This window comes from Pleurodeles waltl, chromosome 6 (genome assembly GCF_031143425.1).
Source record: "Pleurodeles waltl isolate 20211129_DDA chromosome 6, aPleWal1.hap1.20221129, whole genome shotgun sequence".
Classification (NCBI taxonomy): Eukaryota; Metazoa; Chordata; class Amphibia; order Caudata; family Salamandridae; genus Pleurodeles; species Pleurodeles waltl.
This window is the reverse complement of record NC_090445.1, coordinates 823,738,324-823,810,412: the sequence shown is the minus strand read 5'-3', so window position 1 is coordinate 823,810,412 and position 72,089 is coordinate 823,738,324. Positions and strand designations below refer to the sequence as shown.

Sequence of the window (72,089 nt, the reverse complement as noted above, 5' to 3'; positions counted from 1 at the left end):
GGTTGTGCAGTGGCTACCATTAAGGGTTATTTGTCGGCCTTGTCAGCCTTCATATGTCTTCCAGACCAACCATCGTTATTTAAATCCCCTATTGTTATCAGATTCTTGAAAGGTCTTTTAAATAAATATCCTCCAAAGCCATTCGTTATGCCGCAATGGGATTTGTCCTTGGTCCTGACTTTCCTTATGGGGTCCCCTTTTGAACCTATGCATTCTTGCCCCTTAAGGTATTTGGTTTTAAAAACAGTCTTCCTGATAGCTATAACATCAGCAAGGAGAGTGAGTGAGTTGCAGGCCTTATCGGTAAAGCCCCCTTATACAACTTTTTATGGGGATAAGGTGGTGTTGAGGACCAAGGCTGCTTTCCTCCCGAAGGTTGTTTCACCCTTCCATTTGGCTCAGGCAATTACTTTGTCCACGTTCTATCCTCCGCCTCATCCTTCCAAAGAGGAAGAAAGACTGCACCGTCTGGACCCAAAGAGAGCGTTGAGCTTCTTTATTGATAGAACAAAGGACTTCAGGCTGGAGGATCAGCTGTTTATTGGATACGTGGGCAAGAGGAGAGGAAAGGCAGTCCACAAGAGAACACTATCCAGGTGGGTTGTTCTTTGCATTAAAATCTGTTACTCTTTGGCAAAGAAGGATCCTCCTGAGGGCATTAGAGCTCATTCCACCAGAGCTAAGTCGGCCACTTCGGCCTTGGCCAGAGGTGTTCCTGTGGTCGACATCTGCAAGGCCGCAACTTGGTCGTCCCTTCACACTTTTGCAAAACATTACTGTTTGGATTCTGAGGTTAGAAGGGACGGCCATTTTGCACGGTCAGTGCTGCAGGATTTCTTGGTTTGACCATTTAGGCACCCACCGCCGGGCCTGGTACTGCTTTGGGACTCTATTCATTAGGTGAGGAATCCACAGGTAGTTGTATCCATCAGAAGAACGAGTTACTTACCTTCGGTAACGACTTTTCTGGTGGATACATTAGCTACCTGTGGATTCCTCACGGTCCCACCCGCCTCCCCGTTGCCTTTCTGCTCTTACCAAGTAATCCTTGACTACGCTCCTCTTGGTCTTTGAGGGTGCAATAGATGTTGTATATATATTATATTTATATATATGTATATATGTATATATCGTCGTGTATATACTTGATGTGTATATATATTTTGAAAAGAGAGAGTTATATATATATATATAAAAGATTTACAGTTATTCATGCAATGTTGTGTATTTTTACAATGTAATGGGATGTTGCCTTGCTCTTTCATTGCATTGCCTGGTTGTTCTCATGCACGTAAAAAATGATTGGTACTGACGTCCGCACGTCGTCGAGGACCTCTTATTGCCTGTATGACGTCAGACGGCGTCGCGTGGGCTAGAGTGACGTCCTCGTCGACGTGCAGAGACTAGTAAGAAGATTTCCGTCGAATGCTGGCGCCATGGGAGTATTCATTAGGTGAGGAATCCACAGGTAGCTAATGTATCCACCAGAAAAGTCGTTACCGAAGGTAAGTAACTCGTTCGTTTGGACATTAGGGTTCTTTTATCAGCGCTTTTCCGATTTGGCAGTGCATCCAGTAATATGTTGCTTCTCATTTAGGCTAATATTATAAATGGAATGAAACTTATCTTCCCTACACGAAAAAATTGGATTAATGGAGAGGTGAGCGAGCTTAATAAAATAACGTTATGTGTATTACTTTACAGAGAGGGCCTATTCTACAATAGTTATACCTTGTAATTCCATATTATATTGATTGGTTTGGTTTAGGTGTAGCTGGAAGCCATTACAACCTCAATAAGAGTTTTTCACGAACCACACACAATACTATAAAGCAACACAAGATACAGATCAGAAGACTAACCAATATTTGAGTGAAATAGTGGAGAGGTAATTATAGAATACACTAATGAATTAGAAGTGTGCACTGCACGGATTCTGCATGTAAATATACACACTATATGCACATTTATTTGGGGAAAGATGACACTGAGGTGACTTAACTTAATTCAATCGGATTTAATGAATGCATGAAATCTTAAAATAATTGAGTTTGTTTAACTAGTATAAACTAGTTTGTGTATTATTTTAAAAACTTATGTAAATAACTGTCACCACCAACTGTAATATCACCAGATATACAGCACTTTATTGCATGTTAGATATGACTAGCAATATTCTGAAATTTCAAACTTATTATTTGATGAAAGGAATTTTGCCTTAATGGGCATTAAATACAAACAATCATTTGTTATATGTTGTTTACAGCCTGTAAAAGCCCTGAGGAAGTCGTGGGGCAACATATCCCAGATGAAACACATGTTGGCTTTGGATAAAGAGATGCTCATAAAAATGGAATAAAGGAGATTATTTGAGTTATTTATTGGGACTTGATTTTTTTTAAAGTAATCTGGATTTACCAGAGTATGTGTGCATATCTGTTTTTATATATATTGTCACAATCTTATGATTGCTTCTCTAAGGTATAGTAGGGAGGGTACCTTTTATATGCACTGTCTGTTGATATAAGGATTTAAAAATTGTTGTGTTAACCTAATATTCCCAGTAGGAGAGCGCCATATCTCCTTTTTTCCCCCCCTTGGTTATTTTATGCCGCAACAATGCAACCTTGAGGCACAAGCACTGTGCCCTTGAGTGAATAAGAGGCTACCTACAATCCCTTCCCTGCAGTGGGCCAGAGACTGAGCCAAGAGTGTCCTCGCCCTCGCAAGCTGCCACCACCGCGCAAAAGAAGACTTGTGGCCAGATGCCACACCACAGCAAACAAGATGTGAGCATGGCACAATGCCATGTTACAAAGAAGGAAGGAAAGGGAGAAGAGAGAAGATCATGTGACAGACCTGTCAAACTGAAAGACCTTGCAACCACAGATGCGCAAGAGCCAAAGATCCCAGAGTGAAAAGATGGAGGACTCGTGCCACTACAGGAGAGTACACCTACAGACAAGCCAGTTACCGGGGTGCAGCAACGTCACTGGAGACAGCTTAGCTGGAGTACCAAATGTAAGCCGCCAGCATGCGCGAACCACGTACTTGCCCCACGATTTACATTGCGACCATCCAGCCACCTGTCACCGGCTGCTTGAAGCAGATGGCATCACTGCTAGCGCCCACACATGCCTAAGAAGAAAGACTGCACTAACTGTGTGATGAGTCACATGGCTGCAAAGTCCCCCCAATCACCCTCACTCCAGCAACCTCAACACCTGTCGTGCAGATCACCTAATGGCAAATACCATCATTGTCATGTGCGTCACCTGTTTCAACAAAGGAGTATCTCAACACCAAAGTGGAATTGTACCCCCACAAAACATCAATATACTGATAAGACACTCCTGGCAACGTGAGAGACCAATTGCCCCCAGACTATGTGAGAGCCCATCAGCACCTTGTTTCTGTTGGCAAGCGCACTGACCAGTTATCATCCACCTTTGCGGCTGCATGGATGGCTTGGCCGTGGCTCACTTCGGTGAGCCTGCAGCGGCTCGGGGATGCCCACATGCAGCAAAGCACAGTTCACATGGTCCCTTGGTAACCCAATGAAAGGGCCTCAAGGAAATTCCTGAGTCTGGAATCTGTAAATGAGAGGTGGTCTGGAAGCTGCTCAATCGACAAGGTAGCAGGACATGCCAGGGCATCAGAGAAGGGTGTCATTTCACCGCAAATATCTTCACAGTCTATGCGGGATTGGCCTGCATGAGGTCAGGATGTCTCATGAAGTATCTCTGCAACGGAATCCACCAATGCTCCTAATGCACTAAGTTTGAACTGTTTACACCAACAGCATCACCATGAGAGAACACAGGACTGACCAACAAAACGTGAGTGGACACTGAACCAACCAACCTGTTGTCACCTAATCCAGACTCCATCCACACAGTGTTCATGCCCAGCAATAGCTGGTTAAATCAGATGTGTGAGGAGATGCCCAGGTGCTCCCAGCTGCACCTGTCGACTGCCATTCTGCAGACTTCCTCTCAAGGCTGAGAGACTTAGTTGGTGTTTTAAGTGTTTTTTTATTTTGTTCTAACGGGTTGGACTTGTTCTATTCTCAGTAAAGTTTGGGAGGAATGTATTGTCCAGTAAGACACACATGCACTTGTGCACGTAGTATTTTGCCAGCGACTCCCCAAGGGTTGGACTTTACACCCACAGCACACAGGCATCACAGGTCATGTGACTGCCAAAAAAATGGGCCTGAATGCACGTGCTCAAGGTCAGTTCAGTAACAAGACATACTGGTGTCAGTGCCATAATTCTTAGTAGCATGTGTGCCTAGGGCCCAGAACACTACAGACATGTCTTGTGATTTGCGAGCATTTCATTCAAGCAGCTTTTTCCTCAGTATAAGAGACTGGTTTAGGTGTAGCACACTCGGCAGATGCACCCAGAGGGGGCCACCAGTGAAAATAACTTTGTAAGGAGGTAAGTGTGTATAGATTGTACATTTTGATATAACGGAAAACGTGAAGGTTGTAACCAAACATAGGGCCTCATTTACTAGAAACTGGTGCATCAACATTGATGAGCCATTTTTCTAACGCCAGCCTCAGACCCCTTAACAACACCATGGTAGCACTGTATTTATGATACAGCTCTCCATGGCGTAAGATTCCTTAGATGCGTCAGAAATTCTGGCGCATTTTTGGTGCAAAAGTGGTGCAGTGCTGGAGTAGCTTCAGTAAGCTGATGCTGCTCCAGCAATGTGAGGAGGGTCCAGTGTTAAAAAGCCCAGCATCCCTTTAATGCCTGCTCCGAGCAGGTGTTAAAAAAGTGACGCTGTGAAGGCGCAGAATGGTGCATTGAACTGTAGACCAAGAAATTATAATGTTTGTAATCGGGAAGTTGGATGAAGTGTTGATTAAAGAGACAATAGGTTTTTCAAAGATTATGTGTAATTAATATTTGGATACATTTTTATGAATGTATGATTTTGTTTATAGATATGATTAACATAGATATAGAACAGTGGAGCTAGTACAAAAACATGTAATGGCTTGTACACAATACATGAAGAGATTTTTAAAATACAAAAGTTGAGAGTTAGAGGTTTTCATTTATATGTGGCTTTTCATATGGCTATATAGTGTGTGAACTAATAGTGTGGTGCATTTCCCTTTTTCTTAACGGGTTAACTGTGCCCCATTGTAGACAGGTGCACAAAAAGGAATTCGTTTTGGTTTGTTTATATGTTTACCCCCTCCCTTTTAGTAGTGGAGGGTGCATTTTCGTGTTTGTGGGGTAAACTTCACTGCGCTAGTTCTGCATGGCTTTTAACGTGCCCTGCATACATTATACCAGGCGCAGATATAATCTGGCGCAGGGCTTTACAAAGTGGCACATTTGTCCTGTTGCACCAGTTTGTAAATGTGACACAGGGTAGGAGACTGCTTGCACCACCGCAGCTTTACAGAGAAGTGACGGCGGCGCAAGGGGCTTGTAAATAAGCCCCATAATATTTTTGTACGATGTATGCATGGTTAAATATACTGTTAACAAATAAATACACGTAGTACTAGCATGGCTTTCCTCGCCCCCAAACGTGCATCCCCTCTGTCTCCTGTGCTCTGAAAGCTGTGACCTCATAGCAGGTCATTGCGCCATAGTTTTTGCTAGAGAAGGGGTACACTGGGAGACATATGGTCCAGCGTTCGGCAGTACCCCGCGTCTCATTTCACACCATCTGTATTAAAAGGATCACTTGGCAGAACCGATGCTAAACCATTTACATTCTGCGACGTCCCTGCCCTCAGAGGCCATAGCCAAGATTTTTGTCGGCGCTGGGCTTCTCCTCGGAGGATAGGGTTACCCAACAGCTGCCCGCGAGCCATGCAGCTTCCGCACACGCGACCGCTCGCTTGACCTCAAAGGAGTCTGCGCACCCCAGAAGCGGTGGCTTTATGCACGAGCCCGGGCGGTGTCACATTTATGGTCCTGACTGCTTATTTTTGAATGTTATATTTATTTATGTACGAATCCCGGACTGCAGGGCAGAAACAAAAAGCACTTTTGTTGTACAAGAAAGAATCGGTAGGACCAGGCTCTTTTCCTTTTCTTATTGTGGAGTTTCTAACAGCTACTCCATTGCCTAAGCCCTCGGGGGTCTTGTAGAGCGCAGTACCCTAAGTCTGCGCTTTCTTTGGCACTACCCACACTTGGGGTCTTCAGCGCACTGCCACTTTCAACCAACCAGAGAGGCTACAGCATAGTTAACTATAACCAACTTCTTCACTTTCTCACGTTTCTTCCGCTTGAACACTTCTTCGCCTCCCCAACAACCACACGCCCTCAAATTTCACATTAGGGGCCAGATGTATGAAAGCATTTTGCATTCGCAAACGGTGCGAATGCCCGTTTGCGAATGCAAAATGCCAGTTCAGAATGTATGAAATACATTCTGAACGCAATTTTAAGGAATCGCTAAAATAGCGATTCCTTAAAATTGCGACCCTGTTTAGAGATAAGGATTCCTTATTTGCGATTTCTAAAGCACATGTAGGAAGCAATTCCTTAATGCAAATTGGGCATTAAGGAATCACTATTTACCACTAAGTTGAACTTGGTGGTAACCAAGTGCAAATTAATTTTTTTTATTTAAAATGCCCTTTTGGCATGTGTGCACCTTACATGTCCTAAAAAACTTTTTGGGGTGCAGCAGAGGGGGCCTTAGGCCCCCAGCACCCTGGGGTTTTGCATTTCCAAAATTGCAATTTCCAGTTAAGAAATCGCAATTTTGGAAATGCAAAAAAATCGCAAATATGGGCCTACAGGCCCATAGGTGCGAATGGGGCCGGTATCGCAATTTGCGATTCGGTAATAGCATTTGCGATTTTTAAGAAATCGCTATTACCGAATCGCAAGTGTGATACATTGCATTTTGCGAATCAGAAATAGCGATTTCTTAAAAATTGCTATTTCCGACTCGCACAAGGCATTCTTGATACATCTGGCCCTTAGTTTGGTGGGTACATGGAGTGTTTCTTCAAGGTGTGCATGATCTGTGCGAGCACAGTTGACGCTTGTCCGGACTTCACAGGAACGTCCAACCACTCATATCAAGAAGTTATTCATTCATCTGTGATTTGATGTAGCGCGAACCATTACTAAATGGATAGAACAGAGGGAGCGTATCACAGCGCAATGGACAACCTTCCAGATCTGCACGAAAATGTGCTGTGATGCAATAGTTGTAGGCACTTTGGAAATGCAAATAACACAACATACGGAGCTGTACAGATAATTCAGCTCTCTGTTGCAGTATTCAGGGAACTGATTAGAATGAGAAGTGGCCCTGGAATAAATCACGTTTCATCTCGCTTTTGAAGGATTCTTAGAATAGGTTGCTTCTGACAGGCAGTGAAATGGAGTTGGACACCTTAGGTTAGAAAAGGTTGCTTAAACTGAGGGCCATATTTATACTTTTCGACACACAACTGCGCCAACGCAGTTGTGCGTCAAAAAATATAACGCCGGCTAACGCCATTCTGAAGCGCCATGCGGGCGCCGTATTTATTCAATGACGTTAGCCGGAGTTAGCCGGTGCTGCGGAGTGGTGTGCGTAAAAAAAAATGACACACACCAGGCAGCGCCGGCGTAGGGGAAAATGGAGCTTGGGTGTCAAAAAATGGGGCAAGTCAGGCTGAGGCAAAATTATCGCCTCAACCCGATTTGCGCCATTTTTTTTGGACGCCCAGACGCCATTAACATGACTCCTGTCTTAGCAAAGACAGGAGTCATGCCCCCTTGCCCAATGGCCATGCCCAGGGGACTTTTGTCCCCTGGGCATGGTCATTGGGCATAGTGGCATGTAGGGGGGCCCAAATCAGGCCCCCCTATGTCACAAAAAAAAAAATACTTACCAGCACTTACCTTAATGTCCCAGGGGTGGGTCCCTCCATCCTTGGGCGTCCTCCTGGGGTGGGCAAGGGTGGCAGGGGGTGTCCCTGGGGGCATGGGAGGGCACCTGTGGGCTCCTTCCGAGCCCACAGGTCCCTTAACGCCTGCCCTGAGCAGGCGTAAAAAAATGACGCTAACGCAGATAGACATAATTTTTTTTGACCCGCCCACTCCCGTGCGTCATTTTTGCACGGGAGTGTAAATAAGACGCACAGGCCTGGGAGTCATTTTTTAGACGGGAACGCCTACCTTGCATATCATTAACGCAAGGTAGGTGTCCATGCTAAAAAATGACGCAAACTCCATGAGCTTTGGCGCTAGACGCGTCTAACGCCAAAGTATAAAAATGGAGTTCGTTTGCGTCGAATTTGCGTAAAAAAAAACGACGCAAATCCGGCGCAAACAGAGTATAAATATGGCCCCGAGTCTATAAGCATAAGCGTGCTGGCGCTCCAAAACACTCCTATGGTGACTGCCCAAGATGACCAGTGTCTGGGGGCACAGCTCTGTGCTCCAGAGGAGTGGTTTTATAGGTAATCCTCTCTTGGCCTCGATGGTGGGAATAGTTCGGTGAGATCAATACATAGATGTGGACTTGAAGATTCAGATTATTATCCAATATAAAGCCCAGTGCTTATGAGCATTCAAAAACAAATGGGCAATATGCCAGCACATTAAGGGGTAGATTTACCAATGTTTTATGGGATGTAGCACCTATTTACAATTGATTATAAAGGTCTGGAAACATTGAGTTGATTTGTATTCTGCTGCATGAGCACCTGCTCAAATCCATCTCTGTATCTCGAAGTGCAGAGTGGTTGAGGATTTTTGAGATGGGGTGGACAGATCAGCAGGAATTCCATTTTGAGTTGGGATAGATTATGGTGCATAATCTAAGACTGAACCTTTTCGAGGATGTTGGTTGTGATGGTTGCTCTTTCTGAACAAACACTATTGCTTGCCAGCTGGCGCTGCTGTGATTGTGATATTAGTCTCAGCACCAATCAGGAGGTCAGCTGGAAATGAACCACAAGGGAGCATGGCTTGGAATCACTGGACTAATTTCACAGGTTTGTGGCTTCTTTTGTGGAGATTTAATATACAAATACTGTTAGACGTTTCTAAACACTTCCTTGACAGGAACGGCATTTGCATCAAAATTGCTAACTGAAAGTGGTGAATCATACTTTGCCTACTTGAACCCCCCCTTGATGCATTCTCGTCTTAGTTCACAATATCCATTTTATATTGCCCCTCTCTAAGCACAGTGTCACTTATGTTGTGTGGAAGATCAATGTCGAATTGATGAGATTGTACGCAATCGGTGAATTAATATCAAATACAGCATGGCCCCCATTCACTGTCACTGTTTTTTAATCAAGATGTAGTCTCTCACACATAGTGACTCCTTAAGAAGCAATTGCTTTCACACAACCAATCTTTAAGTACGCAACGGACCACTTTTACTATGAAGTAGTTATAGAGATAGCTAGTATCCTTTAACAATATGGCCTTTACTAATCACTGTTTAGTCGTTGATGTTTTTTCTGTGTACTGTTTCTCTTCCCTGTGTTTCATATGTTCTGTACAACATTGAGAAGTTGGAACCCATGTACAGGAAACCAAGCTTTTTCCTGCTGGTTGTTCCCCCACTTTTTGCCCCAATTTAACTACTGGTTGCTGGTTTTTGACTCTAACAGCACACTGAAGCCTGCTAACCATGCTCCAGCGCAAGTGTTCTTTCCCCTAAAAACGAAATACTCAGTTGTAACCCAATTGGCACACACTTTAACACCCCTGTAAGCCTCTAGTAAATGGTACTCCTGGTACCTAGGGATGGGTACTAAAGAGTATTCCTAAGGGCTGCAGCATATATTATGCCACCCTAAGGGACTCCCATACACATTGCATACAGACTGCCATTGCAGGCTGCGTGACATTGTGAAACCATGTGTGAAAACACGACATGGCACACTCATTGTGTGCCATTCTAAAGTCACTGCATATATGTATGGCACTCCTACAGCAGCCCTTAGAACCCCAATGCATTATATTTTATCTGAGGACATATCTGCATGAACAAATATGCCCCTATATTGTCTAGTTTGATTACTAGATATCACTAGTGAGCAGGGAAGCCATCTTAAGCTATGTACTGGGCACTGGGCACTACGAGTTACCCAGCTACATAATGGTTTCACTGAAACCTATGCTGTTTGATATCAAACACCTCGTCCTAATAAATCCATACACAGGAAGTGGTCATATAGGGGGTTTAGTCACCTCAGGGGTAAGTAGCCCATTGGCTACTGCCATACACTCCCTTAAACACCCCCTAAATTCAGTATTTAGGTGGCCCCTGACACCAGGAACTTAGACTTGTCTGACTACAAGAAGAAGAACGACAAAGAAGAGCCGACCAGCACAAGAACTGAGTACTAGCTGTGGACTTTGGCGCCAAACCCTGCCTACCTGCTCCAGTCCTGGCAGTTGCAAAGATCGGACTCATCCTCCAGCTGTGCATCCTCCCAAAGCTTTGAAGGCCTGCCAGCACTTCACCAACTAGCCAGCATCTCTCTTGTTGTGGAGGAGCCACTTCACTGCACTAGCAGGCACCAACCACGCCTGCCCGGTCCCCGGTTTTGCTGACCTTTGGGTCCACCGAGGTAGCAACTCACCAGGAAGACAATCGTGAGTGTCCAGAAGTGCAGCTCCTTGGACCCATCCAGTCTTCGAGATGCTGAGCCTGCCCGGAGCCTCCCAGCACCAATACCTGTGGTATCACTGCCAGTTGCAGTCCTCAAGGCTTGTTTTTTGTTCAATCGGAACACCACCAACCCCAAAACTTAACTGCACCATGTAGGACTTTGAGAGAGGCCAGCTGCACACAAAAAGTTGTCTTGCTGTGTTTCTTTCCCCTCTGCGGCAGGTACCTCGAGAACCGTGAAAGCCACAAACTCGCTGACCTGCCGGACAAACGTCTATGCACCCGATCCCACAGCCTGAGTCCATTGAAACTGACAGTGTCTCTGTGGATCTGAGACCCTCAAGAGCTGAGCCCCTTTGAGTTCTGCCAGACTGGTCCCCCAGTCCCCGCTTGCAGTCTTTTTTCTACAGGTACTTATCCCATTAATTTCAACGTGTAGCGTTCAAGGCTACCACTGTTGGAAGCCTCCCTGCACCAAGACACACCAGGGCAGGAAAACCCGAACTGCTGGGCCTTCCTTGGACCTTGGCCCATACTTACCTTTAGTCCACAAGAACAGTCCTGTAAATCGTTTGCAAGTGATCCCATGCAGTGTATGTTATCTCCATAGAATAACGTTACCACACTCAAGGCTCATGCCTTAAATCTGACAGCTGTATTTACTGTACCTTTAAAAATTGCTAACTTTAAAAGTACTTATCTGATCTTTAGATCTTGGTATCTGAATTAATATAAAAATCCATACTATTTTTCTAAATTGGTCTTGAGTTTCTTCTCAACTGTGTGTCTCATTTATTGACTGTGTATGTTCAACAAATGTTTACCACTACCCTCCGACAAGCCTGAACTGCTCGCCCACACTATCACGAAAAGAGCATTTGGGATTATTAATTTAAGCCCTGTAAGCCAATAAGGGTCGACTGGCCTGTCTGCACGGTGTACCCCTACAAATGGGTACCTTACATAGATTGCCAGCTTCCTATTCACTTTAGATCCATGAAACACATGTATGTTGTTAAAATAACTATATTTATTGTCCTGGAAAAAATAAATCTAATCTGAAAGAAAATTATGAGAGTCTGAAGGACATTTTTAGCACCTCCAAAATGTATTTCAGCATTCATTATTTAGAACTTGGTGGAGATATGTAGTGCACTGTGAAGGCACCCAAAGGCTTTGCCTCGCTGCCTAAGGCTACCTATTGCACTGTTTTGTTTCTAAGTAGTTCACTGCAGTGTAGTACTTAATACATTATAAGGTACATGACTAGACCTGGAGACCTGTGCAATTGCGAACTCAAGCTTCCCAATATTTCATTCCATTTCAATTCCTCAGTTTTTTCACCCATGCCTATCTCCATAGAAGCTTTCAGATTCTGACTCACAGAAAATGTAGACGTTAACAATATGGCACATGGCTAGTAGGCTTCTGCCTTGGGGTTTTACCAGAGTTGTCATATACCTCTCAGGGAAGGAATTTCCACAACACGTTAGTATGTATTTTCAGATTTTCAAGGCAGTTCGTCTAAAATTGTAGACATGTTTAACAAATGCATTCTCTGTTCTGTCCTCAGATTCGCAAAGGATGTTAAGGTCCCCGACTCCTACACATCTTCCAATGCCTTGATGTCCCTAACATGCCTTTACAGCCACTACAAAATTTGTTCTCTGATTCGTATATCCAGATTACTTAATAGCGTTGATTGTTTTCATTCTCTGCATCTGAATGTCCCTGACTATCAAAAAAGTATTGACTTGCCTCCTTTAACCAGGTCTGGAGAAGGCCTAGGAGGTTATAGAGAAGAGTTAGAATTTACCCCCACTTTTTATCAAAGAAACAAGGGGATTTTGTGACCAGTGTGTTTTATGCATAGCCAGATGTGCAGAGTGAAGTAACTAAGCACAAGTAAAGTACTCCGCAAATTGACCCACTACAGTCTAATCTCCTCTCCCTCTCCCCAGTCGCAAAAACCCAATCTTAACAAAACTTCAGTATCGGTTCTTTAGGGGGCAAACACTGCTTTGTGAACCCAGCCTCTTGAAAACAACATGTAGTGCAAGAGTGCATTAATGATCACAGTGAAAATCCTGATCTACACATATGAGGTGACTGTGGAACAAGGCTACCTGCTGGTCCTTGGAATGGTTGGATTTTTTCATGTCTATCTTAGCCCCAGAGGAGGACACCCTATGTATCACAGTCTTCACACCACTATTATTACTGTTTGAGTCACATTTTAATTTGTTCAATTCAGTTTTTTGGTTAACTCTTACTTTTAGATATTCTGCATTTTCACACTTAATACCAATGTAGCACTATCTCCTCCTTGCCAACCCTAATAAAGGAGCTGGCAATAACCATTGATTTTCTATAAATGGCCTGAAAGTGTAGCTTACCTAACCATAAAAAACAGATATTCACCTCAATTACACTTCTACTGTGGAATTATATACAGATACACTTACATTCCTAAGGTTGAGCACGCCTTTCTGTGTGGATATCTCTGCACGTTTGTAGTAAATCACTCACCGTGTAAATCACTCACCCTTTCATGAGACAGATGGGAACAATGGTTTATGCCAAGCAGAATTAGACCTCTGGATACCATGTTATATATGTATATGCTAGCACTTATGTCATTCTACTTTCTCTGAAAGGCATCTTGGTACTGTATTACCTGTGGGACGCAAATATCTATAAGGTGTAATGACCACAATTGTAAAAGCAAACAAAGGCAGTATTTCTGTCCCAGACTAGTTGAATGTTCAGCAACATTTATTTTGACTAAAAAACAGGTATTCCAAAAATAAGGTCCATGAACTTCAAGTGCATTGCAGGAATTTATGAAGCACACATTAGATGTTCTAAAACACCGAGAATATATTCTTCAATGCATTGTAATGTAGGCTAACATAATATGAAACAAGTAATTTTGTCACACATTCAGTCAAAGACATCAGCAAAGGATGTTGTTTTTGTTAGCAGTTGTTTGCAGTGGCATTAGACATTCAATAAATGGTAATAGTACCTCCTGAAAACATACCTAGACCTGTAGAACACACAGGAGATTTAAATTCCAAACATGGTATTCAGATACGAACAACATAGTCTATTAAATACTGGATAGGTATTAACTTGTTAAATAATGAAAAATACATAGGAAAAATACACACATGCAAGTAATATCAAAGCTCACATATAAAATAACTCCTAAGAAAAGGAGAATGTCATTGCTCTGGACCTTCATTGGTGGCATTGTGATGTACAAAATAATGACAATGTTAAAGTTTAATTTAGTGCCTTTATTGATGACATCTTGAGGTATGAAGTAAGGACTCTGCTAGTGCTGAATAGTTATCAGTACTGGAAAGTGTGATGATGATGGTACATTCTGTGCCTTAACATCTGGATTTTTAAAACTTTTGTGAGTTTTATTTAGGAACCTTTATGGTGCTTTAACAATGCTTTATCCCCTGTTTTTCTCTAAACTTAAACTGTAAGAACACAAAACTAAATTCTTGGCAAGTAACTTTACAGAACCAATTATTACATTATTACCTTGTGGCATATTTGCCCCAAAAGGTCAATAGGTCAGTGACCTTAAGTTTTAATTGGGTGAGCTTTGAAACTGACCCTCAGTGTGGATCATGGAAAGGGCCATATCTGAAAGGTGTTGAGGGCAGTAGGGTTAGTGCACTGTGAGTGAACAGAGGTACAATGGAAAAGCAGGGCATCATGGCGGCATTGCATCTTAAATCCTATTTAAAAGCCTGGATCTTTTTTTAATTTTTTTTTTACAAATGGTATGTAGTGCGTGTAACACTATAGTTATGGGGTTTACATATGTATATGATACACAGGCTTCTGCAGTTCCTCCTGTATAAAAGCAAGTCTCTAATCTCTTTGTAATCGGTGACACGTGACGAACACCATCACAGATTATAAAGAAATAACATAACAACTCAACTGTAATGAGTTATAACAGCTGAATTCTGTCATCACAATACCTGATGCCACAGCAAGCAGCCAAGGGAAAGGCAGTCAGGACACATAGCATAATTAAAGCTTCTGTTTAAAGAACTAAAACGAAACTTGGCATTTCTTTCTTCTGCTCTGTTTTTCTAGCTGTACAGTGACAACAGGAAATGAGATATTTATGGCAACATGTTTATTTTTTGCACTCCTTAGATAAGGATCTTTCAGGATGTTTCCACAAATTACCAGCTACAGCACTTTTTCATGTAAAAATATTTTTTTGATATATTTAATTTTGCACTAGAGATTCAACTTGTATTCTACCATGTCCACAAATATGCTCTCTCTTTTATTTAATAGATCTATGTACAAAAGATTTAAGTGATTGTGAAAAACGTGATAGTGTGACCACATATTATAAGGAATAACCTTATAAAAGAATTCAGCCTTGCTGCTCTCTTTGGTCATAGAACTCCTTGATTACTTGCAATATCCTTATAATGTATGGAAGGGAGTACTATGAGACTTAAAATGGATTATTCTACTTTACTGGTTGTACCCAATATTTACCAATCTGCATGAATTTTGAAACAAAGAACTTTGGTTGAACAGACTGAGCTCTGCCATTTCAAACATTAAGCCCAATACATTTTAGTGCAAATGCATCGAACATTACTCAACAGATTTACAGCAAACCACAAAACGAACCTATTTTGATTAAAGGTTTAGCACCATGCCAAGTTTGACGTTATTTATTTTAGCAGTTCTTGCTGTATCAGGGAGCCAATATTCCTTAGAGTCTTACATGACAAGAACACTATGTTTAGATCACCACAAATAACTCTATCCACCCTGCACGATATCTGATATGAACAACCTGCGCTGGAAGCATCAAGGGTTTGCCATGTTTCATGCAATTCCTAATGTAGTGAAGTTGCTCCCATGGGAACTACACTAAGGTTGCTTGTCTTGTCTGCCAGTCTTCTGTGTGGGACTGTGTCCAATGCCTTAGTGAAATAGAGGCAGGTCCCTTTCATCCTTCGTTCCAAAGATGTGAATTCTGAGTTTGTGTTGGACCATCAGCATAACTAGAGACTTTGGAATAGCTATATTTAACATTTTAATAGAACAGAATCACAAGAAAAATACAATTTCTCAGTGTTGCCACATTGCACTTCAGCTCATAAGACTAACGTGTTAATGAACCTGTGCTTTGATTGATAATTAAAAAAGTTTAGCTGTGAGCATTTTTCTAAAGTAATACAAAATGAATTTCTTTCAACACAAGGTGGGAATACACAGATCCTTTGGAACCACATCTCTCAACTACCTGAGTAACACCAATAAGCACACATTAGAAAGCACTGACATACTTTGAGTTAAAATTGTAAATACAATTTCATTTTAGAGATGATCTGTTACAAATTAGAATTTCATGTAAACTGTCTACACGAACAGTTTTGCAGTTCTAGGATATTTCACAGTCCAACACTCACCTCTGGCTGTTCTTGCCAAAGTTTATTATGCAGTGAATTACTTGTGCATTTTTAGGTCAGGCACAAGCGTTTGACCTCGTGTATACATTTAGTATACTTCTTATGGCTTAAAGCGATTTCATTTGTTGGTTGCAGTGTCCTTTAAACATTCTTGCTCGCTAGTGGTCAGTTCTGCCATTTTCTCCCTCCTTTTTCTGTTTTAGAGCAGTGACCAAATGCTATATTATTCCACTTTGGTTTCTTTATCTGTTGCTGTGACGGACTATTTTTGTTATTTCTTTGGTGATCCCCTTTCACTTTGGGCTGTTAAGGCTGGTAGCTGCCTTCATTTCATTGCAGCATTCCATTCCTCCCATCTCCTCCCATATCACTGACATTTGTTTTGGCTTTATTCAAGTGCTGTCTTCGTTTACCTCTGGCTCCTAAAATAAGCATATTTTACAAAAGGAACACCCGGTCATTTAGCTGCCCTGTTTTCAGACTTGTCATTGGTGCTCATGGCGCAAACAACCTCTGTAGGTGACTGTACTTAGAGAACATTAAATAATGAATGCCAAATTCTCAACAATTGAATAGAAACATGAAACATGGCTTATTTGACTTATACTTTCTTGTGCTAGTCTTATCTGATTCCCTTGCTGAGCACTGTGTTGCAATTTTGTTAAACCTTACTTTATAATGGAGGGTTGGTTTGGATGCACATAGCCACAAGCATAACATTCCTGGAAAGTGTATTGCGTATTTTGTTAATTTTCGATGGTGCGTCTGCTTTGTTATAGGCTTTTTCATACTGCGAGAAGCGCAGTTTCCTTGTATTCTAGATCTGTCCCATTTCCCATGAGCCCTTTTGCCCACTTATGGAGTCGGCTGTACAGTGGGATGTTATTTTTTTCTCTGTAGAGGTAAACTCCTGTGATGGCGTTCCACTGCGGGCTCGATTGGACCTCGTTTGAGGGATTTTCTTGGATCAACTCCTTCTCATCTTTATCCAGAGCCACAAAGCCAAAGAACTGCTTGACGTTACTGGCAGCTAGGATCTTCGCATGCACATTGGCAGTGCGATTGAATAGCTCGCTCTCAGTGGAGCGATACTGCGACCAGTAGGCTTCCTGATGGTAGCCCAGCGGAGAAGTACACCGCTGCATGCACTTGACAAGGAAGACCGCAACTGCAACCGCTGCAAGAAGCATCCATCCAATGAGCTGTAAAAGGAACAATCATATATTCAGTTAGATAAACGAAAATCGCCCCCACTCATTTGTCTCCTCAACACATCCTCTCCTACCTCTGAACTACATCTTTAATAGCAGCTTTATTACCAGGACATTTCTTTTTTAAAACAAGCTGCAATAATTAGTACACTAGCTTACATTTTCTACGTAGACAAATGATCCTTAATCAGTCTTTCTATATGTTTCAAGTTTGCATTTGTATAAGTATCATGGGTTTTGGATACCTGTACTGCCCCTACCTGAAAGACTCCATGGGAAAACCCACCGGCACCCAACTCCCTTATGTACACAGCCTTTGCAACATTTGAGGGTTGGCCAAAGAGCCAGGCTTGCCGTCAGGTTCTGCTCCTATTTTCCCCCTCCCTGCCACTGGTACCCAACCTTTCCCGATCTGCACAGCCTTCAGATGTGTAAAGTGGTGGATTAGACCACTGTGCAAGGCATAAGGCCAGCAAAATAGCTGTTGGCCACAGGGTCTGGTCTGTGATCTTGGACCCTTCTTTTTTTTTTTTGGTACCAGATCTGCCGCACCAGGACTGCAGCACTACAGGGGTTTCCTTGCCTGGCACAGAAGTACCCAAAATATATATATTTTTAAATGTTGCCTCAAGGGATTTTCCTTTGGAATCCCTTGATGTATTCGTAGTGTCTTGTTTCCTGGTACTGTGCTGTTGCTGGGCAACTGTGATGCTTCCACTTACGGAATCCGATGTGTTGATTCTGAGAAGCTGGGCAAGTACACTGTAGCTGAGGAACACAGACTGACCAGGGGTCATTGTGTGCAGCTTAATAAATGTTTCTAGTTACTACATCTACTGCGTCCTGTCTTCTCAAAATTGGCAACGAGGATGGGATCCTAAGAAAGAGGACACTGTGGAGGAGAAGGACATTTTGGTAATTGTGCAAGGATTCGGTTACCTGCCAGAACGAGTAATGACTACGACCTCTGGTCCAAGAAAAAAACCTGTAGTGGTGAAAGTTTCGTCACCTGCATGAGGTTCTACAGCAGGTTGTTTTTAGGAAGAATTGCAAAGCCCGGCGCAAGCCAGCATTGTTGAAGGCTCGGGTTAAGGCTGCAGTGTTTACAGTTGAATGACGTACGTCCGGTGTGTTGACAGCTGCCACAAGATGGTCGGATATTTAGACTGAGCCTCTTTAGCAGCATGCAGTTGCACGCGCATGCCTTGGCACTTGACTTGAGACGTGAGGTGCTCTGGCATTAATCGGGCCTCGGGGAGACCGAATGAAGGGGGGCTTACCGTTCTTGGGGATGCTGCATGTAGAAAGTTGGCTCTGTATATACTATTTCGAAGTAAGAAATAGTGTGCACAGAGTCCAAGGGTTCCCCTTAGAGGTAAGATAGTGGCAAAAAGAGATAATTCTAATGCTCTATTTTGTGGTAGTGTGGTCGAGCAGTAGGCTTACCAGAGGGTAGTGTTAAGCATTTGTTGTACACACACAAGCAATAAATAAGGAACACACACTCAAAGACTTACTCCAGGCTTTTATATAGAAAAATATATTTTCTTAGTTTATTTTAAGAACCACAGGTTCAAGATTTACAAGTAATACTTCAAATGAAAGGTATTTCTCTCAGGTATTCTAGGAACTTTGAATAATCACAATAGCATGTACAATGTTGGCAAAAATGTCAATAAGCTATTTTAAAAGTGGACACATTACAAAAATCAACAGTTCCTGGGGGAGGTACGTAATTGTTAAGTTCACAGGTAAAGAAAACACTTACAGGGTTCAAAGTTGGGTGCAAGGTAGCCCACCGTTGGGGGTTCAAGGCAACCCCAAAGTTACCACACCAGCAGCTCAGGGCCGGTCAGATGCAGAGGTCAAAGAGGTGCCCAAAACACATAGGCTTCAATGGAAACAGAGGTGCCCCGGTTCCAGTCTGCCAGCAGGTAAGTACCCACGTCCTCGGAGGGCAGACCAGGGGGGTTTTGTAGGGCACCAGGGGGGACACAAGCAGGCACAGAAAGTACACCCTCAGCGGCACAGGGGCAGCCGGGTGCAGAGTGCAAACAGGCGTTGGGTTTTGTATTGAAAGCAATGGGGAGACCCGGGGGTCTCTTCAACGATGCAGGCAGGCACAGGGGGGGGGCTCCTCGGGGTAGCCACCACCTAGGCTAGGCAGAGGGTCGCCTGGGGGTCGCTCCTGCACTGGAGTTCGGTTCCTTCAGGTCCCGGGGGCTGCGGGTGCAGTGTTGGTTCCAGGCGTCGGATTCCTTGTTACAGGCAGTCGCGGTCAGGGGGAGCCTCTGGATTTCCTCTGCAGGCATTGCTGTGGGGGCTCAGGGGGGTTGTCTCTGGTTACTCATGGGCTCACAGTCGCCGGGGAGTCCTCCCTGAGGTGTTTGTTTTCCGCAGGACGAGCCGGGGGCGTCGGGTGCAGAGTGGAAAGTCTCACGCTTCCGGCGGGAAACGTGAAGTCTTTAAAGTTGCTTCTTTGTTGCAGAAAGTTGCAGATTGCTGAACAGGGCCGCTTTTCTTGGGAGTTTCTTGGTCCTTGGTTACAGGGCAGTCCTCTGAGGCTTCAGAGGTCGCTGGTCCCTGTTGGATGCGTCGCTGTTGCAGTTTTTCCTCGAAGTTGGGAGACAGGTTGGTAGAGCTGGGGCCAAAGCAGTTGTCGTCTCTGCCTTCACTGCAGGGCTTCAGGTCAGCAGCCCTTCTTCTTGTTAAGGTTGCAGGAATCTAGTTTCCTAGGTTCTGGGGGCCCCTAAATACTGAATTTAGGGGTGTGTTTAGGTCTGGGAGGGCAGTAGCCAATGGCTACTGTCCTTGAGGGTGGCTACACCCTCTTTGTGCCTCCTCCCTGTGGGGAGGGGGTCACATCTCTAATCCTATCGGGGGAATCCCCCATCCACAAGATGGAGGATTTCTAAAAGTAAGGGTCACCTCAGCTCAGGATACCTTAGGGGCTGTCCTGACTGGGGAGTGACTCCTCCTTGTTTTTCTCATTATCTCCTCCAGCCTTGCCGCCAAAAGTGGGGGCAGTGGCCGGAGGGGCGGGCATCTCCACTAGCTGGGATGCCCTGGGACACTGTAACAAAAGGGGTGAGCCTTTGATGCTCACCGCCAGGTGTTACAGTTCCTGCAGGGGGTGGTGAGAAGCACTTCCACCCAGTACAGGCTTTGGTCCTGGCCACAGAGTGACAAAGGCACTCTCCCCATGTGGCCAGCAACATGTCTGGTGTGTGGCAGGCTGGCAAAAAACAGTCAGCCCACACTGGAAGTCGGGTATGTTTTCAGGGGGCATCTCTAAGATGCCCTCTGGGTGTATTTTCACAATAAATTGCACACTGGCATCAGTGTGCATTTATTGTGCTGAGAAGTTTGATACCAAACTTCCCAGTTTTCAGTGTAGCCATTATGGTGCTGTGGAGTTCGTGTTTGACAGACTCCCAGACCATATACTCTTATGGCTACCCTGCAGTTACAATGTCTAAGGTTTGGCTTAGACACTGTAGGGGCATAGTGCTCATGCACTTATGCCCTCACCTGTGGTATAGTGCACCCTGCCTTAGGGCTGTAAGGCCTGCTAGAGGGGTGACTTACCTATGCCACAGGCAGTGTGAGGTTGGCATGGCACTCTGAGGGGAGTGCCATGTCGACTTAGTCATCTTCTCCCCACCAGCACACACAATCCCTTAGAGACCTTCCCCGGCATCAGGGCCCTTGGTATCAGGGGTACCAGTTACAAGGGACTTACCTGGGTGCCAGGGTTGTGCCAATTGTGGAGACAAAGGTACAGTTTAGGGAAAGAACACTGGTGCTGGGGCCTGGTTAGCAGGGCCCCAGCACACTTTCAAATCATAACTTAGCATCAGCAAAGGCAAAAAGTCAGGGAGTAACCATGCCAAGGAGGCATTTCCTTACACTGCATTTTTCAAAAACAGTGAAGAGGCATGCTGTCTGGCTTGTGTGTCGGTGGAGGAGGAGACGTTCAGGGTGAGAAGCAGTACGGCAGCATATCAGTGAAGTCGGATGTGGCGTTGCATTGGCGTGTCAAGTCGCGGCTGCAGACTGGCTGGCAATGGTGGAATGTGGTAACCATGGCAACCAGGGTAACGTGAGTCACACAACAACACAACGCCATTTTGGATCGGGTAAAGCAAGTCATTTGCCTGTGTGTACACGAAGATGAGGAAACGTTGCTGATTCATATAGCTGTTTGAAAGCATCCATGTACTTGTTTTGGGAAGCATGCCGATATGCATGGCTGTTTGAAGGCAACAAGGTACTTTTGGGAGCTGTAGGGAGCTGGGTTCTAGTTGCAGTAACCCCCCAAATCCCCCATCCCCCACACTTTTTGCCTGGTTTTTAGATGAACTTCGACTGAAGTGGACTGGATTCCTGCTAACCAGGTCCCCAGCACTAGAGTTTCTTTCCTAAGACAAGACACATGGTCACTTGATCCCCAAGTGACAGGGCACTTCAGGCCCCTGTAAGTCCCTAGTAACTGGTACCCTTGGTACCTAAGGCAAGGGTACTGGAGAGGGCTCCTCAGACCTGCAGCACAACCTGTACCACTCTGAGGTGAGGGACCCAGCACCAACCTTATGCAGACTGCCATTGCAGGCTGTGTGACAAGGTGCTCCCAACATTAAAAACACGACATGGCTCACACCTTTAGCCCTAAGGCAGGGTGCATTGTATTACGGGTGAGGGCATATATGCATGAGCAAGTATGGCCCGACTATGTATTTGTTGATTCTTAGACATAGTAAGTGTACAGGGAAGCAATTTGAAATACATGTGCTGGCCACTGGTCACTATGAGTTCCCCAGCTACATGATGGATTCTCCGATTAGGGATGTTTGGTATCAAACATCTTGTATTAATAAATCCTCACTGATTCCAGTGATGGATTTATTAATATATGCACCCAAAGGTGACCCCCTGGAACACCTACCAACTGCTGGTTAGCTCACTGACCGTTCTGGCCAGCTTGCCACCAAAAGATAAGAATCTGACCTCCCAGGGGTAAAGTATCCACTCTTGAGAGGTCAGAAACAAAAGCCTGTCTGGGACATGGTGTTTCCGCCCTCCCTCTGCCTCTCCCCCCAGGATGGCCTGCATTCCAAGGCAGGAGCTTCAAAGAAGCCCATCGCATTTGATATGCAGAATTGGCCTTCCTCAGAGGAAGATGCCAACCCCCCTGCCTCAGGGCCCATCTGGAACCTTGACAGGCAGGAAAATTAGCTACACAGGAGAAGTGTCACACTTCTAGACTGGGAGCATCCCTAGGGTGGCCAGCTTGAAGTTGACACAAATTAGGGAATTCTGCCATTTTTAATGTGCAGGAATTTAGGGAGTCTGAACAGGGTGATGCTCACTTCCCACAGGAAGTGGTCATCTAGGGGGTGTAGTGACCCCAATGGTAAGTAGCCCATTGGCTACTACCCCTTCACCCCCTTTACACCCTCTAAATTGATTAGTTAGGGGACCTCCTGATACCAGATTCTCAGATCTTTGCTAAACACAAAAGGAGAAGTGGACAAGAAGCCTGTTGAACCTGAGAACTGAGGAGCACAACGAACTAGGTGCCAACCCCGTCAGCCTGCCTGCGGCATCCAACCCTCGAGGAGCAAATTACCTGTCCTGCTGCTGCAGCCTCCACGAAACTGGGAGAGCTGACAGTGCTCTGCAAATCACCATGAAGAACTCCCTTGGAGTGAAGGAGCTGCTCCCCTGCATCCGCAGGCACCCAAGAAAAGACCAAGGGGATCAGGATCACCAAAAACCAGATCCCGGACATCACCACTGCGCTTGAGCCACCTAGCTCAAGTTGAAGTGGGCAAACTGTGTCAGTATGGTCCCCAGGCCCTCCAGAGATGAAGTCCACCTCGAGCTTGCCCTCTGTGTTCTGTCTGACGGCGTCTGTACCTTGATTCTGCAGAGCCCCCTTAACAGCAAACGCCTCTGTTGGCAGTAAACCAGAAGGTCCACACTACTTCTGCACCCGGACTCCCCGAACCAAGGAGAAGAGGACCACTGGTGTGCCTATGTACCCCAGGCTCATGAGACCCAAGCCCACATGTGGGTTTGGCCAGACTGGCCCCACAGTCCACCCCTGTAGCCTGTTTCTGTGGGCTCCCCTGTACTGCGACCGCCTCCAGTGATGGTAAACCAGATGCTCCAAACCATCTCTGCACCTGGACATCCCAGACCGAGGGCAACAGGACCACTGGGGTCCCTACTTTCCTGAGCATTGCAAGAACTGAACCCCCTCAGTGGGTCACCCTGCAGCAACTTTGTGACTGGCCCGATCCCCATAGAATTACAGGGGCACTCAACACTGAACTGCACCATTGCACCCAGCAGCCCTGCTGCCACCCGAGGTGACCTGTTTGTGTGCCCTTGGACCTTGCCCCATACTGACTCTAAGTCCAGGAGATTGGTCCCGTAAGTCGCTGTACTATATGTGTACACAGTGCTTTTTCTTCCTCCATAGGACAACATTACAGGATCTCAAAAATGCACTGTCTACTTTTGAAAACTATAAAAATTCATAGTCCAAAAAGTACTCACCTGATTCCGATGATCTTGGTATCTAAATTTATAGAAAAGTATGTGTTATTTTTATAAATTGGTGTCAGATTTCATTTTTGAGTGTGTGTCTCCCTTACTGCATGAGTGTGTGCCTTACATGCTTAGCATTACCTTCTGATATGCTTAACTACTCGACCACACTACCCAGAAAGAGAGCAGTTGGGATGTTATTTGTGCCTCTGTGATAGCACTGGGGATTGCTTGGACTCTTTGCACAGTGTACCTCATTTTAGTCCACTATATAAAGAGACAGTTTCCTACAGGAACCAACCATGCTGATAGCTCAGCTGTTTGAAAGCAATAAAGCACTTATTTTCGATACCATGCCTATGACACGGCTATTTGAGTACAATAATGTTCTCGTTTTGGGAAACCACGCTGATGCCTGTGGCTGCACTGTGTGAGTGGAGGTCCTTGCCAGTCATGACACCGCAATCTAAATGTGCTCCAGCAGCGTTTATGCAGGATCCAGGGCAAACCCTGTGTGGGATGGGAAGAATGGAAGGAAACCTTTGAGACTTATTTGGAGGCTACAGGAGGGGATGTATGTGTTGTGAAAAAAAGATGGAAATTCTTAAACACAGATTGGGGGTGGAAGGGAGGAAAGTCCTAAAAACTCTACCCAGACTGGCAATGGAAGGAAGATTAGTAGATGCAGAGTCAGATAATGAAGAGACGGGTGAGTATGATTGTGCTCTTAAAGCCTTGGAAGAGAATTATGGGAAAAAACAGGCGCAATTTTTTTCCCAGGCTCAAACACAGGGGGAAACAATATAACAGTATATTGTGGCTTTGAGCAGGCTAGTTGTTACGTGTAAATTTAGGGATCTCAGGGACGAAATCATAAGGGATCAATTAATCAACAGGACGAACAATATAGAGATCCAGAAGTTGTTAGGGCTAAAGGACCCCACATTAGACAAAACCATTGATGTAGCCAAGCATATAGAAAAGACCTCTTGTTATGTAAAGAAGTTGGGCAGTTCCAGGTTCAAGGGTGATGTTGATTCTGAAAAGGTATGAGAAGTGAATGCGGTAAAGAAGGTCACATGAAAAACTGGTGACGTGATAACAGGGGTGTGAAAACTCAAGAGGTTTAAAAAAAAAACATGCTTTAGATGTGGAAGTATAAGGCACACAGCTAAGGCTAGTAATTGTCCAGCCACCAAGAGTAAACGTGTAAAATGTAAAAAAAGAAGGGTAATTTCTCAATGGTATGAAGAATGTCGAACATCTCAAATTCCAAGAAAACTCTTAATTTGGTAAACAAAGCATGAAACATCAAGTTACGAAGAGGAGTCGAGTCTGAGTGAGGAGTACGTTGAGGTGTTGTTGGTGTGTAGGACAGAGCCACAGTTGAATGAACAGTCCATGGCCAAGGGTAATGCTTATCGTCCTCCAAAGTGTGTAATCAAGGTGGAAGGAAAGGAGGTGCATGTTTGGGCTGATTCATGTTTGCCATTTACCATCTACCATCATTGACAAATCGATTTGGGAGTGTTTAAATGCTGGTGATATATGTTCAACAGATGCAGAACCTGAGGGGTATTGTGGCAATCAATTGCCAGTCTTGTGATAATTTGTGGCATAGTTGGAATTTCAGGATAGGAAGGCAAGAGGAACAATTTGTGTAGTTGAGAAGGGAAGGTCTTTGGATGGGAGGGGCAACACGCATTGGGGATGATGCTGAACCCAAATCATCCTATGCAAGTGTTATTAACAGAATCCCAGGGTATGAAAGAGAGTGGGTCACCATGTTTCCAAATTTGTTCAGAAAAGAGTTGGGGTGTCTGAGGAAGAGGTGGTGCCCAAAGTGCACAAGGTGCACAACATTCTGCTTGCCCTGAGGGGATTGCTAAAGGAGGAACTACAGAGGAAGGTGTGATTGAACCGATTGATACCTCAGAATCGGTTAGGTTTGATTGTCATTGCTAAGAAACCCAACGGAAACACTTGCATGTGTGCTGACCTCAGGGATCTGAATGATTGTGTTTGGATCGACCGCTATCCCCTTCCTCAAATAAATGAGGTGCTTGCAGGTTGGACGGGGGAAGATGTTTCACTACCTTAGACTTGTCCTGTGCCTACCATCAGGTATGGGTGAGGGATCCAGACATCTGACATCGTTCATTACACCCAAGGGAGCATATCAATTTATTTGCATGCCCTGTGGGCTGGCCTCTGCATCAGCGGTATTTCAAAAGGTAATGCAGGTGTTTTGAAGGAAATGTCAAATGCACTGGTATTCCAGAACGATGCGTTAGTTTGGACAGAGATCAGAAAACAACATGATGAGATTTTGAAGAAAGCGTTGCATAGGTTAGAAAAGGCAGGACTTAACATTGCTCTGGAAAAGTGCAAACTTAGCGTGAAGGAAGTGGATTACTTGGGGAATAACTTGACTCATGAAGAGCCTAAACCCAAACTCAGCTTGGTGGAGGTTATTAAAAAAAAGCCCCCTTCTCTGCGAGATACAGATCAGTTGAGGTTGTTTCTTTGCCTTGCGGACTACTACGCTAAGGCCCATATTTATACTTTTTGACGCAAAACTGCGCTAACGCAGTTTTGCGCCAAAAAAATTAGCGCCGGCTAACGCCATTCTGAAGCACCATGCGGGCGCCGTATTTATTGAATGACGTTAGCCGGCGTTAGCCGCCGGCGCTGTCTGGTGTGCGTTAAAAAAAACGACGTACACCAGGCAGAGCCGGCGTAGGGGGAAAATGGCGTATGGGCGTCCACAAATGGTGCAAGTCAGGCTGAGGCAAAAAAATCGCCTTAACCCGATTTGCGCCATTTTTTTACGACGCCCATCCCCCATTGAAATGACTCCTGTCTTAGCAAAGACAGGAGTCATGCCCCCTTGCCCAGTGGCCATGCCCAGGGGACTTCTGTCCCCTGGGCATGGTCATTGGGCATAGTGGCATGTAGGGGGGCACAAATCAGGCCCCCCTATGCCACAATAAAAATAAAAATAAAATACTTACCTGAACTTACCTTAATGTCCCTGGGGTGGGTCCCTCCATCCTTGGGTGTCCTCCTGGGGTGGGCAAGGGTGGCAGGGGGTGTCCCTGGGGGCACGGGAGGGCACCTCTGGGCTCATTCTGAGCCCACAGGTCCCTTAACGCCTGCCCTGACCCAGGCGCTAAAATCCGGCGCAAATGCGGGTTTTTTAGACCCGCCCACTCCCGGGCGTCATTTTTGCCCGGGAGTATAAATATGACGCATATGCATCGGAGTCATTTTTTGAGACGGGAACGCCTACCTTGCATATAATTAACGCAAGGAAGGTGTTCACGCAAAGAAATGACGCTAACTCCATGAACTTTGGCGCTAGAAGCGTCTAACGCCAAAGTATAAATATGGAGTTAGTTTTGCGTCGAATTTGCGATGAAAAAAACGACCCAAATTCGGCGCAAACGGAGTATAAATATGCCCCTAAGTTTGTACACTATTTTACTGAAAAGGTTCATGCATTGCGTGGGTTAATGAAGAAAGGGGAGAAATTTCAAAGGTCTGTGGAGTGCCAAAGGGCATTTGAGGTGGTCAAAAGGTCCATTGTGAAGACTGTTACTCTGACCTCGAAGTCAAGACAATTATCCTGACAGATGCCAGTAATTATGGCCTTGGAACAATGTTGGTGCAAGTACATGAAGGAAGGGAGAGAGTGGTAACATTTGCATCATGCACCCTGAAAGGTGAGGAAAGCAGCTAATGTACTGTTGAGAAAGAGGCGCAGGCATGCTGGTGGGGATGCAGCACTTTCTGATTTTTGTGTGGAGGGTGAATTTCGAATTTCGTACAGATCATAGGACGTTGGTGGACCTGTTTTCCATGGCAGGAGCTGGGAAGGCTACATCATGCATTGCAAAATGGTTGCACCATCTACAGGAATATATGTTTTCTGTAAAATATGTGCCAAGAGTGAAGAACATCAAGGCAGATTGGCAAGGTTGCCACTGGAGGATGTTACTGTGAGTGAGAAGGATGAATGGGTGGTGGCTGAAGTGTTGGATGTCTGTGGGGTCATTAGAGAAGATGAGTGGAAATAGGCTATTTTGGCAGATCCAATATTGATGAAATTGATGGAGGTGTTGCCACATGCTCAGGGTTGGAAATGGTAGGAGAATTGGAGGTGTTAAAAAATGTGTGGGAGCAGATGTCTGTTGTGGATGGTACTGTGAGATGTGAAAGGATGGTAGTGCCTGATAACCTGTGGGAAAGATGGTTGAGACTGCTACACGAGGGGCCTGGGGGAATGTTGTCAAAGAAAAGAAAAGCCCAGGTGGACTTTTGGTGGCTGGACATGGACAGGCAGATGGAAAGATTTGTCCAGGATTGCATTTCATGCATATGCAGTGACAAGTCACATCTGTTTCCAGAAACAACAATATGCCCAGCAGCTTTGCCCACATGTGCACAGGAGAGAGTTGCAATTAACATTCATGGCCCATGTAAGTGTTTGGAAGTGATGAGTAGTTTGCAGTGGTAATGATGGACCATTTCCCAATATGGCCTGAGGTGACATTTATGAAGGATATGAAAACAATCAATGTGATCGCTTTTTGGGAGGACATTTTCTGCAGAGGGGTATGTCCTGCAGAGATATTAATGGACAATGGTCCACAATTTGTATCTGAAGAATTAAATGCTTTCCTTAAGAAATGGGGAATTAAGCATTGTAGGACCCTAGTGTATTATCCCAGGGGAAATGGTTTGATTGAATGCTTTAACTGTGTGCTGGGGAAAGCATACAATTGGCTATGTCGAGTAATGCTTGTTGGAGTGGTTAAGTCAAGGATAGGTTGTGGAACTACAGAACCACTCCGCATAACGCAACGGGGGAAACACCATTTTGTTTGCTGAAAAGGAGAGTACCCTGCCTGGTAGTTGTGCCTGCATGGATAGCTAGGTGTGGTCAGTGGAAAGTTGACTATGGTACGTTGAGCAAGAGAGCGGAAAGATATCAAGCTTGTTACGGGCAAAGACATAATGAAAAGAAAGATAAGTAGCAGGAAATTTCTGGAAGGAATGTTTGTGAGAGTGTGTTTTGGGGAATTTGGTAAGAAAGGGTAATTCCAAGTTAAATGAACCGTTGAAAGGGGTGGAGGTAAGGGGCAACACACTTAGGTTGTTGGATGGAAAGTGGTGAAATGTAGGGAGGGTGACAGCGTGCAGTGATGTAGAACGGCAGAAATGGTTGAAGTTAGGAAACAATCATGCAGGATCGTAAGGGACAAGCAAAACTTATAAGAATGACGAACCATGTGCAAGGGAACTGAGCACACGTGTGAGTGCGAGACCTAGAAAACTGAAAGATTACACATGTACTTGAAATGTTTTTAAATGTTCATTTATGCATTATAGTTATTTGGGGGGGGGGAGGAGTCTTAGTAAGGAAAAAGGATGTGTTGTATTCTCTAGTGTTATGTTTCCTGGTACTGTGATGCTGTTTCTCGGCAACAGCGATGCTTCCTCTTCAGTAATCTGGTGTGTGGATTCTGAGAAGCTGAGCAAGCAGACAGTTGCTGAGGATCACAAACTGACCAGGGGTCATTGTATGCAGCTTAATGAAACCTTCATGGTACCACATCTGCATCTACATCTGCTTAAAATCCCTCACGTGGCTCCGGTGGTCAGAATGTGCTGCATTTTTTGAGGACTCAGGGGCCAAGTCCTGTAATTGGTGCCGAGTATAGCAATATTAACATTTTACCAGTGTTAACTCCTGCACACACCCCAAACACCTTTTGAAATGTTAATTTCTTGAAAATGGTACAACGGAAATATAACAAAGTTTTTTTTGTTTTTTTTTAAGGGTGATTTCTGTGTGAAATTCTAACTTTTTGCCAATTTTGGTGTAATTCCATTCAACCTTTTTTCCGTATTGAGCAGCAAGCTTTCCTATGGGAATGAACATAGTAAATTGCACCTTTTAAACCTGCTTTCCCTTTTCCTTGGCCCACACTCGAAGGATTGGTATGAAACTTTCCAAAGTGCCCTAAGGTAACTGTAACTTCCGCCCTCACCATGCACAGTTTTTTGGGCAAAAATGTTACTGTGAATATTACATTGATATTATCAATGATCTTACCAAAGATGCCATGAGTGCCATAATTGGTGGGATAATTAGCAGTGTCTGGGAAGGCACGAGTTATAGTTGCCTTAGGGCACGAGTTATAGTTACTTGAGATATTCTATGGTATTGTACGTTTAAAATGTGAGCCTAACTATAAAATCCATGTAACCTTTGTTTTTGAGTGAATTTCTATTTCCTAACTATAAGGTCCTGTAACCTATGGGTGTGAGAATAGGTGTGAGAGGGTGTATCTGGGTGTGAGAGTGGCTGTGAAAGTGTGTCTGGGTGTGAAAGTGTGTGCATCAGTGTCTTAGTGTCAGTGGGAACATCAGTGTCTGTGTGGGTGTGTGAGGGTTTCAGTGGGTCTGTGGGTGGGTGTGTGAGAGTCTGAGTGGGTCTGTCGGTGGGTCTAAGTGGGGCTGTGAGTGGGTGCACGAGGGTCTGAGTGGGTCTTTGAGTGGATGAGTTAGTGTCTGAATGGGCCTATGAGTGGGTGCGTAAGGGTCTGAGTGGGTCTGTGAGTGGGTGTGTAAGGGTTTGAGTGGGTATGTTACTGGGAGAAAGATCAAGAGAGAGAAATTGAGAGAGAGCTAGAAACAGAGTGAGAGGGAGCGAGATAGAGAGTTTTTTAGGCTTTGATGAATGATATACTTAGAATGAGATATTTCGGGTCAAATTGAAAAGAAAAATGTATTTGTCAATTAAAAAGAGTGAGATCACCTTTCAGTATGAACCCTAAACTTCTGAAGTTCAAAAGAAATTAAAGAAGGAAAATGACCACGGACACACCTGGAGTAGAACCCTCAACTTTCAGTGTGAGGGTCTGTGACCTTAACCTTTAGACCGGAGATGACTCCTTACTGTGATGTTTCAATACATACATGTATGCGATTGGAAAGAAACATGAAAGTTCCATAACTAGGAAGGTTTAGCAGTTAGAACACTAGTGAATAAACAAACATACTGCCAAGCTAAATTAGGATTTGAACCGTCAGCCTAGTGAGTGACAACACAAGACCTTGACCATTAGGCCAGAAGTGACTCTGCTCTGCATCCAAACATAATTATAACATTTGTACCAAACATCTTGCGAGTCTGACTTTTTGAAATAATTGTAATGAGAGACAATTGCAATGACAATCTATCTCTCTCTCTCTCTCTCTTCCATCCCATAAAGGCCCCCATGGTCCTAGCAGGCTCCATGCATCCTGTGGGAGCCGGCATTGCTCCCTGAAGCAGGGAGATGCTTTAAATAGCAGCTCCCTGCTTGTGGGAGTAGTGCTTTCATCTGTTTCCCTGCACGCATATTTGCATGCAGGGAAACAGATGAAATCTTAACTTTCCTCAAGCGAGAGCTGTTTGACACCTCTCACTTGCAGAAAGTAAAGTGTTTGCTCTGACTTGGTGGAAGCTGTCAACGCTCTCACCAAGTCAGAGGAAACAGCTATGCCCCGGGGGTGGGCACCCTGGGGCATAGCAGGAGTTGGCCTTGGGGGATGGTGGTCCCCAGCGCCATTATTGGCTCCTCGAGGGGGGCCACGTGGCCCCACTCCAACATTGTATATAGCCACAGAGAGGTGGAGGTCCCCGGGGCTGGGGGTCCGAAACCCCCTATCTTATTTAAATTTAACCTCTTGGAGGTGCGGTCCCTGGGGCTGCGGGGACACCAGGCGCACCAGGGAGGTTCCACAGTAGGAGTGGGCAGGGAGCACAAAGCACCCCTGCATTAAATGTGTGTAAAGCCCTAGGAGGTGGCAGTCCCCGCGGCTTCGGAGGGGGCGGGTGGCCCCGCTCATACCTTATTAGTTTAGCCTTGGGGAGGTGGCCGTCCCCAGGGCTTTTGCATGCCCAGGAGGGGGCCCAGTGCGCCCCCCTCCTTCTTTTTTGGCATTTCTTTCCAATAAAAGTGATAGAAACCACCAGTTTTCTTTTTAAATGTCAGAAAAAACTTGTGGATCCATCTGCGGACTTTCCTGACATTTAAAAAAATAATGCTTTTAATCTCTGCTGGGGTCTCTCTGGGACCCCAGCACCAGAGCTAAGGGATCAGGGTGTCCCTACCCCGGCCCCTTTTCTTTTTTCTAAATCTTTTTTTCTGGGACTCCGTGGAAGCCGAGTCCCAAGATGGCTGCCAACTTCCTTGTTAAGATGTTGACAACCAATCAAATATCTGCACAGGGACAGTCGGATCAGTGGAGTATCTGCGTGTCCAGATACGTATATTTCTTAAACTCTAATTTCTCCAAAACTACTACACAAAAAGCATGCTCCCAGGACCAAGATCTAGCTTTCTGACAAATTTGGTGTAATTTCGTTCAGCAGTTCAGGCTTCAGTCGTGTTCAAATATTTTCAAAATCCCATTGACAGAAAATGGGGAAAAAGTGTTTAGAGACCCCTACCACCATTTTTATTGCCCCCCGCTTGACAGATCACCCTGAAACTTTCAAGACAGCAGCTGAACTGACTAAAGTATAAGTTTTGAAAAATTTGTGAAGACTCATCAAACAGTGCCAAATTTATTTGCAAAAAAATAAATGCTCTCTCTATGTTAAAAATGATCCTAACTATAATTACCTAGTGGAGACACATCTAGAGTGTCGCTGGTGTTGCAGGGTCATCCTTACTAGAGCTGCTCTCCACCTAAACTTGGGAACTACCCAGAGTTCTCTATTCTTTTTTTCATAATTTATGTGTCACTCTAACCCTGAAAGGGATTTGTTTTGACTTATACTGGGTGCTCCCTTGTGTCTGGACAAAGCTAAACCTCCCTGATGAGCTCTAATGAGAGCGAAACACGTGTCAGGGGTTGCTTTTACTCATTACAGATTGGCTTGGATGGTATTTTACCAGTCCAAAGCTGTAATACTGTGCCTGGAGTGGTAAATGGCTTTTGTAATTTTACAGCGCAGCAAGGTTGACACTGTGTCAAACCTATGCTTAAAGACTTTGCTGTACAAATGGCAAAAGACTTTGTCACTATCTAGCTCAGCGTGGATAGCACTGTGCTGATCCTATGCTTAAAAACTTTGCTAGATAAACAGACATTTGAGGTGAGCAAATCTAGAGTGTCGCTGGTGTTGCAGGGTGCTCCTTCCTAGAGCTACTCTCCACCTAAACTTGGGAACTACCCAGAGTTCTCTATTTTTTGTATATATATATATATAAATATATATATAAAACCTAGTAGTTAGGACCATGTTTCCATCGAAAAAGCATTTTTCGACTTGCCTATACCTTTGCCGCCATTAGACGAATCTTCACAAAGTTATCCAAGAAAAGTGTTTCAGTGATTCTTATTGTGCACGGAAAGTTTTGGGGCGGTCTGTCAAGCAGGGACCGAGAAAAAGGGAGTGTCAAAAAAGTTGTGTTTCCCAAGTTAATTCTCATAGGACCTTTGAACACAACTACAGCCTGAACTGCTGGACGGAATTGCTCCAAATTTGGCAAAAAGCTAGCTTTCGGTACGCAGATTGTGTTTTCGCTTATTTGGTGTGAATCTGTTCAGTAGTTTGTGAGAAATTTAGGGAAATCCAAATTTGGATATCTGTGGTCGTGGCGACTTTGTGATTATTTTGCGAATATTTTGCAGAAATTTGTGTATTTTCATGAATGTGCATGCAAAAAGAAGCACTGCAATTGGCTGACCACAATCTTTCTAAAAAGTTGCAGCCGCCATTTTATTTTGTGGAACACAGTCTCCAGGGGTGAAAATCCTAACTGAAAGTGGCATAAGGGGTCAGCGTGAAGGTACCCTGACCCCAGGGGTGTGATATAGGTTTGTTTTGGGGGCATATTGTGGGTTAAAAATAATTTTGCATTACCATGCGTGGTAATCGCAACACTTCAGGAAATTCGTGATTTTTTGCTATATAGTCGCAAATGTGAAAAAATTTGAAAGAAAAACAACAGACTCATTCATACACTAATTCATTCACTCATAAATGCACTCAGACACTCATGTGCCCACTCACACACCCACTCAGACACTCTTGCACCCACTCATAGACTCACACACCCACTTTCAGACCCACTCAGACACTCACACACCCACTCACAGATCCACTGAGAGAGACGTAGTTATAAGGGCTGGGCTGGGGGCCAGGCCTTGGGATCAACCCCGCCGTACACGACCTCAGGGTTGGAATAACATATAGTAATTAAAATTACTTTACTTTAAAAAAACATAGAATGAACTGAAAAAAACAAAGGTTACAGGGTCATTATAGTTAGGTTCTGAATTTACTTGTACAAAACCATAGAAATTCAGCAGTTATACAGTTATTTAAAGTAACTATAACTCACGCCCTAAGGTAAATATATGTCCCAACTTCGCCATGCATAGCTAATTACTCCATATATTATATCATTGATGAGATCTTGTGTGGCATCTTTGATATTATCACTGCAACATTTGCAATAAAATTATTGATAAGACAACTGTGCATGGCAAGTGTTACCTTAGGGTGTGAGCTATAGTTACTTGAAAGAACTCCAACTGTAACTGCTAAAGTTCTATGGTTTTGAATGGGTAAATTCAGAGCCTAACTATAACATCCCTGTAAACTTTGTTTTTTTCAGTGAATGAATATATGTGTGCGTGTGTATATATATACGCTATATCGAAAATCGGACTACCTTTTTTACAAACTGGACGCACTGTTACTAGACTTGTTTTTTTACTTAGCTGTGAATGTTGGTTTTATTACAATGGTTTTAATTAACTATGCAAATAAAGATGAAACTATTAAGCTATGTCGAATTAGGAGTAAAGAGAAAATACTGTAGTACCAAGTCTTTGTTGTTAGCATCACAATCATCTATCTGCCTATAGGATGCAGGTGTTATTGCCGTATTGTGTTATGCTGGAGGGGATGCTTTAACAGGGACTATTCTCAGCCATAATGGCTAAGTGTTCTATGTATGATTCCCCAGCTGGCTCCAATGAGCTTTTCGAAGCCCTCTGTCCTCTTCTCAGTACAGAGATCTCTGCAGTATCCCATTTAAGGAGGGTTCGAAACCAGGTTGCCAGAGAGACAGGAGCTTTGGGTTTTCAGTCTGAAGAGATAATTCTCTTAGCAAGGTATTAGAGCTACATTAGTGCGTTGTGAAACTGCTTGATCCTTTTCAGAGCACTTTCTCCCAGCGCTATAAGAGCCCAGTCGAATACAATTGGCCTTCACAATTCTGAGGGGTGATACAGGGGAGCTGCAGGTCTGAAGTGGAGGTAGGTTGCCTTCAGATTTGGTGTAAAGACAACCACCGAACAAGCATCAGAGAATTCCTTCCTGGGTATTCTTTAGCTCCTTTAGCAGGTCTCCTCTAGCTCCCTCTAGCAGGTATCCTAAAATTTGACACTAGGAGTTTGGGAAGTTTCTTAAGAGATGAGGCAGGCTAGTAATACCTTTACTCTATCACCCTCAGCATGGACACGGACAATCTATCGCTTGGAGTCGAAGGGCCTAAGTCTTGCCCACAGGGTCACTTCCAGGACTCGTGCCCCTGCATGGGTGTCCCTACAGAATGAGTCAGCGATGAACTGACGTTCCAGGGCTCTAGAGGTTTCTTCCACCCAAGAGAGTTCCTTCTCCGTCAACTAGCGTGTATAGGAGATTTTATGTGAGCAGTGACCCCTGAGAACCACTTTGAAGGCATCCCATTCTATGGAGAAAGACGTGGTGTTCCTGGCCATTGCCTTGAAGTAGTCAGTTCAGCCAGTGAGTCCCTGAAGGGGGGATGTCTTCGTGTATTACCCTGAAGTTGCCAAGTGGGAACAGGAGACAGCTTTCATACGAAAAGCAGTGAAGACACAAGATGACAGTGGTCTGATATATGACTACCCAAATAATCAGATTGGGAAAGGGACAGTCAGAGATAAGATGAGCAGACAATATGGTTGATTAGCACATGGAGCTCAAGTGAGGGTGAATATTAAGAATATAAGTGGATGGGATTATGTTGCCTCCCAATGCCAGTTGATGTTCAATGGTGCAGCTAGTCAGTCAAGAAACGAGTATTAGTGGTCACTGGGGTTTGTGGTAATGTGGGGTATAATCTGTCTAGAGCTGTGTCTAAGGACTCCCCACCCAGAATACAAGTGCGATGGGCCCAGGAGGCTAGGAACCCAGAGAGTCTAGGGAGGACAGCTGGTAGTTCTGAATTTGGGTAATATATGCTTACCAAAACTAGAAATGTGCCACCCATTGAGCCCTCCGTTAACACAAGTCTACACTCAGGGTCTGTGACTGCTGAGTGTGAGGTAAATTGGACCCCTGCACAGATCCACATAGTGGTTCCTCTGGCTTAGGCCGAGTAGTCAGAGGAGTATGTCAGCCGAGGCCACCATTCCTGGAGTCGATAGCACTCGAGTGGGAGGAGATTGGTCTCTTGAAGAAAAGAGATGTGTGACCCTTAACAGGTAACCAATATGTATTTTGTGGTGGCAGCTAGGTGTATGCATTCTTTGTATGTTCCATTATCTCTCTAGCTCCATGGAAAATATTTAACATTCAAACTGATTTTTATTAAAAAAAGAGATATGAGTTATCTTAATCAAGATCATATTACTTTAGTGCTAAACAAAATTTTGTTAATATAGGTGAGGATAACTGAATTCATAATAAATCCCTTAACAACATTATGTCTCCAAAAGGCAATGCAAGAAGTACCTGCGATTCATATTTCAATCTTCTGATGACTTCGTCCTTGAACATCAACACTTCCACAGGAGTATCTTTGCATGGGAACCGTGCCATCGTCTGAGGTCCATGTTCAAATGGGAAGCCTGGCAGACTCTCAGGTTTGATAAATTCACTGCGGGCACAAACATAGGCCTCACCACGCAGAAGAGAAATAACTGACCAAGTAACGGGAGCCACGACAGCCCGTCCCACAATACTACCAAACAGTAAGAATGTGGCTGGCGCTGTGCAGTTCTTCACCCCGCGGCCCCGACACTCTGCCACCAGGTTCCACGTGTGGTTGTTCAGGATCATTCCAATAAGGAAGAAAACCAGAGCAGGCACTCCAATTGCAGCAAACCCATAAAGGTAGTTCCGCTCTGGAGAACAGGGGCAGTGAAAAGCGACCACGGAAAACACTTCTTGACTGCAAACCGTCCCCAGAGCCACCAGCCCGTTGAAGATCACCACATCTTTGCTTTTGAAGAACAAGGACAGAAATTTGAAATTTTCTGCTAACAACGCAGCCATTTTCAGTCCACATTCAGTGCACAGGTAGCTTTAATTTCCTTTACACTGTAAAACAAACAGTAGGTTACATTTTCTCCAGTGATATATTTAAATTACTAGATAACACACAAGGCTTACTTCTGCATCTTTGCTTGTACAAATATACAGATAAATAGACTATTTGAACCACATACTTTTTCAACAAATGATAAGAAGTTATCAATAATTTGAATTAAATCAACCCAATTGATTGTTATGCTAATGTAAACTACTTGCAGAATTTTACTTCTATAGTTGTTTCTTTTTGCTAAACAAAAACTCAACATAAATAAAACCTTAGCCAAAGCTTAAACTCGCAGATCTTAGGGCCTGAGTTAATTGTGGAAAGATGGCCTGTTGTTCCGTTGGGGGGACAGAGTATATTACTCCGCCCCCTGGCGGAATGATGGCCCGCTACATTTATAAATAACTGCAGAGCAGGCGGTCATTTATAATGCACTGGCAGGAGTTGCAATCACGTGGTTTCTCCCAATGCTTTTGGTTGTTTGAGAAAAGGGTAGCACCATGCTAACGCAGCCCTGCCCCACACAGTTTTCTTTTTTATTTTCAAAAAGAAAATCTCAACAAGGGATTTTATTTTTGAAAATAAAAAATGCAGTGCTCCCCTCGCCATGGAATTTTATTCCCATGGCGGGGAGAGCATTATTATCATTATAGTGTTCCTCGAGGCCAGGGTTTGGAGGGTTTGACAGTAAAAAAAAATGGCTATATGTCTGCCCATCCTAATTGGATGAGCAGACACATAGCCATTTCGACAACAGCTCTTAATCCATCTGGCCGTTGAAGAGGTTTGGTTATGACAGTGACGGATAGTCACCATCATAGCCAAACCTATGGTCCACCCGCATCTAAATCGGACCATTATGTTGGCAGTATGCATACTCTGTCACTGTTGCAAACGGAGTAGCCATACCGCCAACATATAAATTAGACCCTTAGTTATGTACTTTCATCATCTTCTTTCAGGAAATAAAATATTTCAGTGATCTTGGCAAAAATCATGCACAATTAAATCTAAAACATAAGGGGCCAGATGTACGACCTTTTGTTTTGTGACTTTAAATTTGTTATCTGTTTGGGAATTGCAAATTGTGAGTCACAAAACAAAATGTACAACAGTGTTAAGTACACTGTGATTCCCAATAGGGCTGCATATGACCTACCTCATCAATATTCATGAGGTAGGCCGCAATTTGCGACCCTATTGGCAATGGCCGCACTCACAGGGGTGGGGGCCTGCTGGGGACAGCAGTCCACCATGTCTGTGACTGCTTTTAAATTAAGCAGATTTTCTAAAAAAAAAAAAAGAAAAAAAAATGTTTTTTTAAATGCAGCCCGTTTTCCTTGAAGCATTTCAAACAAAAAAATGAAAAGTTTTCTCTTAATTTTTTCAGAGAAGGCAGTGGTCCGTGGGACCACTACCTGCTCTGAAAAATATTTACGTTTCGATTCACAAAGGGGAAGGGGTGTCAGGGAACCCCTTCCCGTTTGCGAATGGGTTACCACCAACTCAAAGTTGGTGGTAACTTCACATGTTTTGCGACCGCCGTCACGGTTGCAAAACATTCCTACATGCCATTGGGTATTGGGAAGGGATGCCCTAAACACACCCCTTCTTAATACGAAATCGCGAAAGCAAAATACGATTCGGTAAACAAGATACTGAGTCGCATGTTGCTTTGGTACATTGGAAAAAGTATTTTTCCAGTCGCAAACGGTCCCCGGAAAAATACTTTGTACATCTGGCCCAAAATGTACAAATCGGCTGCTATTAAGTTCAAACTATTTACAAATTCACTGTTGAGAAGAAAAACTAAAACACTTTATTTTGTTAAAAATATTTCCTATCTCTTATCTCTCCCTGGCACCAAGGGCTTCACTGATTTATCCAATTTATTTTATTGAAAGCCTAAGGCCTAAGGCATAATATTCAAGTTGTGTTCTGTTTTCCTTCGAGAACCCCTTTTAACTGTAAAGCATCCTCTGTGTGGTAAAACCTGTTGACACTACCTGAAGAAAACATATGTTAATGATTGTTGGGAAAATGAGAATAACGTTCTTTATCTTAGAGGGTTTCCCAGCAACTCAAGATTATATAATGTTTTCACCTGTTGTCTTCCCTCTATATTGAACATTTTGCACTCGGAATGCTTACAAATAGGACAGTAATCCCCTAATCCCCTATTTAAACAAGTACGGGCAAAATCAGTCGGTCTGCCAATGCCTGTTAGACTTTCAGCTTTGCCAATGCTTGCTTTTCCTTGAATTCTGCAAAAACCTGTTGTTGGGAAGTTGCTGGGCACTCGGCAATCTAACATAAAATGGTCTAAAGAGCAGCAATATGTTTTCGTTGCAAAAAGCAAACATTCCCATAGTAATCCATATCACTTACAGGAACTACTTTGCATGTGGATGTGCGCCTTGTGAAAGGGAAGAATGTCATTACTTACAATGAAGTTAGTCAAATGGCTGAAATAGGCCTACCCTTTGTCCCAGCAGTATGATGCAATGAGTGGAAGAAAAGTGTGAATTACACAATAACAGACCAATGGATAAAGAGGGCTAGCTGCAAGCCCCTGTAAGTCGGTCTAGTAGACATAATTTTATCAAAAGATTTTGTCTAATGCCAGACCTAAGAAAAAAATACAACTCTAGATCCAGACGTAGTAATTTCTGGCTAACCACTTTAATCGATTCAGAACGGAGACCCATGAATCTGACCCAGTGTCTTTACATTTCTGTTTCCCCAAGCGCTATATGTCTTCTGTTCTCTGAAGTTTGTATACTGAATTACATTGAGAGCAGACCTACAAAAATTACATCTCCACAGATAAAAATGAAGTTGACACCCAGCCAATATTAGGCATCCCAAGCGTGTTCCAAAACTGCATGTATTCAAGTTGAAGTTTAGCTTTTGTCTAACAAAATATGTAATCTACCAATGCATTAAATACATTAATTAATCACTAAAATTCACAAAATCAATAAATAAAATCAATTAAAATATTATTTTCAAATCCAGTTCCATAAAAATGAACAGCTTAAAATATCGTCATGTTAATATAATGAGTACCAACCATTGTATATATGTCTTAGGAAAGAGACTGAATCGAGCCAGGTTTTCTATGTCATGATAACATACTTGGCACGATATTTGCAGGTCAACGTTATCATGGCACTATATTCTACAGTCCCACTTTAATCTGGCACCATGTGATGGAGATCTGTCAACTCCAAATTCACTCACTTTTCAAAGACTTGATGGGAAAACGTCTGACCATTAATGTCTGAGATGGCTATTGCTGCCTTAAAGACAGCTACGAATGGTGTATTGATGATCTGCATGTAAAACAGCCCAGGTATATCATAAGAGAAGTGGGAAGGTCATAGGGTTCTAAATGATGATGGTCTTCAGAAAATGCAAAAGGGACTTTCACCCCTCTCTTCCTCGCCAAATCTGCTGGAGTGGGTCCACTGAACTCTTGTAATACTTCAACACACAAGGGTCCCATGTGTAGTATGCATCCTATTCGAGGTGACTTCATTTTTGTCAGGGCAGGCCATGGCACTTAGGGCCAGATGTAGCAAAGGGTTTTTCCCATTCTGTGTCAATGGGAAAATGTGTTCGTACATATGGCCCTTAAACTCTTATATTGCTAGCTCATGACATCTTGAGAAAGACACTGTGGACTGCCTGGAGGAACTACAGGCACTGTTTTGAAGTCACGCGGCCCACACTCATTGGATGTGTCCATTAGAGGAGTAAAGGGTGTAGAAAGAACATTACAGAGGCAAAAGTGGTGCTGACGGTTTCTGAGTCGAGCTCTCATATTGCTTGAGTTACTAAATTCTAAGAAGACTGTGGGGATTGGGTCAGGTGCTAACAAGTTCTCATCACTTTCACTAGTTGGCTTTACTTGAGGGCTTCCAAGCCTGACAACTCGGTGGACTTCAGGAGCAAGTGTGGATTACAGGCCTACCTTTTTGGGTAGGGTTGCCTGCGGGGAGACGCTCCAATGTGCAATGAGGCAAATTACAAATCTGTCGCCCTCCCAGTGCAGCTCCTACCGCTGCTGCCTCTACTTGGAACGAACTGAGAGCCTGCCTGACTCTCAGTTCAAGGCCCTCCTCCACCCGCAGGCATTTGCCTGCACCTCATCCCTGGTGGCTCGGTGGCCTAGTGGCCATCTGAAAGTAAGTATCTTCTGTCTTTCTTCTGCCTCTGTTTACTCCTGCATTTTTACTTCTGGCTTTACCTCTATTTTTTCACTTCTGTTTCTTTTCTGTCTCTTTCTCTTTTTCTCTCTCTTGCATTTTCCCCATGCCGCTGCTACCCAACCCCCCTTCCCCTGTGAAGCGCTTTTCCCACCCTCCTGGACCCCCTTCCTCCCTCCCCTTCTTAATGGCAGCCGCACAGCAGATGCGTGCATCGCGGTGCCGCTGGCGCACCAAAGGCAAGCAAGTCTGCGCCTGGACCACACCCAGCGACACGGACCCTGGTTCTCACACCCTCCATCAGTTCAACACCATCACTCTGCGCGCTCTCAAACCGGGAAGATCATCAGCCTGCCACCAAGCTGACCCCAGGAACACCCAATTACCTTTTTTTGCCACACCTGCTCCAGCACCTTCCAAGTACCACCCCACAATCCTGTACCAAGCTCAGACAGTCACCTCAAGTGCATACTCCTCAATACACGCTCCCTGGTCAAGCATGCAGTAGAAGTCTGGGACCTCCTTGACTCAACAGCCCCGGACATTGCCTTCCTCACAGAGACTTGGATCACCCCCACCGCTGCCCCAGATGTTTTCACAGCCATCCTGGACAACTACAAAATCATCCACAAGGACAGAGCCAACTGGCTTGGAGGAGGATTGCCATAATCTACAAGAGCAACCTCCGACTGCCATTGAGTCACAGTCTCAGTCAACACTCGAGCACCTACATTTGCAGATCGCGACTAACCCAAACACCTCCCTACATGGCACCCTCATCTACAGGCCACCCAAACCCCAACCCCAGTTCTGTGAAGACATCGCCGACCTCATTGCCCCCTCAAGCACTCACCTCCTCCGACTACATCCTACTTGGCAACCTCAATTTCCACCTTGATACCCTCGATGACCCCAGCACCTCATACCTCCTGGACAACTTCACAACCTTCGGCCTCAAACATCTCATCAATGTCCCCACCCACAGAGCCGGACACATTCTCTACCCCGTTTTCTCAGCAGGGGACAACATCACCATCTCCCACACCTCTGAACACCATTCGACCGATCACAAGTGCATCCACTTTACCTACACAAAAAACATTGCATGCCAACAACTCCCCCCACCCCCGGCAGATGCTGGGGCAAAGTCACAGAAGCACAGTTCCCCAATGCTCTCAACCACTCCCTCCCACCAGACGCAAATGAAGCCGCAAGCAACCTACACCGATGGATCTCAAACTGCGCCGACAACGTAGCCCTCCTAAGGAAATCAGCAGGGAATCGACAGAGCAAAACACCAAAGTGGTTTACGCCAAACGTACAGGAATCCAAGTGCACCTGCAGAAGATTGGAATGTAAATGGAGGATCAGCAAATCTACCAAAGACCGCACAGCCTACAAAAATGCAGTCACCACGCACCACCAGAACATCAGAATCGCCAAAAAAGCCACCTTTCAGGCACGCCTCAACACCGGCAGTTACAACAGCAAAGACCTCTTCGCCATTGTCAAAGAGTTTACATATCCCGGGGCACCTCATCCATCTCTCCCTCCCAAGACCTCTGCAATGACCTTGCCACCTTCTTTCACCGTAAGATCCAGGACATCTATGAAGGCTTCAGGAACCAAAGCTCACCAGAACAGCTCACCGCCACGGACCTAGCTCCTCACCAGATGCTGAATTCCTGGACCTCCATCACCGTAGAGGACACCTAAAGACTGATAAATTCGATCCTAAAGACACTTGCTGTGGAGTGCCCCAAGGATCCCCACTCTGCCCGACCCTTTTCAACGTCTACGTTGCCCCGCTCACTAAGATCACCAAACAACACAAGCTAAATAGTCTCCTACGCTGACAACACCCAACTGATCCTCTCCCTGTCCGAGGACTCTGCTCAAGCCAAGAGGAATCTCCACAATGGGATGAGAGCAGTCGCCGCCTGGATGGAGGCCAATTGTCTCAAGCTCAACTCAGACAAGACAGAGATCCTCGTGATCATCTCCACCCCTTCTGTTTGGAACGCCTCCTGGTGGCCCACCAATCTGGGTAATGCCCCTGCCCCCACTGACTATGCGCGCAGCCTGGGCAGCATCCTCTCTATCGATGACCCACCAAGTTAACGCCATCTCTTCATCAAGCTTCCACACCCTCCGTCTCCACAGGAAGATTTTCAATTGTTCCCCCTCCCCCCCGGCACGTGGAAGACAGTCACCCACGCACTCATCACCAGCAAACTGGACTACGGCAACGCACTCTATGCCGGCCTTACAAAGAAACGTCAATCGAGTTCAGAATGCAGCAGCCAGACTCATCCGGGACCTCCCTCGACTCAGCCAGATCTCCTCCCCTCAGAGACCTACACTGGCTCCCAGTCAACAAGAGCATCACATACAAACTCCTGATCCACATCTTCAAGGCACTGCACAACATAGGACTGTCGAACCTCAACCCCGCCTCACCTTCTACGTACCCAAAAGATGTCTCTGTTCCTCCTAGCTCGCACAGCAGGAGGCAGATTCTTCTCCTACCTAGCAGCCGGGACAAGGGAAACACTATCCCTCAAGCTCAGGCAGACTGCATCACTGAAGCAGTTCAGGAAGGACCTCAAGACCTGTTTCTTCGACTGAGCAGCACACCTACATTCAGTGCTTTAAAACCCAATGGGTGATTAGCCTCGCTTTACAAATCCATAATTGATTGACTGATTAGGACTGGGGCTTCCAGCTGCTGAGTGGATAGTTCTCACTCTCCATGCTCATTTATAGACCTCTCCAAGCCCCATCCAAAGCCAGAGTTCCACCTTGTGTCTCCAGCTGCACTGCTTTCAGTCGGTCAGGCAATCCTCTATCATCCCCCGAGCCAACATACCTTCTCTTTTTCTGAGGTCCAGGGGATCTGAATGTAGCCTCACAGATGTATGGGGAGGCATGCTTCAGTAAGCCACATCAAGGAGTCATGGTCGGCTCCAGAAGTGCTCTGCCAGCCTCAGTTCATTTGTCTGATGCAGGTGTCAAATGCTCCCACAGCTATTCTCATAAGACTCTGTGGCAGTCTAACTGGCCAGAAAACAAGAGCAAGGCCTGGGACTCCAAGAGAGAGCAGCCATCTTGGCACCAGCCCTTCTCTACCCCTCAATTAGGAAACTTTCAAGTAAGGAATAGAAACAATTTTAATATTCTTATCTGCTAGAGACTTCTAGCCACAGATTCCTTACCTTAGAATATTTCGCAGTGTAAGACTGGATCCAGAAACTTTTGATAAGATGTACCCCTGCATGCTGGTAGGTGGTGTAGTTTGGCTCCGTGTGGAGTCATCAGCGTTGTCCACACTGGAAGTGACATGCGTGGTCCATATATTGGCACCACTACAGCATGCGGATGTCAGTTCTTTTCTTTCCAAATGAGTCAGCACAGATCTGAAGAAGGGCGACCACATGTCAACTTATGGCCCAAGCCATACTCTCACAAGCAATTGGTGATGGTAGGGATGCAATTAAGTTCACCATAAAATGTGGCCTGGACACTACAGACTCACTGGCTGAGTGATTTCATCATCGGTGGCCCTTAGGCACCGTACCTGGTTGAGAACCACTGGCGTTTGGGAAATGTCTAGGCTTTCCTCATGGATATGCCCTTCGGTGGCTTTTTTTTTGTTCAGGGAGAAGGGGGACTCAGCACTGGTGCACTTTCAGGACAGCAGGGCTACAGCCAGGTGCTTGGGTCTTTCCTTGGCACCAGGCCAACCCCAGTCCACCTTCTGCCACTTTCTTAGCCACAGAAGGGGCTTTCAACCACGTCTCTACACACCCAGCCACACAACCAGGAAATTTGACAATCATTTTGTGGCTGATGAAGCGGTTCTCACACACCACATGGGACAGGTGGCCAGATGTCGGGCCAGTCAAACAGTCCCTCCCCCCCAGCCAAAGGCTTCAATCCCCTTTGTTTGCTCTCCGACCATCATGGGCATCCAGTGGAGGGCAAGATCCACCATCACTTGCACCACTGGAAGTCAATAACATCAGACCATTGGGGTTTGAGGCATGTCCAAAAGGGCTACTTCATAACTTTTGTGACCACACATCCCCCCAACCCATGCTATCTACTTGTGACAAGCTGACAAAGGACGACCTCTCCTTGCTCCATCAGGAAGTGTTAGCACTCTTGGCCAAGGGAGCCAAAGAGACGGTGCCAGCATCAGAAGTAGATTGTGGTTGCTACTACCGCTACTTTTTATGCTCAAGAAGGCCAGAGGCCTTCATCCTATGCTAGACCTGCACCTTCTCAATCTCTTTCTGAAAAAGAAGAAACTCAAGATGCTCACAGTCATGCAAGTTCTGTCTGCCCTGGACACAGGATACAGCATGGTACAGTTGGACTTGCAGGACACATATTTTCATATTTCGGTCCTGCCTGTCCACAGGCGTTACCTGCAGTTTATGGTCGGCCAAGAGAACTTTTAGTTTGCTGTTCTTCCCTTTGTTCTTACCAGCGCCCCTCGGGTAGTCACAAAAGTGATGGCGGTGGTGACAGCTCACCTCTAGAGGTTAGCTTTCCAGTCTTCCCCTACCTCGATGATTGACTGTAAATGGCAGGCTTGACTCAGGCAGTGTCTCCTATCTCCAGCCTACAGCGAACCTTCTGCATTCTCATGAAGAGCAGGAAGTACCAGGCCCAAGTCATTTTTGTGGCTCCATGGCTCCAGATTGGGCACGGGGAGTCTGGCATCCCAAGCTGTTGAGCATAAGCACTGGTCCTCTGATCAGACTGACGCTTCAGGAGGATCTTTTGTTACAGCAGCAGGGCAGGGTTCTGCACCCAAACCTGAAAATGGGCTGCGTTCATGCGTAGAGATTGAATTGCGAAAGTTGACAGTTTTTTACCTTCCGCCTGAAATCTGTATGATATAATGGCAGACAGGAGTCCCTCTACCAAGACAGTATGCGCATTGCACTGGACCAAGTTTGTGGCAAGTTGTACAGTTAAACATGTTGATCCTCTAATATGCACCCCTTTCCTAGGTTCTTTTGTTTATTCTTACCTTAGCCCAGCACAGCTCTGTTTTGGGCATGTTAAAAGGTTATATTTCTGCTGTTTTGCCATTTCTGTGGTTGTTAGTTTAGCCATTCCTTTTTCGAATCCGCTATTGTACATATGTTCCTGAAAGGTCTCCAGCATATGTTCTTCAGACTCGAGCATCCTTTTTACCGAAGGTGTGCGCACTCCCTTTCACATATGCCAATCCACCACTCTGCTGACCTTCTATGCTCCGCCTCACCCCTTTAAAAAAGAGGAGAGACTCAAATGGTTTGACCCAAAGACAGCATTGTTGCTCTAACTTGACGGCACAAAAGAGTTCCGGGTCGATGATCAACTCTTCGTAGAGTACATTGGATCAAAGAAAGGAAAGGTGGTGCAGGTACAGACAATCTTACGATGGATAGTACTCTGCATTAAGGTCTCCTAAACATTGGCCAAAGGGCAACCTTCTGAAGGTTTGCCAGCTCATTCTACCAGAGCCATGGCAACCACCACTGTGTTAGCTCATGGAGTTTCTATCCTGGATATCTGTCAGGCAGCAATGTGAGCTTCTCTGCACACGCTTACGAAGCACTACTGCCTGGACAAAATGGTTTAGACCGTAGTTGTTCAGTACTGTGTTGCAGAGACTTTTTAGTTGTTTAGCAGCAGTGGTTTAGGCAAGTAGTTGTTTAGGACCTAGTTGTTCAGGATGTTCCCCGGTAGTCATACTCAATAATCTGAGGAAGCGTTATTCTTTTCTCTGTTCAATAAAGTATCTCTCTATTTCAATCTATTTGGTGCTCTGGGGCTTACAACACGTTAGCTAACATTTAGACATGTTTGACACACACGTTGGTATTCAGGGCACTTCTGTTATTGAGGCATCCACCATTAGAGGCAGAAGAGCATTTGATAGATAGTCGTGCTTTTCAGCCCAGACATGAGCTGCAAAATCAACCAAACACCTTCACACCGATTGGTGGATGAATCGCTCTTTTTTTCCATTGCCAAAGAAACTAACTATAGTATTTTTCAGCTGTGCATGTATTTTGCATTTTAAGTGATTCATTAAGGTGACAGAAAACCATTATGGAGGCAAATGCAATCACTTGAAGCAGATTGAAGGCAATGCAGCAAAGATGTAAAACCTATATCCATCACAAACAGTTAGTAGAGGAGAAAAGTGGTTCAACTATAGGTGATTTCATGCTGATATAAAATAGAACAGCAGACAGCGGCATAGTTTGTTAAGGCTGATATGAAGATGTCAGGAAGCAGAAGCATTACATATTTCTTTTAGCCATATGCACAGGGTTAAAGAATATGATCATGTCATAGGTAAACCCACACAAAAAAGTGATGGGCCGTTCTGGGCATTAATGGGATGAAGATTCACACATTAAAAAAAAGACTGGATCCAGAGTGGCATAAGGGAAGATACATGGTCAAATTACATAACAAGTCACTGTAGACACATACATTTAAAAGTCCTCAAAATTACTGTTAGTCCTGGCATCCTTGGTGTGGTTTCCCCAACTTTTTGCTCTCTGAGCTCTTAATTTCTGACTTCATTTTTGCTGGGTTTTAGGATTTTGGGCACATTTCCACTGCACACCAGTCCTAAAGTGCAGGTGCTCTGTACTCTCAACCATGGTAAAATTGGCTTATCCACAATTGACATATTTAATTTACTTGTACAACCCTAGTAACATGTATTATATATGCCCAGGGCCTGTAAATTAAAAGCTACAAGTGGGTCTGCAGCAGTGATTTTGCCACCCACTACAGCAGCCCTGCAAACATGCCTCTGGCCTGCCACTGCAGAGCCTGTAAGTGCAGTTTAAAACCACAATTTTGAACTGGCTGGTGCACCAACTTGCCAGGCCTAAACCTTACTTTTTATTACGTATGTCACCCCTAAGGCAAGCCCTAGTCAAACCCAAGGAGAAGGTCCAATGTACTTATAAAGTTGGACAATCACTTTTAAGTTGAATGTTTCCAGGTCTTGATAAACGGTTACATTCATTTTTCACTACTGCAAGGCCTTTCTGATGGATACAACTACCTGTGGATTCCTCACCTCATGAATACTCCCATGGCGCCAGCATTCGACGGAAATCTTCTTACTAGTCTCTGCACGTCGACGAGGACGTCACTGTCTCGCACGCGACGCCGTCTGACGTCATACAGGCAATAAGAGGTCCTCGACGACGTGCGGACGTCAGTTCCCTTTTTTCCGTGCATTCGAAACGGTTATCTTCGAGGGAGCAACTGTTACTCTTGCGGTTACAGTGTATATCTTGCTGCGTACTCTTTCTCTGTGGAAATAATGTCGCAGAGAAAGTCTGGATTTAAGCCTTGTCGTGAGTGTGGAGGCAAGATGTCGGTGACGGATCCTCATTCCGATTGCCTTTGGTGTTTGAGCTCCGACCACGACGTCTCGACTTGTGATTCGTGTCAGCACATGAATCCGAAGGCCATTAAAGAACGCGAGGCGAAGCTGTTTATGGCCAAGTCAAAGGAGAAGCATCACAAGAAAAAGTCTTCTCCAAGACATCGGCGTCATCGAGACTCCCGGCGCCGTAGAGAATCTCGGCGTCATTCAAGGGAGGCTCGTTCCAGGTCTCCGGATCGGCGCCGGAGGACATGGGAGGTCAGCCCCACGGTGACGCCGCATCCTTCGACGCCGTTGCTCTCTCCGACGTCTCCAACTTCGCCTGGACAGGCGTCGGTGATTGAGGTATTGGAGCCTCAGGTGTTTTCTCCGGCGCAGACGCCGAGGCCGGCGTCGGGGTCGCCTCCGAGTCAGGCACCCCAGTATCCGGCTTTTCCCACCCCTGGAGCCGATAGTTCCGCATTCTTGAATGCGATGTATGCCATCTTCCAACAGATGGCTCCAGGGGGTGCTCCGGCTGGGCCTTTGGCCTTTTCTTTGGGTGATCCTGCGCCTCTTCGGCCGGCACCCTTTATGCCCTTTCTCCCGTTTGGGAACGTGGGCTCGGCGCCAGTGTCGGCGCCGGTGGCCGCTCCGATGGCTTCGGAGGGATTGGCCCCAGGGATTTCCATCCCGTCGACGTCGAGATTTCGGCCTGTGACTCCGGTGGGTCCATCCGTTTCATCTGCTCTTCAGTCGGCGCCGAAGTTACCTGTGGCGCCGGATGCGGCGTCGGTGGCTTCGGAAGATCGGCGCCGATCTCCGACTTCGGCGGAGGTGTTGTCGACTCCGCGGATTGAGCAACGACTGCATTCAAGGAGGCGTGCTCTCCGGGTACTAGAGGAGCAGGAGTACCAACGAGCCCTAGAGGAAGGAGAGCTAGAGGACTCGGGTGATGGGCTGCGTGGACTGGAGTCGGCCAGTGGGCTGGACACTTCCCCTGAGTGGGACCTTTCGTCCCCGGGGGAATATACCGAGGAAGCTGCTTCCTTTCATACAGTGGTACGGAAGGCAGCTAGTTTTTTGGACCTGCCTTTGCCGGTGGTGGAGGCGAAACAAAACCTTTTGACAGAGGTGTTGCATCCGGCCTCAGCCGCGGCGGAGCCTCTATTACCTTTTAATGACGCTCTGCTGGATCCGGTTTTAGAGGTGTGGAAGAAGCCGGCATCTTCCCCAGCAGTTCACAGAGCCGTGGCCAGGAGGTATCGGACGGCTCCAACTGATCCTGGTTTCCTATCTAGGCACCCTACGCCGGAGAGCTTGGTTGTGCAGGCCTCCTGTTCGTCCAAGTCAGCGCCTGGTTCTTTCCCGACGGTGCCTGGGGACAGAGACTCAAAAAAGCTAGAGGCGCAGTCGAAGAAGATTTTTTCGTCCTGCAGTCTGGCGTTAAAAGCCACTAATGCGACCTGTATCCTGGGGAGGTATATTCATGCTCTGATGGATGACATCTCCTCTTCGTTTACAGAGCTTCCCCAGGGTCTTTTGGATCTTGTCTCTGATGCCCAGGCTGCTGCGACCCAAATTATCCAGACGGGACTGGATACCACCGACTCGGTAGCCAGAGCAATGGGCACAACTGTGGTGGAAAGGAGACAGGCCTGGCTCCGTAACTCGGGCTTTTCGGCAGATGTACAGTCCACATTGTTGGATCTCCCGTTTGATGGGGACAAACTGTTTGGGGCTAAGGGTGATTCGGCCTTGGAACGTTTTAAGGAGAGCAGGGCCACGGCTAAGTCGTTGGGACTCCAAGCTCCTTCTTCCACGGCCTCTTCCAGATTCTTCAGGAGGTTTCGTGGATTTGGGCGTGGCTCTTCCTCCTCTTCCTTTCGGGGAAGATATCAGCAACCTGCCTCTTCCCATCCCTATAGATCTTTTAGGGGGAGGGGTAGGGTCCGCACCAGGGGAGCCTCTCAGCAGCACTCTGCCTCTTCCTCATCCTCTGGCGGGGTGCAGCAGGGGAAGCAGCCTTAGGCTTCCACCATTTCCCACTCACTCCTCTCCTGTAGGGGGAAGATTACAGCATTTTCTCACCAAATGGGAGACTGTTACGTCGGACACTTGGGTTCTCAGTGTTGTGGGAAAAGGCTACACCCTTCCCTTTCGGGAGTTTCCGCCCCTCATCCCGCCCCGCCCTTCGTATTGTTCACAAGAACACCTCCTGTTGCTAGAACAGGAGGTAGAAGTCCTCCTTTTAAAGGGCGCGGTGGAGTTGGTCCCGGAGCAGGAAAGGGGTCAAGGAGTTTACTCAAGGTATTTCCTGATTCCCAAGAAGGATGGTCGTTTGAGACCAATTCTGGACCTGAGGATCTTGAATTGGTTCCTCAAGCAGGAAAAGTTCAAGATGCTGACCCTAGCACAGGTGCTTTTGGCGTTGAACATGGAAGACTGGATGGTGTCTGTCGACTTGCAGGATGCTTACTTTCATATCCCGATACTCAAGTCACACAGGAAGTATCTCCGGTTTGTGGTGGGATCGCAACACTACCAGTTTGCGGTCCTTCCGTTTGGTCTTACTTCAGCACCTCGAGTCTTCACGAAGGTGATGTCGGTGGTTGCGGCAGAGCTCAGAAGGAAGGGGATAGCAGTATTCCCTTACTTGGACGATTGGTTGATCAAAGCCAAGTCCCCGGAGCTTGTGTTGCGTCATCTGCAGTCAACAACCCAGTTGTTGTTCGACCTGGGCTTTTCGGTGAACGAGCCCAAATCTCACCTGGAGCCCTCTCAGCGCCTCCTGTTCATAGGGGCAGTACTGGATACGACATTGGGTCGGGCCTTTCCTCCGCCTCAGCGGATTCAAGATATTCAGGATTTGGTTCCAATGTTTCGAAATGGAGCGGTAGTTCCAGTCCTCAAGGTCCTTCGTCTGCTCGGTCTTTTTGCCTCCTGCATTCTGTTGGTCACGCATGCTCGCTGGCACATGAGGGCTCTTCAGTGGTGCCTCCGAAGGCAGTGGTCTCAACACAGAGGGGATCTAGAGGGTACTGTCAAGATCTCCAGAGATGCTGCTGTGGATTTGAAGTGGTGGATTGCAAGCAACAATCTTTCACAAGGAAAACCGTTCCAGCAGTCGCCACCAGTGGCCACAGTCATAACGGATGCTTCCACTCTAGGGTGGGGAGCTCATCTGGGGGATCTGGAGATCAAAGGTCTTTGGTCTCCAGAGGAACAGATTTTTCACATCAATCTGTTAGAGTTACGGGCTGTACGTCTGGCTCTCAAGGCCTTCCTCCCTTCCCTTCGTGGTCAGTCGGTACAGGTCCTAACGGACAATACTACCACGATGTGGTACATAAACAAGCAGGGAGGAGTGGGGTCGTACCTTCTCTGCAGAGAAGCTCTTCGACTATGGTCCTGGGCAAAGGACCATCGGATTTGCTTGATAGCAAACCATCTGGCCGGAGTCTTGAACGTGCGTGCGGACAGTCTCAGTCGCCACTTCTCGGCAGACCACGAGTGGCGTCTCCATCCAGATCAAGTCCGTTTAATCTTCCAGAAGTGGGGGTTTCCTCGGGTAGATCTGTTCGCCACTCGAGAGAACGCGCATTGTCTGTTGTTCTGCAGCCTTCAGTATCCGATGCAGGAAGCGTTGGGGGACGCGTTTCAAATGACCTGGTGCGGCCAGTTGCTTTACGCGTTTCCTCCCATACCCTTGATTCCTCGAGTATTGAGGAAGATTCGCCAAGACCGGGCTCTAGTAATCTTAATAGCTCCGGATTGGCCAAGGAGGGTGTGGTACTCCGACCTTCTCCAACTCTCAACGTGCCCGCCGCTCCGTCTCCCTTTCAGGGCAGACCTCCTCTCGCAGTCGCAGGGGCAGGTTCTACACCCCAACCTCCAGAGTCTGCACCTACATGCCTGGAGATTGAACGGGGCAACCTGAGTTCCTTCTCTCTCCCGCCTGAGGTAGTGGATGTTATATTAGCGGCCAGGCGACACTCCACTAAATCTATCTACGCTAATAGGTGGTCTAAATTTGTTGCGTGGTGTGGAGAGAGGCAGATTGATCCTTTACAAGCTCATCTATCGGACGTTTTGTCTTTTGCTCTATCTCTGGCGCAGAAAGGTTGTGCAGTGGCTACCATTAAAGGTTATTTATCGGCCTTGTCAGCCTTCATATGTCTTCCAGACCAACCATCTTTATTTAAATCCCCTATTGTTATCAGATTCTTGAAAGGTCTTCTAAATCAATATCCTCCAAAGCCATTCGTTATGCCGCAATGGGATTTGTCCTTAGTCCTGACTTTCCTTATGGGGTCCCCTTTTGAACCTATGCATTCTTGCCCCTTGAGGTATTTGGTTTTAAAAACAGTCTTCCTGATAGCTATAACATCAGCAAGGAGAGTGAGTGAGTTGCAGGCCTTATCAGTAAAACCCCCTTATACAACTTTTTATGGGGATAAGGTGGTGTTGAGGACCAAGGCTGCTTTCCTCCCGAAGGTTGTTTCACCCTTCCATTTGGCTCAGGCAATTACTTTGTCCACGTTCTATCCTCCGCCTCATCCTTCCAAAGAGGAAGAAAGACTGCACCGTTTGGACCCAAAGAGAGCGTTGAGCTTCTTTATCGATAGAACAAAGGATTTCAGGCTGGAGGATCAGCTGTTTATTGGATACGTGGGCAAGAGGAGAGGAAAGGCAGTCCACAAGAGAACACTATCCAGGTGGGTTGTTCTTTGCATTAAAATATGTTACTCTTTGGCAAAGAAGGATCCTCCTGAGGGCATTAGAGCTCATTCCACCAGAGCTAAGTCGGCCACTTCGGCCTTAGCCAGAGGTGTTCCTGTGGTCGACATCTGCAAGGCCGCAACTTGGTCGTCCCTTCACACTTTTGCAAAACATTACTGTTTAGATTCTGAGGTTAGAAGGGACGGCCATTTTGCACGGTCAGTGCTGCAGGATTTCTTGGTTTGACCATTTAGGCACCCACCGCCGGGCGTGGTACTGCTTTGGGACTCTATTCATGAGGTGAGGAATCCACAGGTAGTTGTATCCATCAGAAGAACGAGTTACTTACCTTCGGTAACGACTTTTCTGGTGGATACATTAGCTACCTGTGGATTCCTCACGGTCCCACCCGCCTCCCCGTTGCCTTTATGGTCTTGCCAAGTAATCCTTGAGTGCGCTCCTCTTGATCTTTGAGGGTGCAATAGATGTATATATATAATATATTTATATATATATAGGTATATGTGTATATATCTTTATGTATATACTTGGTGTGTGTATATATTTTAAAAGAGAGAGTTTTATATATATATATATATATATATGTACATAAAAAGATTTACAGTTATTCATACAATGTGGTGTATTTTTACAATATAATGGATGTTGCTTTGTTCTTTCATTGCATTGCCTGGTTGTTCTCATGCACGTAAAAAAATGATTGGTACTGACGTCCGCACGTCGTCGAGGACCTCTTATTGCCTGTATGACGTCAGACGGCGTCGCGTGCGAGACAGTGACGTCCTCGTCGACGTGCAGAGACTAGTAAGAAGATTTCCGTCGAATGCTGGCGCTATGGGAGTATTCATGAGGTGAGGAATCCACAGGTAGCTAATGTATCCACCAGAAAAGTCGTTACCGAAGGTAAGTAACTCGTTCATCTCTCCCATAGGTTAACATTGGGGTTAACTTGAAGCATCTTTTAAGTGTAACTTTCAATTGGGAGAAGACAGAAATATGGCGTTTGGTGTCTCTGGACTCACAATTTAAATGGATTTTAAATTGTAAGACTGAAAATGCCACTTTTAGAAAGTTGGCATTTTCTTACTTTAACCATTCTGTGCCTGTGCCTATTTCTGAATACACGACTGGGGTAGATGACAGCTGGACTTTGTGCATTCCTTCTAGACAACCATACACAAAGGGAGGTTGGGTGTGACATGTGCATCCTGATGGCCCATCACCAGGCAGATGGGTCTTCCTTGGCTAAATGGGAGGCAGGAGCTCATACCTACACCTGAATAGGGCTGTGCCTCTCCTCACACAAAGGGCTGCATACCCCCCTGTAGAGTGAAGCCAGGGAAGGAAAGGAAGAAACCTTGTGATCTTCAATGCCTTCTTTTGAACTCTCCCTCCACTTCAATGACACATTTTGGTATGAGTACTGGACCCAAACCCCACCAAATCAGTTCACTTTTGGGTCTTGAGGAGATGCTGCCAAGAGGAGGAACTGCACTGCCAGGAGCAAATGCAACTTGGCTACTTGCTTTGCTGTGCTGGCCCGCTGCCTGCTGATTGCCGTGCTGCCAGGAGGAACTACCACTGTAGTTGGTCTGCTGTGTTGGCCTGCTGCCTACTACCTCTGGCAGTGAGGGAGGATTGAACCTTCCCTCTACAACCTTTTTGCTACCCAAGTATTCCAAGGGCTTGTTGGCTTGACTCCTGTTGTCGAAGCCTAACAGTCATCAGGGACTTTGTTTTCACCAGATCAAACACTACGCTCTGCAGAGCTCCAGCGTTTGCTCTTTGACCTCCAAGTACAAACTACAATGACGTGCACTCTGCACAGATAGTAAATCGCCCACTGTGTGTGTGAGCTGATACCGCAGTGCAGAGGCACGGCTTTGAGTGCGGACCCCAGCATCGTCTTAACAACCAGGGATTCTCTCTGGGACGGAGTTTCTGCCGAAGCCGCGCTCAGGAAAGCAGGGCCAGCTGTGAGCGAGATCACTGCACTGGGACCCTGCATCCCACTTTGGCCGCTGGACTTGTCTGCCTTAAGTCTACCAGCCTGTCCGACTGTCGTCACGCTGCCTCTCAGCTCAGGGAGATTGCCGTGAGACAGCCTCGAGCCAGGAGAATGACACTTTTGTTGCTCCAGTCGGAGCTCAGGTACTGTGGGATTGTGTGGTCCTTGCTGTTGTTTGGCATTTCATGGGTGGCCGGGAGTGCCTTTTGAAACACCGTTTTCCTTTCTTGCAATCCCCCACTGGGACAGTCCTGCTTCTCGATACCCTGACAGAGACTGATGTACTTAAACTATAATTACCGTAATAACACTAAGAGAAGTGCATGTGTGCCTGTGTTCTAAAGTACTACGATTCCCTGCTTAAAATATTACTTGAAAAATATTGAATTAATTTTTGTTATTTTTGTCTTATTTTGACAGGATAAAGATATTTTATTTTCCTACAGAGGTGTGGAGTCTTTTTGTGGTGTTTGCACTGTGTCACTGTAATAGAGTATTGCACAAATACTTTGCTCATTGCCTCTTAAGTTGAGTCTGACTGCTCTGTGCCAAGCTACCAGAGGGCACAGGTTAATTTAGGGAGTGTAACTGACTTACCCTGACTAGGAGTGTGGTCCATGTTTGGACAGGGTGCATACCTCTGCCAACTAGAGACCCAATTTCGAACAATTACGTATAGGGCAATCTCCGTAAAAACATATGCAACAGAACTGGGGACCTGATGTAGAAGACCAAGAGGCTTGATGGTAGTTGCACTTATTACTATCAACACATAGGGCCTCATTACTTCCCTAGCGGCCGGCGGTAAGCTGGCGGTAAGACCGCCAACAGGCTGGCGGTGTACCGCCAGCGTATTATGACCGTGGTGCATTAGCCACAGCCATACCGTCAGCCCCTCCAACATACAACCAGGCGGAATCCCCAACCGCCAGCTTGTCCATGGCGGTAGACACCACCATGGAAAGGCTGGCGGTAAGGGGGTCTCGGGGGGCCCCTGCACTGCCCATGCGCTTGGCATGGGCAGTGCAGGGGCCCCCAGGCACAGCCCCATCGCGTTTTTGAAATGTGCGATGGGTACTGCTGCACCCGCTGCACATCAACATTGCTGCCAGCTCTATTATGAGCCAGCTGCAATGTTTATGTGACTTTTCCGCTGGCCCAGCAGAAAATTCATAATAGGGAGCCACATATACCGCCAGCACTGGCGGTATAATGGCGCCTTCGTCTTTGGTGGTCTTCTAGTAAGACCGCCAAAATCGTAATGAGGACCATAATATAGCACTACTGGAGAAATGGAATATACCTGAATTATAGAAAGGGGCAATATTAATCCCAAACCACCTAAAGAAGGGGGGAAAATTAATCCATTAAATTAGTGCCTAATAGATATGCTGATCCTGCAGGCAAAAATATTTGAATGACTGATATTGGCTGAACTCCTTAACTGACTGGAAGTGAAGTTATTACACCAGCTCAAGATGATCCAATGATGTATAATGCTATGGAACTGGCACTTATTGCTTCCCATCCTGAGCACACCGTGGTGCTTCCACTGCTTTGTACATTTCCTGACTTCTTCATAGCCTTTGTTTGAATTGACTGTGCTCTACTCTGCAACAAAATACTGAGATGTGGCGCCCTTGCAGTCTGTCAAGTATGACAAGTAAGTTATATGCAGGCCTTACACTATGGTTAGTTGTGTAAAGAATGCAATATTCCTAAAAAGATTCAGTGTGGATGGGGACTCCAACAAGAATTCGTACCAGAAACGTATTTGTTCAACATCTATCATATTGATTTTGAGGATGCATTGATAGGCATTATAAACAGCCCCGTCACCACCCAACAAAGTAGAATGTGATGCTATGTGGGTGATAATTTGATTGTTCATGTCATAGTAGACTTACAGATAGCGTCAACCACACTTGCAAGTCATGTGAACCAGTACACACAGAAGCCACATTTTGATGAAAGTCAAATTATTACCTTCGGAAATTCCGAGTTCAGATGTACTTATCTGTAGGGAAGCTTCGCTTGCCAAAATGTAAAGCCATAAATATTTTGCAGCATTATTCAATAGAATTTATATTGAAAAGCAAAGTATATGCACTTCACAGATTTAGTACCAACTGTAATCGCAACTTCTTTATACAATGGGTGCCTGACACAAGTTCAGAGAGGACAAATCAATGGCAAATTTTCAAGACATCCACTTAAGATGGATTCAAATACAGCTAATGTAAAAAAGAGCACATTATCATAGTAAGTGGATAACTAAAAGAAATGGCAAGGATCCAACACTCCTGGACTTACATAAGGTACTCCTGATTTAGACTGCATATTAAGGCCTACTCTACTAAACAAGGACCGATTGAGTAAATAGTGAAATCTCTAAGAGTTGCCAGGGTGCCTTTACATCTTATGGCTTGTTTTGAACTCCATGGCTTATTTGTTTGGTACTTAAGCACTTGGTTTATGAAACAACCATTACTTTATGTCTGAATACAATATAAAGAAGACTATTGATAGTGTGCTCTATGAGAGCAGAACTACTGTCACTACAAAAATCTACATATTTAGTATTCCATATATAATGTGATCTCTAATATTAAGAATTACTCACTAAGGCAGATGCTTATGTGCATCGAATTTGGCCATATTTCTTACTTGGAGGCCACTGACCTATTGTATGCAATTCTGAAGCATGCACAATGGTGCTGCTTCTGTTCGGAAGTTATAGAAAGCATTGTTTTTTCACTGTAAAATCTTAAGTTATCAGTAATGTGAATATATTAGCAAACATTTTAAAGATGTAAACAATTATCTTTGCATTCCGAATTCTGATTAGTTGTGGCGATGTCCAGATGGCGAGGTGCTGCCGGCAGTGGAAGCGCCAGGATCCGTCCCCTCTCGGACGACGTCCTCGACGGACCAGATAAGTGGGTTGTCTGACAGGGAAGGGTGTGTGTGTGTGTGCGCATCTGTCTGTGTGTGTCAGTGCATGTGCGAATGTTGTGAATGCGGGGGGTTGTTTGTGGGTGTGTGTCTGCGTGTGTGAGTGTGTATGGGGTGGGGCGTGAGTGATTGTGGATGGGGGTGAGGGATTGTTTGTGGATGGGGTGAGGGTGAGTGAGTGTGGATGGGGTGAGTGCGTAAGTGTGTGTGTGAGCAATTGAGTGCGTGGGTACGATTGAGTGGATGGAAGTGGTGAGTGCGTGTATGCGTGTGCATGTGTCTAAGTGGACAGGGAGGGGGCAGAGTGTTTGTGTGAGTGGGCAGGGAGGGTGGTGCGTGTTTGTGTGAGTGGAGGGGGAGAGCGGGTGAGTGCATGTATGCGTGTGCATGTGTATGTAACTGGACGGGGAGGTGGTGAGTGTGTGAGTGGACGGTGGAGGATGGTGCGTGTTTCTGTGAGTGAACGGGGAGAGCGGGTCAGTGCGTGTATGTGGTGCAGGGGGAGAGGTTTGTGAATGCATGTATGCGCTGGGGAGGGGGTGTGAATGCATGTATGCGCTGGGGAGGGGGTGTGAATGTATGTATGCACTGGGGCAGGGGATGTGACTATGTGCTGGGGAGGGGGGTGGGAATGTATGTGTGCGCTGGGGGATGGGGAGAGAATGCGTGCGTGAGTGCGGTGTTTGAGTATGTATGTTAGTGTGAATCGGGGTGTATGACGCAAGTGCATGGGTGAGTGGGGGTGCATTTGCTTGTGTGTGGGAGTATGTGAGTGCATGTGTGCGGGTATGTGGATGTGGATGTGTGTGCGAGTGTATCCTGGCGACAGGAATGTTTATTCCTGTCGCCAGGGTGCAAGACCGCCAACTTTTTCTGGTGGTGTGACGGCAGAAAAATGCTGGCGGGCTCCTGCCTCATGATACCGCTAACGGCATCACACCATCTGCTGTGCTGGAGGTGCTCACCTCCAGCCTGGCAGAATGCAGTAATGTGGCTGAAGCCAAACCGCCAAACTCCTAATTTGGAGGTATTCACCGCCGACTCGTTGGCGGTGACACCGCCACAGCGGCTCTGGCAGTCTTTGGACCGCCAGGGGCATGATAAAGGCCTGTGTGTTCAAGTATGCACGCGCCAGATTTTTAAGAGCGTTGAGAGGTCTATCTTAGGTAGCAATTGAATATATCTTGCAAGTGATTCCTACTGTTGAATTTTTACTTCTCTTCAGAAGATTCTCCTGCTGCAAATGCTTTTAATTTTATGAGCCGGAAGTCTACGCAGAAGACATAGCTCCAGAAATTGGTTGTTTTTAGTTTTAAAGAATATTTATTGCAATCATACACTTGGCATTGCCTTATCCTCAAAGTAGAAGGACTCAAAGCACATTTTCAACACAATGCACTAAAACCTCTGGAAAAAGAGAAGTATATTCAACATATTTAGCACATCTCAAGAAAATATAGTTAATCGGCACCCTTAGGGCCACGAGGACTCAACATAAGTGGGGAATCGGGAGATGAAAGGAGAATGAAAATACTCTTAGATATATTAGTGAAATACCAATTTTAACAATGTAAAAGCTAACCTTAACCAAGTATTAACTCATAAACCCCTCTAAGACATTTGGAGGATATGGGTACTAGGCAAACCATTATCGTTACTCAATAAAATTTACATTAAATAAGGGGGGGCAGCTGTGACCTCTTGACCCTTTTAGAACTTCAAAAAAATCTCAGATAGAGCCTGGCTGTTTAGCCTTCAGTTTGGCTAGATACCAAAGGAAACCCTCAATCCCTTACAACATCAGATCTTTTCTTAAATCAATTTCTATTTGTGTCTTAGATTCCTGGTGCTGTTGGGATCTGAGAAGATAAAGATATTGGCTCCATTCATAATCAGGTTATTCTTCACACTTGCTGCTCTGGTGAGAGGATCATGAGGTCCTGGATTTGCAAGCTCCAGAAGCAGCAAACCATCCTGGGAAGTGCATGCTGTCTCGGGTCCGCATTCATGTTGTAGAAAGCCAGATTGTCAGCATCCAGACACTGCTACATGCCTGCTTCATCCTATGTGGCCTTCATCATTCCCTGTTATTGGCTCCACTGATGATCCTACTAACTCTTTCTAAACTGATGGACATTGTTTTGCCCTCTTTCCTCACACCCCTGTGAGTTCCATTTTGTCTTCTGGCATGACCGCATGCACAAACGAGCACAACCACCACATGCACCAGCGCCAAACACCGTGATTTTGGAAGACACTAGAGGCCAGTCACAATGCAGTGCAGCACCCAGAGTTGCGGTGCTGTGTTTTCTGAAAGGCAAGAGGAGGAAAGCGCTATATCTACAGAGTTGTCACTCTCCTACCCTCTCCCTGGCACCGGCGCACAATCAGGCTGCTGAGCATCAGGCACACACCTTTGCCCTATAGTGCAAGGGTGTCTGCGAAAGTCTGGTATAGGTTTTGTACCTGAGGGGTACATTTACCACTTTGTACGCACACAGTACAGTGCAGCATACATGCAAAGTCGGATAAGAAAGGAGAAATAAAAGTATTTCTCCCTTTAATGCCTGCTTCAAAGTGGAGTTATTTTTACCGCAAAACCCTGTCTATTTTTGTTAGTGGATAGGGTTTTGCCTCAAAACGCATGGGGATGTCCTTGTACCACCCATGTAATGCCCCTCTGCTGCAAAGCAGTGCTTTGCGCTAGAAAGTACATACAATAAAAAATGTTTTGTGCTGGTTTGCGTCACTTTTGTGGCACAAACCCAGCACAAGAGGTGTGTAAACATGGGCCCAGGTATTTGATTTTGCACAATTGCAAGTGAAGCTCTACTGCCTGCTGACTTTAACTTTGTTTGCTATGAAGCTTTAAAAGGACACAACAACTCACTGCTGGGGACCTCTGCTGAAATGATCGAGGATATAGCAAAGATTTTAGCTCAAAAATCTCAAAAGCATATCTGGTTATAAGGAAATATCTGAGGTCAAGCCTAGAAACAATGGTAGTTTTATCGACAAATGGGTAAGTGTTTTGGAATGGAGTTTGGTTAGAATTACTGGAGATTTTTGTTCTCCTCCATGCACCAAACAATAATCCCTTATAAACAACTTAAAAAACAAAATGTTCCTAAATACCATTTAAAATATAAATATACCATCAAAGTAGTGCACTATTACAAATATGCTATCTGACTAATATGACATGCTCTTACTGCGTTGCCAAGGTGGATAAAGCAGTTGTAGTGAGAGCTACCATCATAACTGAACCACATACACCAGCTACCTGGACTTCAGCCAGCCAATGTATCAAATCTTTCATCTACAGATAGTGGACAACACTATAGCCAGATTAGCACCTGGTATTGTGGCTCATTTTTAGTTTGCTTGATATTGGATCATTGGCTCTCAAGTCAAGGCCAAGGTAAGGTTCAAAGCTATCTGCCTAATTTACACATACGCCCATAGGGAAGTCGGAAATACAGGAACAACAGAATAAAATACAACGCTTGTGAACACTTACAACACTCAAACTAAAGCCTACTCAACACACCTTGACAATTCTGCAGCTGAAAAGGAAGCAGACTGGGCAATCCAAGGACACAGCCTATGAAAAGCACTCTCTGAAAACATATGCATCATGAATGACTACCTCTTTTTTAAAAAGAATATTAAAAAAAAAAAATGGGGATGATCATTGTACTTAGTCCTTCAAGGCAGACACCTCTTTAATGTAAATCGGGTTTTCGAGCTGTGCTCCACTCCTCTATCCATTTATTCATTGAGTGAAGTGCCTTGATAAATATGCCATCTGAATCTATAATTTGTCATTATAAATATACTGGAGAATGTGTCACTGTAAATGTGCCATATAAATCAGATCACTGTGCCAAACATGCCTGCAGAATAAAGTGTTACTGTTGCGAGGACTGTTTTAGGACCCCGGTTGGTCACCCCTGTTTTAGCTTAGTTTTATAGTTTATGTTTTTATTCACATGTATTCATGTTAGTAAAGCTGCTTTTGACCAATGGCCTTTAAACAATTTATGAGTTTGCTTTATTCTTGGAAAGCAAGGAATACATTGCTCGTTCTATCACCCTTGCACCATACATAATCAGCACTTCTTGTCTAAGGCTGTGGAGCGACATACACCATATGCTAACTAGTGTTGCCCGTTCAGGAAACAGCTTCATTTTCCAAGACACAGCATTACATAGGAACTGTGTTCCCAATATTATATGGTTTTACTATATAAACCATGCACTGCCCCAAGGAGGGTAAAGGGCATTCTTGCCATGACGATCCCTGGGACGCATGCTGTGTGACAAGCAGCTTGACTGACACTAATCTGGAACTCTCCGAGGGGATTGCCACCTACACAACAGACAGATTCCTGATACTTTTTCCAGGTATTGGGCTGGGGCTAATCCCTTAGATCAGGCCAGCCAGAAGGTTGCAACCACTATGCTTTCAGGGGTAGACATAGCGTTAGGTATGAACTTCTAGAACCAAATACATCATGGTCCGATTGTTTATCTTTTTACCATGTTTGTAATGCTGATTACCTTGCTTTGTTTCATCTGCCTAATTAACAGAGCTCACTCATTATATACCAAATTGCAAGTGTTTCAAAAAATGTATTGAAAACTCATCTTGCATCTCTCGCCTTGGCATGCATGAGTAACCGAGTGAAATGGGTATGATCTGTTTCCACTGCTTCCCTGCGGAGGCAGAGTGTCATGTTCTGGTAGCCATGTTCACCTTTACCCCAGTGGGTTGGGAGGTTTGGGTGAGGCACTGTGAGCTAGCCAGGATTTAGACAGGCAGTTACTAACTGCGTGGATAGACTCAGTCTCCCATACTTATGCCATCCTAAAACCACAGTCCTATTACCAAAGAAGGAACAGCGTAATATTATTATTACTATATACATGATCTCAGGTTATGGAGTGGGACAAGACAAATAGTGCACTAGAATATTGAGCAAAATTAATGTTTATGGGTCTGTAAAACCAAACATTTCAGCTAAAAATAAGTTACCATCTATTCAAAAACATACATAATGAAATCGCACTGGGAAAATTGTTGCAGAATATTGTGCGCATTATCACAGTTTTTGTGTATGTACAATATGCACAGATCTCAATGCATTTGAAAAAGTGAACATGAAGAAATGAATAGTTCTTATAACATGCAAAAAGATGATATGTGACAATATTAAAGATGCAAATATCCTCTACATTTTTTTTTATCAAAAAGGAAAATGAAAAACACCACTTACAGTTGGGATGTGCAGGAATTATGAATAAATTAGAACCGATTATGTGACAGGGTTGGCCGAACTCTGCAATACAGAACACACTGTTTAGGCTGCATTTACTGTGGTAGCATTATAAAATAAAAATTGGCAAAGCCAATAGGTCTTGTCTATTCAAGATGTATTGGCTTTGTCACAAGTGGCTGTTCAACGTGGCTTAAAGTGAAAAAGTAAAGCAGTAGGATGCAACCAGCATTGACTGCGTCATATATTTTTTTTAAAGACATGTTTCACAGCAGCTTGCTCTGCTGTGTGATATGTTAAACAAAAGCCAGAGTGGGTAAGCAACATGGGGGAGAAAGAAAGCAGCAATCAGGGACAGCGTGGGAGTGGGTGTACGAAAAGAAAAATGATGGAGGTACAGAGGAGGAGCACAAGACAGAGGCAGGAGGAAGTGGGGGGAAAAGAAAGAGTACATGAATCACAGCGCACGCAGCAGACAGGCACTAATTAAACTGCATCAGGCTGTGCTGCGTTCATGCTTCAGAGAAAATAACAGAAGTGATGCTTGGTATTTGTCAAGGTAAAATGTGTTTAACGCTGGAATTATACAGAAATATTCAAATGCCCTAGCCAGTGGTTTTTAACATGTGGTCCTGGCACATCTGGTGGTCCGCAGCTGCTTCTAGAAATGACAAATTTTAAACATTCTGTAAATGTGAAGAAATTTGAAACTGGAGGCTAAAAATTATTATCGTCTGATTGATTTTTGGGAGCAGCGCAAGTGCATCAAACGGATATTGATGATTAGTGACCTCAATTGAATATAAAAATGCTCCAACCTTTCAATTCAAATTAAAATGTTGATTTTTTTTATACTTGTTTGTGAATTAAATATATTTCAGCATTTATATATATGTTTGATAAATGCTTGTTTATGTATTTTTTGTGTATTGTTTTATGGTTCAAGTCATCAAAAATATTTAGGCTGGGGTCCCCGGCTTTCAGTAATGACTCATTGGGGTGGGGGGGGTCCCTGGATTCCAATCATGATTCAGTTCTTGAAAACTGTCTGGCCTAACTATCCAACATCATAAAGTGGATGAAAATGGGACAGGACGGCAGGTTTTATCCACAGCATCCTTACGGCCTCTGATAGAAAAAGGTCAGTGCTAGATCCAAGCTGTGTGATAGCCACCTTAAAGGAAAGAATAGATTTTGGCAAAACCAACAGGTCCAGTTTGAATGTGATAGCATACAAACCAGTTGCTCAAGAAAAGTAGCAAATACATTGTTTTCGGAGTAGAAAGCATATAGGAGATAAATAACTGAATGTGGCAAACAGCATACATGGTAACATTTTCAAACTGGAAATTGGGCCAATTAATTTTCTCCAGTGGCTTATTTTGCAGCAGGGATGGTTTTAGGCAGGAGACACCTCATATAAAGCCATTTTTTGCTCCAAAACTCGAGTTTCCCCACTCCTATCAGGTCTACTGGCATGTATGAAACAGCACGGTGTCTGCGTGTACTTTTCAGATGTAAAATAGTTTCTCATGCATTCTAATGGAATCACTTCCTAGAAGGTGAAGAACAGCCAATAGCATTAGGTGAGAGGGAAACACTCGCCAAGGGTGGAGCCAAAGCCCATCCTAAGTATAGTATAAATAATTGGTAACAATAATTCTTACAAAAAGTTGAGCTGTCAAGCCGAACCTAAACCATACATTGCCTGGGTCTTTTGAGACAACAATTCACCATGCCAGGATAAAAGGACAGTAAACGACTCAGGAGCAGTGCAATAGCACACTTGGCTGGTTTCTGTTAAATATTCCTACACATGGATAAACCCTGTCGCCCCTGTCTCGGATCAAACTTTACTGCATAAAAAAAGGGGCAAAATTATACCCTGTTTGCCCGTGGTAAGCACACACCTCATGTGTTCAGTGCAGTGTCTGTGATTTTATCTGCACCGGTGCCTCCCCTCATAGTCAACCAACAGTGCTATGGGCAACACGTCAGCGCTGTCCTGCTTAGCGCCAGATAACATAAAAAAAATTAACAAAACCAGTGACGAACAAAGATGAAGACTAAAAGTCGAAATAGCTTACTAAAGAAAAAGGGGGTAGCTTAAAGACAGCGTTGTTTAGCTCAAGGTGCACAAAGGTAGAAAAACAGCCTATAAAGAACGGTGTGGAGAAAAAAGAATAAACGTATTTCATTTAAAACCAAAGGGGTAAAAGTTTGTTGTTTAGGGACAAGGGTCTGAACCAATTTTACATCAGGTGGTCTTGTTTGGCTTGTTTTATTTGATTTTGCAGGTCGTTTGTGCGCCATTTGCTTTAGTTTTCAAACTTCGTGAGTTTGGACATTTTTGATTGGTTGTGTTTCATTTATAAGAAAACAACTCTGAATCAAATCATATTATAGTTGCTTATATTCTACTCCCTGTATATACGTGACCAAAAGATGATGTACTGTGGACTGTCCACTTTTTTTCTGGATTGATTTCGCCATTTTCAAAGTGAAAACTGCAAAATTATGTTTTTCGCATTTTAACTAAAAGGTGGTTTTCGTGTCTGCAGCACAAGACCCCTTTTATTACGCAATTGTTGCTTCATCCAAAGTATGTGCTTTAGGGTGTGGTTGAACCTACTTTACCGACGACGAATTTGTGGTGTGCTATATCCAACAAAGAAGTTAGACTACACAAGAATATAGGTGTAACAAACACCTGAAAAGACCTGTCCCAGAAACCATTTATGTGTAATGAAAGGTATGTAGATAATATCCTCAACCCCCATAGGGCTGGCATACTTGTAACACAAAGCACTGCCTCCAGCTATGGACCCCACCTGCTTCCTTGGTCTCAGGGGCTTGTGCAGACCTGCTTATGGCTGAGACGTCATCTTCAGGAGCCTGGAGAGGGAGACATTACACGACAACACCTTCACACACTCTGCACTGTTTTACAAAGCATTTCTTGACCCGGGTGCGCGTAGTAATGTAAGAAACTGCACAGAACTGCGGTGGACTTCCAGGAATATAGTGAGGAAGGGAGAGGTATGAATTCTATTAGCAGCGGTGTCATGCGATACCGCACAGACCACCGCAGGGCATGTGTGAGCTGCTCTGCCCCGCATTGTTTGCCGGCGGAAGATTCCCTCTGCTGACACGCATAGTGGGGGATGGGGTTTAATGCCTGCCCTTGACATACCACAAGGTAGGGCACACTGCGAAATGGCACTTTATGGTGCTGTGCTATATCATGGCAGGTCATGTCATGCCATGCTACCCTATGCCAGCTGAAGGTATGTTCTGCTGGGTTACTTTTACCACTTTGTTATATAAGTTCATGCTATTCTTTCTTATACTATTCTAGAGCGTGTCATTTTATGTTAAACTATGCTCATATGACATTACATGTCATAATACATTTATGCAGTCATGACACGCCAGACTATGCAGTGTTAATGCTATTATGCTGAACTGGGCTATTGTGTCATGCCTTGCTGTGTTGTGTTATGTTAAACACTGTTGTAATGTCATTCTTTGCTGTCATGCCCTGTTCTGTGATAGCATATATTATATATACAGGGAGCATAAATATTTGTATTTATATTGCATCCCTGCGCCGGTTGATATGAGGTAGCTTTACACTACAAACAAAAAAAAATATTGGTTTTCCATCCAGCTAGGGAGAGGATCTGAACAACTTAAAACGTAATATCTGCAGCCGGCGCAAGAGAGCTTTCGATGTTTAAAATGTTGTTTAAAGATCTCAGCCTAGGAAGTCTCAGAAAAGGTGTCTGAGTTGAACGTGAAAGATTGCGAGAGAGATCAACGTTCTGAGATGGGGAGGTAAACAGTGCTTAATTAAAACACATAAATAGGTGCCAGGGCCCAGAGTTTCACTTAGGATTCAAGAGTAGCTTGCACCGCCCACTGCCCCTGCCAGTGCTGCAAAATGCTGGCACCAATGGCCAGGATGCGGTGCTATTGCCACTGCAGTGTGTATTGCATTGCTGAGCTGATGTGCTCTGCTGGAAATGGGCAGACAGCACCAGCAGTTAGAGGAATGCCATAAAATAAGATGTAAGTGCTGGTCCCGAGCACCGGCACAAATTAAGTACTGGAAGTGGCTTCTCCGGAGAAGGCCGATTTCTGAACAACTCATGTTTTCAATGTAGGAGTTTCGAGGCAGGGGGAAATGTTTTGTGACTTCTAAGACCCCCTTGAGCCGCCTGAATTATCTAGTGGCTGTTTTAGGTTAATTGATGTTGTATATTACGTTATGTTGATATGCTTCAATATATAAGGCGTCATGATGTGTCAGGTCACGGTGTTAGACCACTGTCTGCTGTATGATGCTATGTTGTCTTATGCTGCTACAGTACAGGATGTTCGGTTAGGTGACGAGTTATTCTCTTAACCTACTTATATTACTGTCATGCTTTGCCTATCCTTGTCATGCTATACAATATTCGGCTAAGTTATGCGATATTAGAATATGAAGCTATGACGCAATGTTACGTTGTTATGCCGTATTGTGTTGTTATGTTATACTATTTAAGGTAGTAATTTCTGTGCAGCCTTCACAGCCAGTTGCTATTCAGCAGCTTGTGTGAGACAGCAGAGGTGTGCACACATTTGGAAAGCGCATGCTTGACAAGGAGGGCTACAGGGCAACCACGCATACAGTCAGCCCCAGGTGTCTTCTTTCTGCAGTCACATTCCAAAGGCGCGAATAAAATGCACGTATATTTAATGCACAATACACTGGAGGCACCGCGTGTCATTTTTACTGACGCCATGGAGCATTCAAAACAACCATAGGAGAAAAAATGCAGTCGAGCTGCTCAAGTCAGGAAACGCCGTTTCCATTTTTGGCTGGAATACTGAAAGGAAAAAATGCCTAATATACTGCGTGATTCAGAAACATAAAAGAACACATTTTAATCTAAAGCACATGATGAAAACTCTTACTTGTTTTCCAGAAAATTTAAAGGACTTAGAACTTGAACATGTTTTCTAAGTATCAATATACATAGATTTTTAGTAAAGAAACTGGCATGCACAGCGAAAACTTAAACAGAGCTACAATACTTTCCGTTCACGACTCACAGCGAGACAGAATCTCAAGTCCTCCGTGAGTGAGTTTCCTAACGTGTGATACCGTCCGCTTTGTTGTTGTTACAGGTCCTCATCAATAAAGCTGAAAGAATCGTTGCGGGAGCCTGCGCGCGCTTCTCACCCACAATTCGGGGCCCACCTCCTCGAAACCCCTGTCTGTCGATGGATCATCCTGGCTAGCCCGCAGAGAGGGTGGGGCTCGGAGCTGCTTGTTGCAGCTGAGGCTTCAAAGTACTGAAAAGAGGGGCGGGCCTAAAAGGCACACGACAGGAGTGATCTGTCAGTGGGGTATTATGTGTGAACGTCACGGATATATTATTACAAAATTTGCCCTTTACGAATAAAAAAAATAAGGTAGGTGTTTGCAAAAGACTGTCATTCTTGGTCCAGAATTCCTCCTGTTGGCCAGAGACACATATTTAAATTTATAACTGTAAATCTTCTAGAGTAGAAACAAAAATTTTTGTCGGTATTTTCTGTCAAAATATTGTCATATGATAGGTGTTCAACTGGTCAGATTTGATCTAAGGATCCCCGGCTCCGGGCTCAAAGTCTGTATTTTTAGATAATTTAGTCATACAGAAAAATATCACTAGTAGACATTATGTACGCATAAAGAACTCACAAGTTGGCGATGCCGTCATTTTTTTAACAATAGTTATGAGTTTGCACCTCACAGCAAAGGTTCAGCTGTGTCCTGTAAAAAGCCAGCTTATTAGACCACATTTTATCCAAACTCCCAATATTCATTTTGGTTAGACATCAACACGTCTCTGCAGCCCTTTCAGCAACTCGGTTAGATGCACTGAACATCTATCTGCAGTGTGAGCAGAAGTACTGTACAGTGACATCTAATGCCGTTTGGTAATTGCTGCTATTTTCGTCTCCGTGGCTCATATGTTGGACACTTGGTCCCCTCCATGCCTACCTCAAAGTCTTCGAGTCAGTGCCAAGAATGGTGTAAGTAAACCCAGCTGAAAGTGCCCGGCCTACAGCTCTCAGACCAGCCGCATCTGCCCAGAGGGTCAGCCAGCAGAATACAGGGGTCTCTCAGAGAACGAGGAGCACACATGTATTCTTCCCTGTAAACAGTGCATGATCAATTCAAGTCAAGCCTTTTTGGATGTGGTATGCGCCTGTTGAAAATCAAATAAAAAGATGTAATAAAAAAAAAAGAAAAATCAAGTTAAGATGTCAGATACCACCCACCTATGTTTTGGCTATTTCTTGCATGCCTCCCAAAGACTGCTCCAGAGCGCTTGATGGATCAGGAGAGAGCTAAGGAGGGAGCAAGAGAGTCAGAAAGAGAGAACAAGAAAGAAAAATAAGCATTTGCAATGCAATGAGTCTCACAGTTGGTCAAGTGAGAGCTATTGGAGTTGTAAATTCCTAACTGGACTTTTCTTGCTAAATAAATTGAAAAGTAAAACAGTTGACATAAGCGAGCCGATTCAAAGTACCATGGCCACCATGAGCGTGAAGGAGAGACACAAAAGGAAAAAGAAGTTCGCTTGCAGTCAAACATATCAATCTTGCAATTATCCATGTAATGTTATCCAGTCTGCAAGGCGGTAGCAAAACCGCCCCAAGGAGGGACAAATGTAAAGCATTTACCAATGATGATAAAGGATTTTTGAAAGGCAAGCCCATGAACGAGTGAAAGTGATGGGCGTGATTAAAAGCCCACAATACTTACAATAGGTCAAGGCGCTTTGGCACTCACCCTAAAAATACCACAGGATGCAAGAGAAAAGTAGATTGAATCCTGCAACAAAAGACGGAATTAGGGAACCTAAAATGGAACTAGGAGGAAGTTTTTGACATCCTGCAGCATGGGGTTATAGGATGTAGTTTGTGTTGTTAATGAATACCAGCAGCATCCCATCGTCAACAAAAATCAAAGTTTAACATCCGACCAAGTCTTCCACTGTTATGTCTCTAAAATTAGCCTAAATCATCATCTAAATTGGCAGGGCGTAGATTTGGAATTAAAAATAAGCACTTGCAAACCCAACAGGTCTCAAATGTAAGAGCCGAATCAGCCCAGCATACCTGGCGAATACACCAAACATTGAACCTAGAGTGTCAGGCAGCAACATAGAACCATCCCTAAAAGACATTATGACAGCAATCCAAGATATAAATGGCACAACAGAAACTTAAATAGACTCCGTGGCCATTGAGGTCACCCTTCTGGGAGCAGATTTCTAAAAGATCAATGAAAAGGTGAGATATACAGAACATTACCTAAACCCTCTTCAAAACACTACCAAATCACTCAAGACCGCTGTAACTCAACTCACCAAACAGAACAAGCAAATAATGGCTAAACTGAAGGAGTATGAAGGGCGAACAAGACAGAACAGCATTAAAGTGGTGGGAGTCCCAGAAAGGGTAGAGGGATCCAGTGTGGAACTAATCTCATAATGCAAACATTGAAGTCCGAATGGCTCCCAAAGTTCTTCATTGTCGAGACAGTACAGAGGGTCCTGGTGCCACCACCCCCCCCCCCCCCAAGTGTCCCACCTAGTACAATAATCGCTTGCATTTTCAACTATCACAATAGAAATGCTATACTCTAAGCTGTGCACCAGCAAGACAATCTCAGACCCGAAAATATAATGATTACATATTTTTCCAGTCTTCACACTAAATGTCCCGAAACAGCAACACAACTTTGAGGCTGTTAAAAAGGCACCAAGAGCCCAGCCTGCAAGGTTAAATACATGATGATGTTCACTGTAAGAAGACCCCCTCCTAGATCAATCACATCTGAGACAAAAGTGGAGAAATCAGCTCAAAGCTGACACAGATTGCCGAAAAGCACAGATACATTGGGGAAAAAGGACATGTTATGGGTTGCTATGGGCACTCACCCCCTTTGAAACACCAACTGCTTATTAGAGAAGACTATCCTCATGGCACCTAAACAAGCACAGGACATGAAACGACCTAATCCAGCAGGATTGCACAACCTTGAACATACTAGAAAGGCCAACAAGTGCAGTGGTAGAGTAGAGTGGCATACAGTGCAGAGGCATAGAGTAGGGTGGTGCAGAGTACAATAGAGTGGGGTAGAGTGCAGTGGGTTGAAGTGCAGTGCTGTATGATAGAATGCACTGACTTTGAGTGCAGTGGCATAGAGTGAAGTAGAGTGTGCAGAGTGGAATGG

General features: G+C 44.9%; 1 protein-coding gene across 2 annotated transcripts; it reads right to left on the bottom strand.

The window, feature by feature from the left end:
* Nucleotides 1-13,362: 13,362 nt before the first annotated feature.
* LOC138300290 (calcium homeostasis modulator protein 2-like) lies at nt 13,363-69,223 on the bottom strand. 2 transcript variants are annotated; one of them, XM_069239478.1, is made up of 4 exons: nt 68,909-69,221; nt 63,809-63,871; nt 36,631-37,218; nt 13,363-17,294 (listed from the first exon to the last, which is right to left on the bottom strand). In XM_069239478.1, the coding sequence occupies exons 3-4, from the start codon at nt 37,171-37,173 to the stop codon at nt 16,878-16,880; spliced, it is 960 nt and encodes a 319-aa protein (XP_069095579.1). In that variant the 5' UTR covers nt 37,174-37,218; nt 63,809-63,871; nt 68,909-69,221; the 3' UTR covers nt 13,363-16,877. The 2 variants fall into 2 exon arrangements, with proteins under 2 accessions (XP_069095579.1, XP_069095580.1); XM_069239479.1 differs by lacking the exon at nt 63,809-63,871 and having other exon boundaries at nt 68,909-69,223.
* Nucleotides 69,224-72,089: the final 2,866 nt, after the last annotated feature.

Bases quoted from the DNA above. Each gene is read 5' to 3' on its own strand.
- LOC138300290 (XM_069239479.1), bottom strand. From the start codon at position 37,173: ATGGCTGCGTTGTTAGCAGAAAATTTCAAATTTCTGTCCTTGTTCTTC. The intron at 17,295-36,630 runs GTACTTCTTGCA...TTCCTTTTACAG, and splicing joins GATTGAAATATGAATCGCAG to CTCATTGGATGGATGCTTCT.